Here is a 72,089-nt window from a genome sequence, read left to right as displayed (position 1 = left end):
TAACTGAGAATGCTGATAATGCAACAACAGCAACAATCGAGAAATTGTCAACACCATTTCCAGGAGCCCACATAACTGAAATTTCTGATATTGGAACAACAGCAACATACAATAAATCGTCAACACCATTTCCACGAGCCCATGTAACAGAGAATGCTGATATTGCAACAACAGCAACAACCGAGAAATCGCCAACAACACAAACTTCAGGAGGAGCCCACATAACTGAGAATGCTGATAATGCAACAACAGCAACAACCGAGAAATCGCCAACAACACAAACTTCAGGAGGAGCCCACATAACTGAGAATGCTGATAATGCAACAACAGCAACAATCGAGAAATTGTCAACACCATTTCCAGGAGCGCACATAACTGAGAATGCTGATAATGCAACAACAGCAACAATCGAGAAATTGGCAACACCATTTCCAGAAGCCAACATAACTGAGTATGCTGATATTGCCACAACAGCAACAAACGAGAATACATCAACAACACAAACTCCAGGACTCCACATAACTGAGAATGCTGATATTACAAGAATAGCAACTACTGAAACTTTCCCTCATGATAAGGAAACGCCTGTCGAAAGACCTGTAAAAGAAAATCCTTCAGAAATCGGAGGAAAAGTAACAGAAGGAAATACCGCAGCTCCAAGACTGAATTCCGGAAAAGACAAAGGACATGAAGTAGAAGCAGAACACGAAAGTTCAGGTAAGAGACACATTTCAAATCTTAATATAGATGCAAGATGAGAATTGCATTGTTTGCAGATTTAGGACCACGAAAGAGTGTTTTAAAATAAGTAATAAAATGTTCGAACTTTTTAAAAACTAAGAAAAGATTGACGACGTGATTTTAAACAAACTGACGGCGCGACCTGATAAAAACTGAAAACGTGACTCAGGAAAAACGTTGGCTGCGCGTCTTCAGAAAAAACTTGGGCGGTTCGCCTTAAGGAAAAACTTTGGCGGCGCGACTTAACAAAAAAACTGTCGGCGCGACTTAAGCCCGCGGCGGGACTACGATTATCATTCTAAAACGGTATGCGGCGAGTACTGCAAAGTCTTTCCTTCAATCGCGGACCTCGACCCGGGTTAATCAGTCTCAGCACAAATAGTCGCGAAGACTATTAAGACAATAATTTGTAAGAAGAGTCATGATCAATATCACCTAAATATTTCCTATTTTATCTTCCATATCTGAACGATTTGGGAAAAAAATATAATTCAGCCAGCTGTTGTTCCAGTATTAACTAAATTTAATTTAAGTGATTTTTCATTTTAGTGCTGCATGCGGTGCTCGTTTGCGAGTCCGATTCAGATAGCATATCTTGCGAAACAGGATACGAAGTTGAAATAGCTTGGGTTTTCTACGGACTTGATGAAAGGGGATATTGCTCCCCAGTTTCCCAGATCCAGTTCTTTCCACCTTGCGCTAATGACAACCATGCTTTTTCTGCAGTTAGCAATAGGTGAGCAATTGTGCCATAATACAATAAACTATAGATTTTTTTTAGTTATTATAATAGAACTCCATACAATAATAGAATGTCGTAGAATTTTGAATTTTGAAATCGTTTCTCGGAACAGGTGTGATGGAAAAAAAAGTTGCGTTCTTGATGGAGATGCTGAGAAACTTGGGTTCGTGACCGAATGTCAGGAAGGGTTGCAGTACTTGAAAGTGTTGTACTCTTGCGAACTGAGTGGTAAGTTGAGTGTTTATAATTTTATAGCTAAACTGTAACATAGCAAAGTGGAAGAGACTTCCCAAAACAATTACAACCGCTACGCTGGCAAAACAGACCTTGCTTACAGACCTCGTTTGAATGAAACAGTGGGATGAGGGGCAAAAGTAGCCACAAAATGACTATACTGAAGCAGGAAGTGCAACCACCATCTTTCCTTGCTTTGTCTTCCGAGTTCAAATCGAACCCGAAACTCAAGCGATTTAAATGGGGTTCTTATTAAAAAACCAACTTATAACTACATATGGTTAACTAGAATAGAAGCTCTTGGTAGCATTTGCGCCCCACAATGTGAATGAATAGCTCTTTTCATTTTTAGGCCCCTGTTTGTTGTATAGCTAAACATGCAACAACAGTAAAAGTAATATTTTGGAACACGATTATAGTCCTGACCATTGAAAATGGGGAGGAAAATTGTATTCGGATGTGTTTTACTTTTTTTGTTAATTTTTTTCTTTTTTTGTTTTCTACACAAAATCAGTTACCACAAATAATTATCGGAGAAGGTTGAGTGATATATCATATTAAAGCCCTTTTAGTCGTGATTTGAAAAGTTTGAAAAAGTTTCCCTGTGTCGAGAAAAACCGGTTTGAATTTTTGGATTTTTCGGCTAATTTCGAGCCAATGGGCAGGCTTAACTTAGTTGATTTATGCTTAATTTAAGCTTTGAAAATTTAGTTTTATTCTTATGAAGTTAGTTTTTGGAGTTTTTAGTTTCACCTAGGAATCAAAAACTTCAAAAATTTGGGTAAACTTCAAAAACTTCAAAAATGTCCAAATCACGACTAAAAGGGCTTTAATATGATATATCACTCAACCTTTTCCGATAGTTGTTTGTGGTAACTGATTTTGCGTGGAAAACAAAGAGAAAAAACTAACAAGAAAAATTACAACACACCCGAATACAAAATTCCTGAAAAATTATTTGAATAACAAGAAAAGCAAAAAAATGAAAAAAAAAATTGTACGTCTTCAAAAAGTGTTTTCCAATTCGCATATTTTACATGTCAGGCGGAAAAGCCTCAGCTCTATTTTTTCGCTCAGTTATCCGTTATCACACCAAACCAAAAAACTACACTAATTGAAAGTATAATTTTGTAATTTTTTAAGACTGGTCGGAACAGTCTGTGCTACTTGCACAGTAACCGGTTATCCTTGTTATATTTTATAATTGGCTAAACCATCCTAAAAGTGAAAAAAATATGATAGTCGCAAAAATCAAATACTAAATTGAGTTCAAAAGAACTAAAAACTACCTGATTCTTTCCACCCTTCCCTGCTTGTTTTTAGAAGAAACTCGACTTAGCTTCGAACTATGATGTCTGAAATATCTAACCTAAGTTCTTAACTAGAAGTAAAGTGAGAAAGGTCTAAGTTGTACTAAATTAAATTCTTCTCTAAAGTTTTAGTTCAATTTCTGACAAAATAGTCGAAAGGAGTTTTTATTCTCATTTAGTGTCCTGTCCGGCGTTTAAAAAATAGCTGTACAGAAAAAAAAGTTGGCGATGACAGATTTTTCTTTTTAAGATCATAATGGTAATAGTAATTACTTTTGGGCAGTTCCAGTGAGGGCAGTTAATTAATCAAGTTTACAATCTCCCCTCAAGTTTTTTTATACTGGGATAGCACCATTGGACCTATAGGTCCCTTAACAATTGTGTCAGTTTTTTAGAATGTATTGATGGGCGAATCATGTTTTTTGATTTTAATGATTTGGCCGGTTTTGTTTCAATGAACAAAAGATTTACAAAAAATCGTTCATGTAAGTAAATAACTGAAAATTTATACATTTCTGTAAAAATCGACGTAGTTTTAAAAATCTGAGATACTTGAACAGCAGCTGGGCCAACCTTGTTTTTGATAGAAAGTTGGGTTTCTGTCCTGTTAAATTATGCTTCTCTGCAGCTAACAGCTTGTCAGATAGGCTGAAAGTATTGTCACCTTCGAAAGCAGCTGAAAAAGGTTCTAGCCAGCCAGCAATAACTGTCTGTTGTCTAGCTTGAAAAAGTTTTTTTTTTGCTCTACTCCTACATATATTTAATTTTTACGACGAAAATATTCAGTTTATTTAAACTTTCCCTTAACTCCGCCGCATTTGCCCCGTTTTCTCACTTTTGCTATCTGAATTATTAAATGGCAAAAAAATATTAAATAAACTTGATACAAAAAAATTGTTGATTTTGCGATGATAAGCAATGGAAATTTTTTAGGAGTTTTGCTTAAAGCTGTAGTTCAGAGATGATTGGCTTTTTTGCCTAATTAATTTCAAGCCAAACATCAATCTGAAACCATGATAAAAGATCATCTTGAAGTATATCTTTTTCTTTGCAGGGTATATATCCCGTAAAAATGTGTACTCTAGGTTTATACGCAAATTTTTTAACTGGTTTGTGCTGGTAAATTGTGTTCATCACCGGTGCGTTTTCTGCGATCTGAAAATCTGAGTAAAAAATTATCAAATATAATCTCAGCCAAAAGTCAAAAACCTCATGCCAGAACTACCCATGACTACAAAAAGAACCGTGCATAAAAATTCAAATGTTTTTTTTTCCAGTTTGAAAACTTATGTCTGAAAATCTCCGTCAAAATGCCCCATCCTTTTTCAGTGCCAAAATTCCATGTTTATACTTTGTCAAATTGCTTTTTCTTGCTGTTGTTGCAAATGATTTTTTATTCATTTGGAACTGGTTGTCGAAAAACTAAAGTAAAATTAGCCTTCTGATATCATGAATAATGATATAAAAAGCCTCGATATTTTTCATCCGTGAAAAATCATTTTTGTGGTTTCCACTCTCAAAACAATGGTGGGCTCAATTTAACATGGTAAGTGTTTGCTTGTGAAATCTATATCTAAACATCAACATATACCGCGATTTATGTTAATTGCTCCGACTTCTAGAGAAAGTGGCGGAAAATTTCTTTCATAGCGCATGAGAAAAGACCCCCGTAAATCATTCGTACGCCGCGAAATAAGTCGGCTTAAGAATTCTTCCAATTTAAATTGAGGCAGGCTATTCAATTAGGGTATTACGTTGTTGAAAGCAAAATATATCACTGTGTACTTTTAAATAGCGTGTACATGTTATTCAAAAAAATTAATTTTTTTTTTATGAAAGGTTCATCAATTCTTACACCATCTGAATTTAAACTCAAAAGACTATTCCATCTAAGATCTTTTTTTGTTATGTTATGCCGGTTTGAAAAATCCGACTTGGCCGATTTGGGTCTAATAACAGGTGACATTTTGCTCTATTGACGCGCAAGCGGAGATTTAATTCGGCGTAGAAATTGTTACAATTTGGTTTAAAGCTAACTAAATGGAATTTTCAAGGGTCATCAAGGGTCTTATGCTTAGAAAATTGAAGAATGGCTGCTTTGAAGATGCCATCCTTCAACTGAATTTGTGGTTTGGGCTAGATTGAACACAATTTCTTGATTATGGTTTCATAACGAAATCGGATACTGTTTTTTGGCTAATCATTCTCCCTTCTACATAAGTTTTTTGGAATTGAGTCTTAAACTCGTCTAGTTTTTGATCGTTTTGTGATAAATCCAGTTTGGTTGCAACACTGAATATTTTCTCTTACTAAATCGAACGCTATTTCCACTTTTGATCCGTTAAAAAAACTAAACGAAGGTATCATATTCAGCGCTTAGACAAGCTCGCTGTTCGATTCGTAATGCTTTTTAAGGCCCAACTCTGATATTTTCTGCTTACACTTTTGATAGGGGTAAGAATAATAACACCCCTTCATGTCAAACTGGTAATGAGACGCAAGAGCACCCTTCGCCACAACTTCAATTTTGATCAAAAATCTTTCCGGAGTTATGTCACCGATAAACAATCAAGTGCGGTTCAAAATGTGTTCCAGGTTGAGAAGCGCTTTTTGCTGAGCAGGGCGTAGACTCTATGTGGATAAAACTCGCCAATCTGTATATGTTTTTTGTAGATCTGGTAAAAGTGACTGGGACAAATCTTGAAAATGATGTCTACACTGTAGGTTTTGTTGAACAATTTGAGTGCTTCGAGGTTCCGAATATCGCAAGGAAGCATTATGCATTTGGTACAGCTATCAAAAAACAAAAATACTTAAATTGATCCGGTATTTAGAAATGAAATTTATCTGTGGTTATGGTGGACAGGGAAGTTTTTTTTCTGTTTAGATTTCGAATTTACGCCTACCGAGGTGGCAAGGACAAATGGGTTTTTTGTTGTCCGGCACCAATAAGAAACTAGCTGCGATGATCAGGCTGTTTACCGGGTTCAATTGATTTTTGATTATCTTCTTCGTTTGCGGAACTAATTATCGAGCTTCTGAGCGTCCTGCGCTGAGATCGTGACAATGCACGGTGCTGTTTCATGTTATAACGCCTCCACATGTGAATAAAGTGTATTGTTGCCTTTGTACCGCGCTTCTCTCGAAACTCATATCTGTCAATAATAATAATGATTGGGCCCTTTTGTGAGGTTCCCTAAATAAAAGAATTTTTTTTGACTATTCAATTTGAACATTTTTAATTTAGCGGTTCTAATTCATTACCATTTTAACCCTAAATTAAACACAAGCAAAATATTGAGCCCAGTCGTAAAGGAAAGTTAGGTCATTTTGAGTTCGATTATTTTAGATTTGCGTTGTTCATTATAAGCGCGAAATTAATCAAGGTATCATTGCTCTAGATTTTCTTCTGATCATACTTTGATCATATATTTGTTCATAATCAGGTATGGGCAATTTTATTACATGAGAGATTGTATGGGCGATTTTATTACATGGGAGTTTTTAGAGTGATACATTCTGTCTCGACACCACGGTACTAAAAATACACAAAAATTGGAAAAATTGTAGCTCAGGTATTAAGAGAAACTTATGCGTAGCAAGTCTTCATTTTTCATTTTTCAGTTTTTTTACAGTTACAATACCAGTAACAGTCAGACCAGTACCAACAGCCAGGCCAGTACCAGTCAGACCCCCAGCACCAATCAGGCCCCCAGTACCATCAGCGCGCCGTTGTGATTACGGATTTGGCGACGGGAAGTTCCTCATTAGCCCAACTCTAGTCTCGGACATAGACGAATGTATAGAAAAAGCAAAGACACTCCATGAGCGCGGAGACTACACTGATATCAATGCTGCAGTGATTTCTATTCAACCACATTTACCTGGTGTTAACTTTGAGAACAAACAATATTTGTGCTACTTTAAAATCAACCAAAAAATAATCAAGGGAACGTCAGGTTTCTATAATTGTTATATTTCTTTTGAGTAATTACCACAAAGCATATAAAGATATAAATTATTAAATTAAATGCTTTAAATTCTAATTTTCTCAAGACCCCAGAAAAGAAGCTCTCAAGACCCCAAATTTTTATATGAATATTTTTGTAACGAGGAGATTTTAGATTGCTCATAAGAAAACCAATTTAAGGTTAATAGATTTTTAGCGACCTTGAGCTCGGGTTTATAACTGAGCACGATATTTTTCCCATCATTAAATTCCCCGACAAGTATATTGTGGTTTCTAGGATTGACAGAGGAACTATGAAAGGCTATCCAGCCTGTCTAAGCTTAGTCCATTTATTTATCTTTTTCCCCCATAATCCAAGCTGAGTTACTTTGTTGAGCAAAGCGCTTTTTCTCCACAAGTACATATTTTTGCGTTTAGAACTTGGTACCACTATTGTAGCCTGAAGCTAGAGGTCAAGTGAGAACTCGCCCTCACACACTGTCGTTGCCATGTTAGGGAATCGGTTACACGTTCTGACCCAAAAGGACTGTTTTTAGTACAATTTTTTGTTCCGCATGCAATTTTTTTTTAGAAGTATATGCATTTTTCAGACCTATTAGATGAGAACCAAAAAGCCCTGAAAATTAATTTTTTTACTGGAACCATAGGTTCTCAAAAAAAATTGTTCAGTCATATAAATCTATACCAAAAAAACTAAAAAGGAAGTTCTGGAAAAGTTTGCAACCGGAGTTCGAGTAATTCGACATAATTTAATACCATTCCGATTGCTCGTAAATGTCTATGGAAGAGTTTTAAGGGCCAAAGAGTTTTAAGGTATGAATTAAGCAAACAAGAGCAGTCTTGTTTGCTTAATTAACTTCTACCAGATGATATTAAACAATAGCGCTTGTACCAGGGCAAAGCACTCAGTGCAATGTTTCGGATGCTCATTGATTGGTCCCGAATCATTTTTGCTGCATGAAAGTTTGACAAACTACTAATTTTAGGCTGATTTTTCAAAGTAATGAAATTTGAGTTGTTTACGGAAGACCAATTAGCTAGCCCTACTTCAATTTGGAACGATTGAGTGCGGAAAATTTGCCACGCATAAAAAATTTGCGTATTGAAACAAACTATGAAAGCAATATTCGAGCAACAAGGCCGCACTTCAGTGCAAGCATACTCACTGAACAATCATAAAAATTTGGATTGATTTCTATACGCAGTCAACTGTTCTAAAACTGGCCTGAATAAAAAAAACCAACCCGGGCATATATATTCTCACTTTTTTCAAAAACCGGAACAATCAGACAATAAAAATTTAAAATTTGTGATTAAAATTGATTGAACAAATCTCATCACGCTGTGTAAAGTGCCACGCGTCCAGGTACCAAGATTTAGCGTCTAGTAACATTTAAACAAATTTAAATAGCTTGAGGAGTTCAAATTTAACGGTTTTTGAACGAATTAAATCTGCTCACGCGTTAATTGCACCAAATATATCGAGCAATAGTTGTTCGAAAATAGCCAAATTGGAAACCTCAGATCAATATTTTATCTCTTTCAGATATCATAAGGCTCTGAAAGGTAAAAACTTCCAGATGTAAACAAACGGCTAATCAATCAATGAGTGTAATGGATTGTAATGGATTGATGACAATTTTTGTTTTTCTTTTCAATGAAATTCTTAAAAATTGTCCACACTTATTGCGATTCATCGCGCGTTGACTTTGATTCTTTTTAAATGCCATTTATTTATTTTAATTGAAGGAAGACAATCGCCTCCAATAAACAACAAAATTTTGAAGGTCACAAAAGACGTCATCGACTTCTTGTTTCGAAGAAGAATATACTTTACATTTTTCCTGCGAGATTAAAAACTTTTTGGTTGATGCAGCTTTCTCAAAATGAGTTAGTTTCATCAAAAAAACACCAACCATGTTTTGTTCTGGAAATTCAAAGAAACATAGGAGAATATATTTTTTGTTAAAATTTGAAAGTTGAAGTTTTTTCAAAAAATAAGTCAAATTTTTTTCCTTGCTTGCATTACTCTTTTCCAACAATTATTTGGCCATGTTTTTTAATAACAAATATTTTGAAAAAACCTGAAAAACAAATAGTGAAAATCTTTTTCCCGTCACACATTTTAAAAAGCAAAGCGTTACTTTAAGGTTCTGCAACTTAAAATAAATCTGAGAACTTAAATCCCCTTAAAAAACTTTTGAGCCAGAATAAATTGCCACTTACGCTTTATAAGCCGCATACATGGCGTGCTTTAATAAAGCTAAAACACCCAGATTGGCACTTTTCAACGCCGCTTAGCTTGATCAACAATACTGATTGTTAATTTTTTTGACATACTTGATTATTGGTGGTTTTTTAAATGCTTTAATACTATCTAATAATATCTAATCTAGGCGTTGGACGTTTCAGATATTGAAAAAAACTACAGTCAAAGATGCACATCACAAGGAGCTCAATTATTCCATATCCATGGAAAAACGCAGTAAAAACAACAGTGTTTGTATCAGGGCGAAGCCCTAAATGATCGCATTGCCCACAAAGCTCTATTAAAAAATAAGTTCCTCCCATCTGCATCCGAGCTTGTAAAGGCCAGGGGTACTTTTTTTACTCTATCAATTCACAAGAACTATTGAAACGAAACTAAAGTCACCCACCGTGAACTCGTTTACCTTTCCGAGGTAGCAGTGATGGTCATGACGCTACTTTCTGCACTATTTTTCCTCTTGAATGTACGCAGCGGGACAACGCGTTTCAGATGTTAGTGGCAGTTTCGGATGCGTTTAGTCCATCCCCTGACATAGACAAAAGTTCTATTACAGTCCGGCAAAGTGCAATCAGAAATTCCATTCTTGGACCTCCCGTTGCTGGGATGTTGGTGGATCTCTGGCATTTTTTCAATTCTTTCAATATTTTCAATTCTTTTATCAGTTTCACAATTATCGAATGTCTGGGCCAAAGGTTCTGAATAATTGTCTCTGAGGTGCCTGTTCATCTCTTTTTTGGTCTTAAACGTTCGGTCTCAGTTTTCACTTGCATATTAAACCGTTTGCGGTCTTTTGCCAATAGCGTTTGCTTCAAAAACCCACCATCGGTGAACTCAGCTTTGGTTGTCAGATTGTAAAACCAGTTGTTCTGCTCATACTTTGTCGTGAGCCCATGGTTGTCAAGATCAACTCTAAGCTGCCTGATCCAATCTTTTTGCCAAACTTTAGAACCCTCAAGTAGACCTTTCAAGCTTAAAGGGAGGATACAGTTGAGCCTTCACTTACATGTTCTTACCTTTTCAACCAATTCATTTAGTTTCATGTCGTTTCTCTTTTCTTGCCTTAGACACTTATTTTAGCTTGATGTATAACCGCCTCTGGTCTACCAAGATCAATACATTGGATAACAACAAGGGTCTCTGGGCCCTATAAAAGAACTGGCCTTAGGAAAGTCTCAAGGAGGAGACCATATTTCCTTAGTGTCAAACATTTTAACACCAACACCCGTTCAAGACGTAGCCGTGTTATCCTTGTCTTAGAGATGCGAGCGCTGATAGCCTTGTTGCTGCCGAGATGCTAGGATGCTGCAGAGGTATTCAAAATGATTTACCTGTTCAACCTGATCGTTGAGCACATCGATAAGGGCATTATTTGTCTTCGGTGTTGATTACAATACTTTTGATGTTCTCGACAGAAATTTTTGATTGAGCCAATCTAAAGGGTTTTGTCATGTCTTTCATGGACTAGGTTGCATTTACTTAATTGTCAGACATCAGAGTCAGATCATCAGCGTATGCAAAGTTTTCTTCTCTCTCCACTGGTGTTACTTAGGAGGAAGTCAAAAAGGATGGTAAACAACAATGGGCCCGAAACGCACGCATCGGTTGCTACAAAGTTGTTTGCCTTATCAAGCTCACAGATCGGCTTGGTGTGGAGTGCTTCAATCACACTGATGATTTAACTTATGACTCCAAAATTCCTTAGGGCAATAAACAATACTTCCCTATCAATAGAATCAAAAGCCTTCTTCAGATCGATGAAAATCATACAAAAAGATTGATGATTTTCTGAAGCACACGTTAATTGTAGCTTGGCTCGCTGACCTCTGGCTTTGGAACCCGAATTGATATGGTAAGATCTTCAGCAGCTGTCTGTTTTCCCTTTTTGCAATCACCTTAGCGAACACTTTGCCAACTTGGTCAGGGAGGAAATTGCTCCGCTATTTATTCGGCTCTGCTCTGCTTTTTTTTCAACAGATTGGGTACTGCTGCGTACCTCCAAAGTTATAGAAGATTTTTTGCCACTTTGAGCAAAAAATCATTGAAAATACTTGTGAGAGGATTGAGAAGTTTCTTCTCGCGCAATTTAAGATGGTCACTGGTGATCTGACACTCGCCGGGAGCCTTGTTCGCAATGATTTCTCTCAATCTTGTGTTGTTTTGCGACTTTGGGAGGTTCAATATCCGCAGTTGGAGGTGGACTTTATTTTGATACGTTTCAGATGCTGCAAAAAATTCCAGTCAAAGGTGCACATCACAGCGAGCTCATTTATTCCATCCTTTTTTCGAAAAAAAAGGAGTCAAAACAACAGTGATTGTTTTGAGGCGAAGACCTGAATGATGATATTGCCCAATAACTTCTATGGAGTACCTCTGCTAACACCTTTCTGATTTTTAAAAATTGATAAGCTTTGAAGTTTTCAAAACAAGACGAGTTTCCAAAAAGTGAGTGATTATAAAAAGAGTCATTTTTAGCACATAAAAATGTTCCATTTAGCCAAAATACTGGAATCAAAATTATTCGGACCAATTTTGTAGCTGGAATACATTGCTGCTTGGGCGTTATTATTATATATCAAACAATTATTGTCCTAAATAAGCCAAATAGCCAATTTTCAAAACCCCATTTTTACACAAAAACTGATCCATCGAATGTATATTTTATAAATTGAGTTCATGACGTCAAAATTTTTCAGATGCTGTGCACTATCCGTTCAGAAAATGGCTATTGAAAAAAAAAATTGTCAAAAGAAAAAAATCACACCGTGCGCGATTAATTAGCTCGAAAAAACAAATGAAGTTGGATAAATTAGAACATTCCAGAAAGGATAAACTCAGTATCTGGTGTTTGAGGCAAAACAAATCTCTACGTTGGGTTAGCTAAAATGTCATAAATCCAATTTTTTAACTTAAGTGCACTAGCTTTTTCCTAGTTTTTTCTATTGCAAGTTTTGAAAAATTTTTCGTTAGGACAAATTAAATGCAACATTAAAAAGACAGCTTGTTCTGAGAGCGCTCTTTTACTGGTCTCCAGTAGTTCTTCCTGAAAAAAAAACCTGATAAACTAGAAAAACTTGACTTCTACTTTAAATTAAGAGATCGAACTTGAATCAAAATAATTGTTTAGCTTGCTTCATTTGAGTTTGGGGAAACTTTTAAGACAAGATATTTTGCCATGCGTACAAATTTTGCGTTGCGCTATAAATCGTCAGGGACAAAACTTTGAAAACGCTAATAAATAGTGCAAAAATGGCAAAATTGGTAAATGATGAAAATCTCCGACCTTTATAACAAGTGATTGCTGGTAAAGTATTTTGTGGAGTTGAACCTGGATAGTCAAGATTTTTATTGAGATTTATAAACTGATAGCTTGACCCTCATTCAAATTGTTCTCAGCAAAGAAAAAACGCAAGTATATATACTTGGACACGTTTTTCGAATTTTGTAAAAAAAATCTACAATCGTTGATGTAATGATACATTATTTCTCTCTCTAACTCGATCTTTCTCTCAATCGATATTTACTTTTTAAAAAAAGCGTAGTTGAAAAAAAGCGCATCGTGTAGTAAATTGATATCCCCAAAAAGTTTCAATTTGTTCTTAAAAAGCATCACGTTTTTAATCGAAAGGAAAAATTTAGTTTCGAACTTCCTATTCTGTCCAATTTTACTTATTAGTGAGTTTTTGTCATCCATATCCGCTGCATTATCAGTTTTTCCACCAAGTTTCCTAATTGCTTTTATTTTTATTTCAATTTTAATTTTGTAGGGTCTAGTTCTTAAATAATTACATCTGTTATTTTTTAGAAATTAAAATTTTTCAAAAGAGGTGATTTGTTTGACATACTATTATCAAGCTCAAAGGGTGTATAGCTCATCAAATTTTTTATTTAAAAAGTTTTATTTTTATCTGTGCCTTCAAAAATATGTGTCAGACTGATATTGTAAGTTCAATTTTATGTGCCGTATTCAGTTTAAATGGAAATTTATTTAGCTTGCTTTGATAAAGTAATCGGTGAAGGTATTTTTGCGTTTGTCAATTCCACTCTATTCGAAGAGTTTTAATTTTTGATACTTTTGGCCTTTATTTTTATCTGTTGCATCTGTTAACTAAAAAGCCTAAGCAGCGTTGCTTGACTTTAATCATTAATCAGCTAAATTTAGCCAAACAGATTTGACATCAAAATTTTTAAAAAATATTGATTTTTAGCCGTTTAGTCACGAATTTTCAGTAAAAACTATACTATAATCACTTGTTAAATAATCCTTTATGTTTCGAGTGGAACGAAGTTGATACAAATCAAAGAATGTATAATGATTTACAAGTAGATATACTGTTTATACAAAAGACTCAGTTTGATCCAAGAAAATTTCAGCTCTGAAAAGATTGATTCTCAGAAAATTTTTATGTGAGGACATTTTTAATCTTGTAATTTTTGTTGCATTGATTTCTTTATCTTTGATTCAGAATAATGTTTATAATGTTTTCCTAGCAGTGATTCTTGTATAACAAAATGCAGTTAAAGCGTTTCATAAGTTTTTTGCAGATAACTTTGTGAAAACGCATTTGTTATTCTCAATTTTAACAAATTTTGGCTTCAAAATGTACAAATTAATTAACTCGACAGAAAATTAACCGTAGCAATGTGGCTATTAATTGGTTATCTTAAAATTTTAAATTCAAAATTTTGATATCAAAATGAAGCCTTCAGCAGAAATTTTATTTTGTAGATTTATTTGCTAGTAGTTAAACTGAAGTCTATCCAGCTTAAATATGGTGGTGCTTGATTTTTTACAAGATGTGTGACCCTGTTATAATTAGTTGATTTTTTTTCGAATTTGATCTTGATAACTTAAATGGAAAACTGTGTTGTTGATCTGTTAAAAGAATCGGTAAATTTATTTTTGCTTTTGTCAACTTCAGTAAAACTTTTGAATTTTTTAAAAATAAATTGAAAAAAATACGAAAAAAAAGAAGAAATTTGGAGAATCCTAAGAAAACACAATAAAACAGCTAATGGTTTGGGGCAGTAAAAGAACAAAAACGAAAAACAAACAAAATTGTTCGAATCAAGTTGGAGAATTGTTTTCAAATTTTTGATACATTTTCAAAAAAAATCACAACAAAAATAAATTTAGATTTTCGAATTTACCCATGCCAAATTTATATTACAACAACAATTAAATTTTGCAAATCTACTGGCAATTAGAATCACTCAGTTAAATTTTGAATTATTTCTGCATCAGACTATTTGTGCACATCGATACGCGTTAACAAAAACTGAATTTTTCCCTTGATTATTATCCAAAATTGGGCAAAAGGAAAAAAACAACATCAAAAAACAACATCGGACACATGTATTTCGTATTTTTTCCAAATTTTAATCCAAAAAAACAGTCATGAAAAAGTTGCAAAGAACAATCATGAAAAAATTATACCGGTAACCAGTTTTGAGATAAAATAGTTTTTTAATATTCTCCTCATTGAAATTTCTGCTTTCGGATTTTTGATATATTTTTTGAAATGGTAAATTTTCTACCAAAAAAACAGTGCATAAAAAATTGAAGGCCGAATTCCAAAAAAAAATCCGAATTGATTCTTCTCAGCAAATGAAACTACCCAAACTACAAAACTACATGAAACTAATTCTTGAACTGAATTAATTGTGGTCGATTCATTCTGCTTGGCTAATTAGCCAATCAAGCTTCAACAAGCTGCGACCTTTCAAAATTTCCGGTAGATAAATTTAATAGCCGAAATGACCAAAAATAGAAAAAAATTTTGAGCTAGTTTACTAAAACGAACTTCTCTTGTTTGGACAAAGTTTCACAGGAGGCTTGACATTAATTAGATTATTTGACAAAGTTCCACATTTTCGATTATTTCGCCTAATATTTTTATCTGTTAAAAACGTTGATTGAAATGCTTAAACGCTAAGCGGCGTTGCTTGAAGTGAAAATTAGCCAATCAGATTTGATTAAATAGATTTAACATCAAGATAAATAAGTTTTGATTTTGAGCCGTTTAGTGCATAAGACCTACGATTTTTAGTACAAACGATGCTATAATCACTTTTTAGAAAAGCAATTACATTTCAGCTGGAACGAAATTGATACAAATCAAAGCTGCGCTTTGGTTAAAAAGCGGATATGCTTTTTTATCCAAAAGTCTCAATGTGATCCGAAAAAATTGCAGCTCTGAAAGATTGGTTCTCAGAAAAACTTGTTATGAGGAGCTTTTTAATCTTTTGGTTTTTTGCACTGTTTTCTATATTTCTGATTCAAAGCAATGTTCATAACGTTTGCCTAGCACCTGATCTTGTATAGCAGATTGCAGTTATAGCTTTTCATAATTTTTCTAAATAGTTTTGTCAAAAACGTATTTGTAATTCTGACTGTTCACAAACTTTGACTTCAAAACATACGAATAAGATAGCTCGACAGAAAATGGTGAATAATCGAGAGGTTGTAAAATTGGGAACTCTAAATTAGATTTGAACTCATTTTGACTTCTAATTGTTAAAAATATTTGTTGAGAAGAGAGCGTACTTTTGAAATCCAATTTTGAAAAAAAATTTTATTCGCTTTTTCTCATTGGAGGGTTGTATAATTGAAACAAAGATAGTCGGTTGATGTGCTTCTAGTACACACATTTTCAATCAGACTGACTCATAAAAAATTGCAAATAAAGGTATAAGTTAAGAGAATATCGAGAATAACAATAAAATTTTTGCATTTTTTTAAACCTTTTTTCTGAAGTTATGAAGTGCGACTTAAGTTGATGGAAAATCTTTAGAAAAAATAATATGACATTACTGAAGTGGACATTTTGGTACTGTAAAAAAAACGGCAGGAGGCTAGTTTTCATGAATCTTTTTCTAGTTTAATATAAAAATGAAATTTTGTAAGATCATTTTTTTTTCATATTGAGCGAGTTTTTTTTCCACGTTTTTTTCTAAGGCACGTCCGAGTTCCGCCTTAAAAGGCTCCTCCAGATAGCAGATTTTAATTGAGGTAGTCTAAATTGGCTGAGAAAAACCGACCCTTCCCTTGATCGCAAAATTTTTTAATCACCAGCTATTGTAAAACCAAACCAAAACAAAAACGCAAAAACGAAAGGTTAAACAAAAAATCACCCCTGAGGGATTTGATTTTTTGCAGAGGTTATTGTGTTTTGACTTCTGATGCAGTGCTTTGTGCCCAATTTTTTTGTTCAGCTACCAAAAATGCTTTTGAGTTCATTGAAAACGCTGGTTAGAATTGTCCAATAAGAGAATGGAATTGACACGGTAGTTCCTAAAACAAAAAAATTCAAACTGTTATGGAGATAAGTATAACTTAAAAGTGCTAAAATTTTTCTTGCAAAAATGTCTTCAACGACCTTAACAATCTCATATTGTTTTGATAAACCATTAGATTTAATCTCTTTAAGCTTAAATCTTATTCTAATATTTCAGCCAATTTTTAGTTAGTTTTGTTGACTTTAAAAGAAATTTGCTCTTGGTGTTTTTAGACACTTTTTAACTTTCTAATCAATCGTTTGAAATTAATCATCTTTTTTGAGCTATCTGCCTGCAGGCGCGGATCTAGGTTTTTCTCGAGCGGGGGGGGGGCGGATTTTCAAAAAAAATGAAAATTTTGTCCACCTTTTTTTAAGGTCCACCATATTGATTTTCTAAGCTCTGTCAAATCACTATAAAGACCCCCCATTTCGATCAAATTTTTTGTACCAATGGTAACTTGAGTATCTAACTAAAGTTAAAAGAGGATAAAAGTAATGTTTGAATTAAAACTGACTGTAGTCTAAAAAGAGCAACTAGTGACTCGAAGTCCACTGGACTTCGTAGAGTTATTATTGACTGGTATGTAATTAGGTCATAGAGGTCAAGGTTATAACATACTAAAAATACTGAATCACAACATTCCCCAGTGCACGAAAATTAATATCTGCCCGCTCAACGATGTAACCAATATCACACATACACTCCATCTCCCCTCGCTCCACCAGGGCCAAAGAAGAAACAAAACGTAACCGCATTTAGCACCAATGGATTTTTACAGAGAGTACAAATTACAATGGAGGTAATTATATGGTGATATATACAGGCTACTTACAGGTTTATACAGATATCAACACTGACTGTACAAAATGATATGTACAATTGTGGGTTATGTGATGTTTGTACAATTAAAAACAACTAACTAACTCACTAACTAGGTAAATACTACACGAGAAGAGAAAAAAAAAATTAAGTTCTAGGTATCCAATGGATACGAGCTAAATCAAATACGTAACATGTCATGTTACCACAGTTTAAAAGTTTTAAGAGTCTGAGACCGTAGAATTGTATCTAGTGTGGAAATTATCCGCTTCTATTCTTACATCGGTGTCGATACCCGAGGAAATGTCGCTAATGTTGTCCTCCTGAGCATTACTGGTAACTTCTACCAATGGTGACGATACACATGCCGTCCTTATCGCCTGAGAGGAAGGAGTTGAGAGTTCGTCTTGTGTGGTTTCAGCAACCAAGATCGTATGACGTGGGATCTCGTCAATGGGTGTTAGATAATCTGAGGGGGACGTCATACCGAATGAAGGAGTTTGTTTCGGACTCTTCGCACCGGAAAACGTAATAAGCGGTTCGTCATCGGAGTCTACTGCACTAATCGTCTCCGTACTGAGCGTCACTTGGTCGATAAACCGTCTATCGCCATAGAATTTCGGGGGGCCTGGATTTCTTCTAGCACGATGTTTCGAAGATATCGGGGTTTTTGGTGTCTCCACTGTCTTCTCCGGAGAGCTATCCACTCGAATTGGGTCATCGCTTGTCCCCGTTGGTATATTGACAGTTGTCTCAGTGTTGATCTGTCTTTGTGTAGTACTCCTTGAATGATCTAAATCACTATGAAGTTTAACAGTTGGTGTATTATATACCATTTCCGCTTCCGTACCCAAGTAGTCGTCAATGACTTTATCCCAAAGGTCTAACTCTAACGACGAATCAAGATTATTGTCATGTAATTTTGAACCTTTCGAGGTCGTGTAGAATGGTCTCCTCTTTTTGCTCGAGTTTCCAACCGTTGGTGTGAAAGTCATCGAGGGGCCTCCTATGTTCGAGTCTCGTCTCTTGGAAGGGGATTTTCTTTTTCGCTTGCCTGCTAAATCATTACTATTAATTAGCGCTTTCGGTCTTGCCGTGAAGGTCTTAGGAGCTGCCGGTTGGGTTTTGCTAAAGGCTAAGTCCGATTTTCTTATCACATGTCCGTTATCTAATGTGACCGTATGTTTCGTGTCTGACATGGGTTTATTTCCCAGTGGTTTAAAATAAGGTTCTCCTTCCTTCCTGTTAACTGTTTTCCTAAACCAGTTACCTCCTTGGCTGAAGGGGTTCGACAGTGGGGCTCGCTGAAGATTTCTATCTACTTTGTCAGCGGGGTCGCTCTCATAGCCTCTTTCTTCAATTGATCTGTCTTCTAGGTAGCCGTCTTCGAAAGCATCATCAGCCCCCCAGTCTTGTGCTCTGTCCTTCGTTATGATTGATTTCCCCTTATCTAAACTAATTGCGTGAGAGACCAAAGATTTCCAGAACGTGTTGGGAGATCTATTAAAATGTTTTGAGAAAGGAGAGCATCCAATGGATGGTTGTTTCGTCGAGCGTATGTTCCAAATAATTTTATCAATAGCCGAATTTAAAGATGGTTTTGGATCGTTGAACGACATTGCCAGAAGCTTAGCTTTGACCGTGTAAATGAGTCTTTCTACTACCCCATTGGATCTATGATCGCCAACCGTACATAAAATTAAATTAATGTTGTTCTTCTCGCAGAAGTTTCTAAAATCAAACGAAGTAAAACATGACCCATGGTCGGCTCTAATGGACTTTGGAAATCCATGAAGATGGCAGTAATCTGTCATGAAGTTTAAGATTGAAGAAGTCGAGGTGTTGTTTACTATCTTCGCAGATGGAAACTTTGAAAAACGGTCAATGCATATCAAAAGGTATTTTCCGTTACCCCAGCTCTTGTCCAATGGGCCGGCGAAGTCTAAATCTACTTCTTCATTTGGTTCGGTCAGGTTCGGTAATTTCTCAGTTTTGTTCTTCCCCAGTAACACTTTTAGGTTCTTACCGGCCATTATGCACTGGGTGCAATTCTTTCCATGGTGGTATATCTCTCTGTATAAGTGTGGCCACCAGATGTTTTCTGCCAAGGCTTTCATCCCAAACTGCCCTGGATGAGTCTCGTGAAGGAGTGACAGAAAAGGTGATCGTAATGCAGCCGGCACTATCAGTTTGTTATCGTTGAATAACAGCCCTTCTTTCACATGTATGTCCCTCTGGAAGTTCTTCAAATAGGCACCGAATTTGTCCAATGGTTTGCCTTCGAGTACTGCCTTCTTTACTTCCTTGAGGATTTTGTCTTCGTCCGTCATGAATTTAATCAGCTTATTCGAACAATGATCTGATAGTGATAACGGGTTGTCTGGCAATCTGAGATCTCCCTTGTATTTGGCCAACAGTTTTTTGTGTAAATCTGACATTATGTCGTTATTAAAACTCAAAAAGATTCCTTTCTTTTCTGCCCTGAGGGAAATTTTTAACACGCTAACCGATGTAATAAAATCTCGTAACAGTTTTTCTTGATCTGAATTTAATGACTGATTGATTAATAATACTGATTGGGCAAGAAAGAATAAAAAAGTTTTGTCTGAAAGGTAGAAATAATTGAAATCGAATTTTGATAAGTTTAAAGGAACACAACCGCTTGTGCAAGACTCTGAACGCGAGTGATTGGAATTACAAATTCTGATAGTGTCGTTTACGTAATTCAGAATATTCGAGAAGAACGACCGTTGGATGCTTTATGATAAATCTTTCTTTCCACCCATTGGATTATTGCAATCCAAGTTACTAATCGTATTTACATCCAATGGATAATACACTTCGTTCTTTTTACAATTATTCTTTTTACAATCTTTATTTACAGAGAAGTTTTCTACAATCTTTTGTACTGTTGCCACTACAAATTCGCTATCGTAATGTGATGTAGGGAGTGCTTTACCTGAAGGTAATCTCGACAATAAATCTGTAAATCCCATGTCTTTTCCCGGAATGTGCTTGATCTTAAAATTAAATGGTAACAGTCGATTTACCCAACGGGTTAATCTGCTATGCATTGTTTTGTTGCTGTGGTTTGTATTTAATGCTGATAATAATGCCTTATGGTCCGTCACAATTTCAAATTCGGCACCATACAAGTAATTTTTAAAATGTTCTGTAGCCCAGACTACTCCCAACAATTCAAGTTCGTTTGTAGAATATTTACTTTCATGGTTGTTTAAAAATTGGGAGGCGAATGCTATTGTTACCCAATTTTCTCCATTCCATTGTTCTAGGGTAGCTCCTAAGCCGTTATGGGAAGCGTCTGTCTTGAGTCTTGACATCCTTTTTATGTCGAAGTGGTTATTCTCTGTTATCTTCACTATCTGTTGTTTTAGTTCTTCAAATGCTTTGGTATGTTCGTCGTTCCATTGGTAAACTGATTTCTTCACGAGAAGTGGTCGTAGGGGAGAACTTAGGGCGGACAAATTCGGGACGAATTTCATATACTGATTGATCGATCCAAAGAAAGACCTTAGTTCAGATATGTTTTTGGGGTTTGGTAGATTTTTAATCGAATCTGACTTTCCCACCAATGGTTTCACGCCCGATTTTGATATCTTGAAACCTAGCCACTCTATTTCTTTTTGGAAGAATGCACATTTTCCCCATTTTACCGCCATGTTCTTGTTGTCCAAAATGTTTAAAATGTTTGTTAGTATCGTTTTGTGTTCATTAAATGAACCTTTCGAAGCTATTAAAATGTCGTCGATATAACAATTGGTAAAAGGAATATCTTTCAATAAAGAATCCATTACCCTCTGGAATTCGTTTGGCATGTCGCCCAATCCGTAAAATCCAGTTAAAAACCTATAGGTTCCAGTGGTTTCGCCCCCCACGATACTAAAGTTCCACTGTTTGCTAGTGTCTGAGCATAATTGTAGTTGGCTGTATGCGTTCTTTAGATCTAGATTACTAAACCAAACTTCCCCTGACTCTTTGCTTGACAGTTGGAGAGCAATATTATCGATCAGTTCATGTATGTTTGGCATCTGGTACTTGTTTTTGAATATCTGATTATTTAATAATTTCGAATCTAGTGCCAACTTGATGCTACCGTCTTTTTTTCTTGTAATCACAATTGGGCTTATAAAACAATCTTCGTCGCATTTGTTCAACTTTAAGATGTGCCCCTCTTTTTCCATTCTATTTAGTTCCATTTTTACGTTATCGAGTAGATGTAAGGGAACTCTTCGACCTTTGGCTTGGATAGGTTTGAATGGGGAGTGGAAATGAGTAACTTTTCTGTCCGAAGGTATTTTTCCCACTCTGTTAAATAGCCCTTTGTACCTATGATACAGATTAAGGGTCGTATCTGAATAATTATTTGACTTACACAATTCTGTGTGTGATATGTTGTTGACGGGTAGTAGAGGCTGTCTTTGGGCTATCTCTATTCCAATTCTCGGGAGATTGTCATTACCCAGGATGTTCCTCTCATGTCCAGAAGTGATGAAAAATGGGGATTCGTCCGCGGTCCATCCATTGGATTGTAACCTCACAACCACCTTCCCGATGATGTTGATTGTGTCGTTAGTGAATCCGCAGTATAATTCCCTCGTTTTCTTCTCAACTGGCTGAATCTTCAACTGTGGATTTCTCAGCTTCAATTCGTGAAGTACATTTTGTTTCAGGAAACTCACTGGGCTTGCCGAATCCACTGGAATAATCAAGTTGACTATCGCGTCGTCTCCCAAACCGATGTTGACAAGTTTTTTTGTTTCCAAACCATTGGTATCGTAGATTGTTCTAACGTTGAGGACGGAATAGTCATCGTTATCACTTATCCCCTCTTCGGTCCAAGCGTTAATAACTCCACAAAAATTTTCTTCGCTTCTCATCTGAAGATCTTCTGGGGAATATGAACAATTCTGACTATTTACAGCTTCATCTACAGTATTTACAGCGGGTTTTCTTCCTTTCGATTTACAAAGTCTTCCAAAATGTCCTTTATATTTACAAATATTACACACGATTTCTTTCGCCGGACACACATTCAGATGACCCTTGGTAAACGCATTCCCGCATTTCATACAAGTATTAGATCTTTCTATGTTTAAGCTTGGTTCCTTTTTAACGTTGTTGAAGTTTTTATACCCTCTTCCACTATTTCCTGTCGTGTTGAAAGATCTAGTCATATTGGTCAGTTTGAGGTGGTTGTAGTAGCCTTTTTCGTCAATTATAGCTTGGTTTAATGCATCCAATGGATTGAGAGTTTCCGAAAGTAGTCTACGTTGTAAGTCGCAGTTTTTCATGTTAAAGATAAATACGTCTCTGATCCACTCCTGTTCTGCATTAATTCCAATTTCACATGATCTCGCCAAGTCTGATAACGCGCCCCAAAATTGTTCATAGGATTCTCTATCCTTTTGTTTCCTGCTCAATAATTTGTATCGTTCGAATGTTATGTTGGTTGGTTTGATAAAAGCCAATCCTAGCATTTCGTAAAACTCCTTGAATGAGATTCCTAGGATTTTTACCCTTGGATGTTTCTGGGCGAAAACTCTTTTGCCTTCCGCTCCTAAGGCCAAGTATAGGATTGACCTTACTTTTTTATCGGCCTCGTATCTCCTCATTCCTCCGAATTTTCTCTTTTCTTCTGCTAGTCTTTTCTCTTCAGCGTGTTCATAGACTCGCATTGTTTCTTTGTTCCTGGCCTCCCTGGATTTCCTCTGTTGGTCAGTTTCTGACTCCTGGGCGCCTTCTAGGATTGGTAACGTCGTCTCCCCTTCCATTGGTTCTTTGAGATTATCTAGGTCTAGGTTTTCCTTCGCGATAATGGCCAAATGAAATTGGTCTATCCAATTATTCCATTGGGTGGGGGGTTCAACCGTGTGGTTCGGCCAAAAGGCGGGTATTCCCCTCAGGTTCGAATCAGTTGTTGACTGCGCCATAATAAAGAGTTAAGATGTACCAATGGTAACTTGAGTATCTAACTAAAGTTAAAAGAGGATAAAAGTAATGTTTGAATTAAAACTGACTGTAGTCTAAAAAGAGCAACTAGTGACTCGAAGTCCACTGGACTTCGTAGAGTTATTATTGACTGGTATGTAATTAGGTCATAGAGGTCAAGGTTATAACATACTAAAAATACTGAATCACAACAGTCCACCATATTGATTTTCTAAGCTCTGTCAAATCACTATAAAGACCCCCCATTTCGATCAAATTTTCTGCACTCAAAAAACAGGCCAAAACGCGTTTTGAGGTTTTTTTCGGCGCGTTTTTTGGCGCGCGCTCCCCCTTCAAAATTAGTAAATATTGGCGCCAAAGGCGCCTTTAGAAAAATTTTAGGGTCAGTCAGCCAAAAATGGATATCTCAAAATAGTACAAAGGGGGTCCCCTTTGGGTCGACAGGGGAGCGAATCCCTGAAGAAGGAGGCGTCCGCACCCCGCCCCCTTCCCCCTAAATCCGCTACTGACTATCTGATACATATCGATGCGCTGAAGTCAAATTTTAAACTAAATTCCACTACTGATCGTTTGTTGTGAAATGATGGAGTTTTAAGTCTTGCCAATTTAAGATACCTAATGGGCCAGAAACTCATTTTTTTTTAAATGACTGGCTAAGGCTGCCCGAATTACTGCGGTCCAGAAATCATTTAAATTAGGCCCGTTTTAAATGAGGCAAACTAATTGATTTAAAAAGTATGCCAATAGATGTTTACATTTTTGAAATTTTAACAAATTTGAAAAGAAAATTAGTTGAGATACCGTACAGTCAGAGTTTTAAGGGCTTCAATCTGCTACGAGCAGTCTTTTTTATTCTTTACTTTTTTTAAGTAGCTAACACAGGACTAACAGCAAATTATCAACTCCGATCATTTTTCTGATACTCCTTTTTCATTTTTTTTAAAGAAAATTGTCGCAACAATTTTTAAAATTAAATAAAAACAACGCACCTTCAAATAAGTTCAAAGTGACAAAATTAGGCTCTTTTTTGACTTCTACCCTGCCTGCGAATATTTAAATTTTTTGTTCATATTTTCGATTTTTACAAATGGCATGCGGACTAATTAGGCCATGACAAGCATAATCTGTCTTCATACTTAACCTTGCAAAGCCCATCGTTAGACCATAAAATCGATGTTTAAGTGAAGTGCGTGATGAAAAAAGCACAAAATTAGAAATAAGTTTACCGATTCTAATGACATCGAATTAAAAACTTGCATTCTGGATATTGAACATCAACAATTAATCAAAGTTTTATGTCTAACGCTTTTAGTGATTTTGTTGAGCAGTTTTATATATTCTGACTTAATTTAGTTATTGGGAATCGCAATTTTCTCTTCTTTCAAATAATCTTTCATCAGCCCTAGTTCTTGTGGGTGTTCTTTCAAAGCATCCATCACTTCTCCAACTATCGACTGCAATCTTGTTCTCCCGTGTCTTAAGTTAATGTCTCGGTAGCCAGAGGATCCTGGATCTAGTCCCTTCACGCTTCTCTGGACAGCAGCCCTGGCTCGGTTTAGCTTCTCGTTGATAGTCTTTTGTTCGGTTTTGGCCTATTAGATAAATTCAGGTCAGATAAATTGCCTACAAACCAAGCTGACAGCATGTACAATGAAAGCATGTACAAATTGAGACCAACCAAATATTAATCTAAAAAACTTTTACCAGAGGATGAAAAACTTGGTTGTTTTTAGTTATCCCCCTCCCTATTGCAAAACAGGTGGGGGGGGGGGGGGGGGATCCTTACCAGGTAACACATTAGCACATGCTTGAATGTTGAATCAGTTCTGGAAAACTCTGGGTACCGTAGGGGGAATAATTAAAGCCATCTCCGACCTTGTCATTTTTAATATGTGACATGTGAGTACATTATTGCTAAATAAAACCAACGTTTTATCTAATGGTGACGTTTTTTTTTCAGAGTAACTTGAAACTATACTTGATCAAATGTTATTACTAATTATAACTGAATTGAAAGTTAAGATATCTGAGTAAGCTTTCATCTCTTTCACTTAGAGGAAAAGAAATTACTCTTTATTCTGTAGTTTTTCTACTTGTCTTATTCACCTTGCGTTTATACTGTTATTTTTCTTTCTGCAGTTTTTCATTCTGTATTAATTTTCTATTTGATTAGAAGGAAGTTCCTTTTTAAATATATCTGACCTTAGAAAGGACCAGTGTCTTTTCGGTCAGGTATTCCTGCTGCTCCTCTATCTGTTTGTCCATCTTCTGCAGTCGCTCGGTGCAGACCCCTCTCTCTTCATTCAACTCAGCCACTTGGTTTCTCTTATAAGACACCTGAAGTTTTCATGTGATTCTCGAACTAGTTTCTTTCCTGGAAGTTTTTTTACTGCAAATCATCGGATAACTCTTTCAAATTTTTTAAAGATAACTCTTTAAAAAATCAATGCTAGCCCAGGATGACCAAAAGTCACATCTTAGAACTTTTGTTGAGAATCTTAAATTTTCTATAACAAAATTAGACTCAAGATGGGAACTTTTCTTATAAGAAAAATGTAAGATAGTGATTTTTAACATTAGAAAGATCTAAGACAGGAGCTTTTCTCATGAAAAAATAGTAACATTGCTCTACAAAAAAAAAAGGAATTGAATAGGTTTTTTGTTCCGACCATTTGAAAACTGGGTAGGAACTTTGCTTCGGGTGTTTTAGTTTTTTCTGTTTTTTTCCTGTTTTATTTAGTTAATTAAAATTTTAATTTGGATTTTTTTTCATCAATAACTCGAGAATCAAAAACTTAAAAATTTCAAAAAAAAATCTAAATTTTTATAACAATTTTTTTTTGTTTTTCAAAAACTTTTCCAGAAAAACTGTTGTCCAATTTACCTATTTACTATGACTGTCGAATATGCTTAAAAGGTAGTTTTTTATTCACATGCTTTTATCACATCTTGCAGAAAATGACGACAGTAATTTGAAAAAAAAAATCATTTTGTGGAACATTTTGTGATATTTGCACAAAAACCGGCCATCCTTGATGTAAAGCGGAAAACTCAAAACAGACTTTTTTGATATTTAATGTCAGGCGAATAAGACAGAAAAGTTAAAGAGAAAATAAAATTCTAGAATTTGTGTACTTCTTTTTTGAGTGACGTCAGCTTTTGTTTCAGCTCCAACATGGTCTCTTCATGGGCTGCTGTCTCTTTGCTTTTCGCTTTTGTTTTCCCTTCATACTTTGCTTTCAAAGCTGAGTTTTCAAGATCCAAGATCTTAAGTGTGTTGAACAAAGCCTCTAGTTCTTTCTCTGCTCTTAAATTAACCCAAAATGATGGTGAAAGTTGCAAAATTTACTGGAAAAGATCTAGCGTTCTTCAAAATGAATATGCGTGGTGTGGCTAGGTTACAACTTCTGCCCGCCATACTAAAATGTTTGCACGATGCAGCGAGACTTGCCTAGAAATTTGACGTGATTCCTGGATTGATTTTACAACAATAAGATTTTACTATAATACAGATTTTACAAAAAATTACCCGCAACACTTTTAAAAAATTACCCGAAAGTGCTACTCGGCGCAATCTTCAAAACACTGGTGGTCCAGCTGAAGCTGGAAGTCCAGTTTTGATAACTTTTAAGATGGTTTCGTATTGATGCGTAGTTTTTAAAAAGTCAAAAATTGGGTTTTTCTCATTGTTAAAATGATTTCCCTGCCATAAAAAAGTAATAGCCGCTCATGCGGCAAAAATGCCTACAAAGGGTGTTTTGATTGAGACCTTAATCTCAGATTGAGCAGGGACGCTCAAAAAGAAAATGTTGAAAAAATGGCCAAAAGTTCCTTGAATTTGAAACTTCCAAAGACCATGAGCAGTATGGTTTTCCACTTTTTAACCCCACGTTATTTAACCACCTATGTTTATACACCTACTTTATAACCCAGTAACAAGATAGCCCCACACAATCAAACTCTTTTTAAAACCAATAATTTGTTTCAAATTAAGTCCTCCTTCTATTATAACAGTATTCTAATTAAGTGTACTAACTGAGGCCTGAGAATCCATTCTTAATTCAGATGATGCATCTAGCATCTCAAAAATAATTGAATTTCGATTAGCTAAATAAATAATCCCTCATTCAAGTGTGTGAAACAGAGATAACCTACATTGTTTTAACTGGAGGCATCAAAAATCTTTTAAAAATTTTACATAAAATCATACTGCTTGACACTTCAGCCATTGTGATACCGTTTTTGGATATATATAATACATGAAGCGTCCTTCCAATTTACTCTATCTTCCAAAAGCAATTAAATTATAGTGGTGTCATGCCAGGAGTACTATTTAGCAAAACCTTTAAAATTGTAGTTTCTATAAATCACCGAGCGGGCAAAAGTTTGCAAAAAGAAAAAATTTTGGCGACTAAAAAAACAATGCGAAATATTATTCATGTTTTTGAAGAAAAAAAAGATATGCAATTTTTTTTGAGCAATGGTGAACTTCAGCTGAAGATTTGTTAATATGATCTTTAATTTTTTTTTAAATTAATTTCGAGAAACATCCCAAAACGTTCCTTTTTTCTGGTGGGACGCTAGGTTGGTACTAGGGGCTGGCAAACCCTTAAAACAAGGCGTTATATGCTGACAATTCAAAAAAATTCGACAAATTTGACAAACTCAACTAGACTAGGGGCTGGCAAACCATTAAGACAAAGTGTTGTATGCCTCAATTTGAACAAAATTGACAAACATTAGGTAACTTTTGTTTTAAAATGATCGACATTCGATTAAATTTTAGACTAGATCAAATTTTTGGTCACAACTAGTTGCTTTCCATTGGTTCGTTTGAATTCAGCCAATCAATTTATCTATAGCATTACTTTTTTCAAGATCATATTCAATTTTTGGAAAATCGTATCATTTTTGGTGATTAATTTGAATCGTTCCCGACGGATTTGCTTTCATGTTCATATCAAAGTCTAGAGTACTGGCAAGGTCTCTTCTATTCAAGTCTAAACCGCATTTAGCAGCGTTTCGTTTTGTTTTGCAAAGTTTTTGCTTTTAAAGCTTTGATTTTTACCGACGCTATTGTTCCGATTCTTTTCAAAGTAAGTTTCAATTTGGTTCTAACAATTGGTATTAAAAACGAATTAACTGTAGTTGGGTTTTCTAATTTTGGGGTCATATAAGAGAAGGTTAAAAAATATGGTTAAAAACTCGGGGTGATAAGCTTGGAAACCAGGAGTACTGAGACATTTAGAAGCTAATGAAATAAGCAGGTATTCAAAGCAGAAAATGATTTTTATATTGATGCAAATTTGAAGAAAAAAGACAGTGTGCTTTGGTGAAAATTCAAAACCTTTCTAAAGCGTCTCGGAAAAACAGAAAAACCAAATGTCATAGTTTTTCTGTTTATTTTTATCTGTTATGTCAAACAAGAGTTTTTGAAAGGCATAAGAGGAGCTAACAAAATTTTCGCTAATTGAATCAAACAAATTAACTTCCATATTCGATTAGGCGTGGTTAACTCAGAGGCGAATATAACATTTGAAAACAGACCAAATCGATATTCGGAGCTACATCACAGCTTTAGAATGTATAATTTCCAAGCTTTTGAGAATGGTTTTTACTAGAAAATGTTTTTCAACGCAAAAGTAGCCCTTGTTACGACCACGAAACAAAAAACATCTTTTAATCGAGTTGGTTTTCTCCAAGCAAATGCAGCGATACAAAGAAGTCGTTCAAGGTGTCTTGAAATGAAGTATTCTATCATCGCCCTTTCAGTGTAGTTCCGCAAAATTTAAAACAAACTATCCGGTTTCATATTATTTGGCCATATTAGTTTTGCTTCTCAGACAAGTTTTCACTGCTCATTTTCATTGACCAGCAATTTTGAAGAAGAGCGTCCAAAAATCATTTTTATCCTGAACACCAGTTTTAATTCACCTTATCCAATACTCCAAAAAGCATTAGGTAATTAAGTTCTCTCAGCTATCTTAGAAGCAAGTGGAAAGCAAAAACCTAATGGTTTACTTAGAAAAGGTAAAAAGATTGCGTAAGTTTTGAACAACCGTCTGGTCAAAAAGACACCTCTGCAAGCACACCGTTTATGAAATTTGTATGTTAAAGAAATTTGTAACTTTTTTAAGACGTATAAAAAATGTCATCGGAGGGTCGCAAAAGATTTTCAGAGCATTCATTTTAAAAAAGTTTGAAAAAACAAACAAAGAAAATCGATTATTCCTTAAATCGTGATTCACTCACTTTTTCACGTCTTTATCCAACTTGTCCCCTTGATTTTTCAAGTTTTCACGCTCCTGAACAAACTCCGAAAGTGCCATTTCTTGGGACGCCTTATTGGGCGTCCGAGCCAAAAGCGTCTCGTAAAATTTTCTCCTTTGTTCGAGTTGAACTTGCTTTTGCCCTAATTCGTGGTTTATTTGCGAGTTGGCCTCTCGCAGCAGTCGAACTTCGTACGCGTTTTGCTCTGCTGTCAACTTCATTAAAAGCTTCATTTCATCTCGCGTTGATTCCATAAAGTCTAACTTATCTTCACGATCGTGTAGTTTTTCTGCAGTCGTTTTTTCACTTTTTTCTAGAGCCATTACTTTCATTTTATGCACACAGAAATCTTTCAAAGCTTCTTCTTTTTGTTTTTTCTTCAGTCCCAAAATACGAACTGCGTTTTCAATATAAAAGTGCTCATGTTCTCGGTCGGCAGTTAGCGACTCTTCGAGCTCTCGGCTTTTCTCGTATTCCTGCCGAACTAGCTTAATCTCAGTGCGTTGGCTGCCGACTTCCTTCTCGTATCTTCGAACTGTCTGGTTCAGTTTCTCGAGCTATAAGCATAAAAAGTTGTTTCAAAATAATTTTTCCAAGTGCTTCTTTTCTAAGTTCTCCAAGTATTAACACAAAAATTCCAAAGATGGGGCTTTTAGGTGGTCAAAATTCATTTAGTCATTTAGAGTTTCAAAACACAAAAATAGCAAAAGTATATATAAATCTATAAGAATAAACCGAGTGCTTCGAACATGGAAGATCTTCCCAAGATCATAGTTTTTTATGAGGAGTATATGGCTGAAAAATTTGTGGAGCAATGAACAATCGATGAAAAAATTGTTTCACATATCATCGATCAATGATCTGTTGATACTTGTGACACATACATTAGCCCTGAGCTGCTTCATCTTCTTCTTGAGTGAGTCATCCTCCACTTCGTCCTCTCTGTTCACACTCATCTGCTGCACTGCCACCTGCATCTTCTGCACTGTGTACTCCAGCACCACCATCCTGTCCAACAGGTGCAGCAGTTCCACGTCATGTTTGTCGTTCCTCCTCTCCACGCCAGTCAGGATTTTGGATAGTCCTGAAGTTTAGGAAACTTTTTTTTAGCTTTTCTGTTCAAAGTTTTCCTATAAATTTTACTCTGACTTCTATATTTCGGTTCGAAAAAGTGAACATTTTAATTGATTTTTTCTCAACAATAGGTGGAAAACTTGCTAAGAAAATGGGAAACAAGAGAAATCAAGTTACAATGAAACAAAAACATAAAATCAATGGTCCTGCTGCCGATTAAAGCAAAAGAGGTTGAAAAATTGCTTACTGATTTGAAACCTAAATATAGTCCAGACAGCTTCGAGACTTTTTTTATTTGAAAAAAACTAATGCCATCTATTGTTCCGACATTAGGAAACTTGTTTTTACTGAGTTGTTTCATCAACATATATTTACTGAGTTGTTTAAAAAAAAATTCGATGAAAAATACCTTCCAAAATACTTTAAATTAGCAAAATTCATTCCTTTTTACAGTGAAAGATGTCATTCCCAGCCACAAAATTACAGACCTATTTCATTGCTTCCACTTGTATAACTTCCAGAAAAAGCTATTTTAAACTGAATTATGAGCTTCCTGCAAAATCAATATTTTTAAAGAAAAATCAATTGGGATGAAGAGCAAAAAGAAGTATCATAGACGCAGTGGTGTCAATGACTGAACTAAAAAAGCCGACTGAGAGAAAGGAAATACTATCGCGCAATGTACATTTTCGGATCTAAAAAAGGTTTTGACACAGTATATTACGAGTTATTAACTAAAACTTTTTTTTCCTATGGCTTAGGTGATCGAGTGTTTGATGTAATGAAACTAAATCTACAAAACAGGAAACAGTACACCCAAGTTAATAAAAACACTTCAAAAGAAAAAAGGTAATTTTTGGTGTCCAACAAGAGTCTAAGCTATGTCCACTCCTTTTCATTATTTTTGTAAATGATCTAGATCCTGAACAAAAGATACAAAAACAGATTTGTATGCCGACGTTACTGCAATTTTAACTACAGCTTCAAAAAATTTCGATCGAAAAGAGCATCTAAAAGTCTTAGACGAGACTAGTCGGTGGCTTAAGAGCCATACACCTACTCTGAACACTGAAAAAAACTATAGCATTCAATAAAAGCAGACGTAATATAAATTTTGAGTTTCAAATGAATCAAATGGCAATTGAAAAAAAAAATAACAAATTCAAGTAATTAGGTATTACCATAGAACCTGATCTCAGTTTTAACGGTCACACAGAAACTCTTAAGAAAAAATTGAACACATTCTGCGGCACATTTTATCAGCTGCGCAAGACTTAAGCCTTATCACAAATGATAGAAGCTTAAAAAACCTATGTTCAACCTGTTATTCGATACGGCGTAGTATTTTATAGCATAACGAATATTACTAGAATCAATTATCTTAATCAGACTCTTAGAAGACTGTGCCGAATAATTTTTCACAAAAAAAGTTAGAGACACTAAAGCGTTCAACTGGAAATTATCATCGTTACAGTGCTACTGATATACATCTCTATGAACTATTTAAAATGTTAAAAAAATTAATTAGAAATGAAAACAATGTGGAAATATTCAGCAACGTAATTTTGTCTGAAGATCTCAGCAAGGTTAGCAATAAAAGCCTTACTGCTAGACATATTACCATAAGCGCTCACAAAAAAACTAAAAAGTTAATAATCATCCGAAATAAGACAATGTTCAATGCCTCACACCGAAATCAGGTTGATTTCAAAGAAACAATATTTGAAGCCTCAACCACAGAAATTAACAAAACATATCACAAATTTTTGGACAATTTCATAATGAAAAATCACGATATGGCAAATTTTATATCCAATTGAGGTGAAGATTCTCATATTCATGCTTTGGTGGTTGTTTTTGATTTAAAAAATTTTCGTTTCCTTCGTTTTTCTCAGCTTCAAAGACTGTTCTGTTCATCAACAGTGTAGTTTTATATATATCAACATATGTATTTTATAATTTTATATTTTCACATGTAAAGTTTTTTTAATGTAAATATATAATTATTTATATAAATATATGTGTATATAAATATATATATATATATATATATATATATATATATATATATATATATATATATATATATCTAAAAAAAATTCAGCTTTAAATAAACTGAGAATGTTTCCGCACAGAGACGTTTGAAAACAGACCAGTTGGTCTAAAGGCGTTCCCTTCTCTGAGTCTTCACGAGATGATATAGTTATTACCAGTATCTCATACTAATCTACTAATTTTTGAGCTTGAAAACAATTTATTATTATTATTATTATTATTAAAACTCTTTAATTAGAACTAGAGGTGTATGTTAATTTATGAGATTCCGAAGAATCATAAAAAAATGCCCAATCATGAAAAAAAGTTGTGGATGCAGTTCTAGAATGGGAGTAGAACTTTTGCCGCCCTGATGCATGAACACATAACAGTGTTCTAGTTTTTTATATAGGACAATTTTTTTCCAGGAAAAGGACCAACATACAAGCTGTTCAGCTCTTCACTGAGAAGCTTATTTTTCCGATTGGTTCTCATGAAGCTTTCCTGCTTGTGAAGGGGCGAATTTAGGTTTTTCTCGAAGGGGGTGGGCGGATTTTCAAAAATTGATTTTCCGAGCTCTCTCAAGGCACTACAGGAAATCTGTTTTGGCTAAAAATTTTGTGCCGCAGGCAAAACAGGCCAAAAAAGGCGTTTTTAGGCAGTTTTTTAAAAAATTAGTATATATTTGCTCCCACCTCAAAATTGGTTTATATTGGCGCCAAAGGCGCCTTTAGAAAATTTTTAAAGTCCGTCACCAAAAGAGAATATGTCAAAATAGTACAGGGGGGACCCTTTGGGTCGGCAGGGGAGCGAATTCCTGAGAATGGAGCGTCCGCCCTTCCCGCCCCCTCCCAAATCCGCCCCTGTGCTTGTGATATTTTCTCTCAAAATAGTAAGAATAGCCCGTGCCTTCTATTTCGTTGTGCATTCGTCTCTCCCTGTCGTGCATCTGTTTCAGTTTGTTCTGCAACGAGTACTTCTCGCTACTCTTGTCCTCCAACAACTTCCTCTGTCTCTCAATCAACTTCTCACATTCCACGTGTTCCAAGTCTGCAATATAATTCAGAAATGCCTAATTGCCGCAAAATTGTTAACTTAGAGCAACTTAAGCGGCCAAAAGTTTTTTTAGTTTAACTTTGGAACGTTTTTCTACATGCTCAAATTAGATAAAAATTGGTTCATTATAGGTTGAGTAAGCATTTATAGGTTTATTATAGGTTTGATTAACTTCGTTCAGATTCGTTCACCTAAAAAGATTTTGTCAACAATTTGTCATTAATTAAACAAAATATCCTTGCGACAAAACCTTTTCGTAGTTAAAAAACTTACAAGAGAGCAATCAAAACGGGCTCAAGTTTTCCCAGTCAAAATAGCGTAAAGTTAGGGTTCACTAGTTTAACTGGGTTACAAATCATTAATTTATGATAAAATAAATCATTATAATGCTAACCTATCTTCGCAAGCTTATCTTCAGCATTGAACTCTCCCCTTTTGGCTTTATCCAACTCCAACTTGCGCATCTCTTTTTGGGCAATCAGATTTCTCTCCCACTCTTTATACCTCTGATACTCTTCTTTCAGACATCGGATATTCTCTCGGGTCTTGAAAAACAGATTTTTTGTGATTTGGGTTCAAAAGTGATGGCAGCAAGTTGAAACTTGTCAAGTTGTTTGCTACAAAATTAACTTCCGTAACTAGTATAAAAAAACTATAATTCAGAACTGGAAAAATCTTTTTCAAATCTAAAATTGGTTGTGAATTGTTAAAATAACGCTTTGGTACTTCAAGAATGAGTTTTTTCAAATGTAACTTCAGTTTGAAAATTTGTTTTTCGTGGTTACTTCGGATCTAAACAGATCAATGTTTTTAACACAATTTTGCTATTTTAGTAGTTCTGTACATTCCAGCTTCTGCCAGCTGCTAGTAGGATTTTATCGATTTTATTCGAAGCCTGCTGGAATACGTTTTCCCAAACATGAGATAAACATCCATAATGCATGAGTAGCGCATGAAACTCAAAAGTTTGATAGGTCTTCTATCAATTTTTGAAAACAAGTAAATTAGTTTCAAAAAGGCATTGGTTTTGAAAGTATAATTTAAAAAAATAAATACTGGACGCTTATTCCAAGAAGAGATTTTTTATTGGTGTCATAATTTATTTAATTCCAAAACTGTTGTTTGACATAATAGTAATTTATTATTTCCGTTATCTGAACTTAAAATGTAGGTTTTCTTCGAAGTCAAAAAATGACATTTATCAAGCCATCGAGTTAAAATAGATGAATTTGAATGATTAGTAACCAAATAAAAAACCTCGCAAAATCCCATTTCAGTTACCTCTGCAAATCAATTTGAAGGCAAACGATTTGAAAAAAAAATTCAATAGGTTTTCAAAAATGGTAAAAATAATAAATTTAGAACAGCCAAAACTCAAAAATAAGAGCCGAAGTTCATTGAAAATCAACGATTATTCTGGATTCCCCATAATCTGTTATATTATTGATCATAATCGGTTATAACATCATTTACTATTCAGTATCGATAGAATTACAAAGTTATCAACTCTTATTCATTAAAAGTGGATTATTTTCCAGTTTTTCTTTAAGTCAATATAATCCAGTATAATGGAATATAATCATTACAATGGATATTTGAGAGGTTATTGATAAAATAAGATTTTATATAATTATAAGTTTCAGTTTTTTCAGTTCTCAATTTTTGGCGGCATATCTTTTTTATTTTATTTTCTTTTGTTAAAACGGTCACTCGCCCAACCACTCCCCTCACGTTCAGGTAGAATGATTAATGGCTGCACGGGTAGGGATGGGGTTAAGGCTCCCATGGTTGAACTCATGCTTACCCATTAACTCATGGATTAACTAATGGTTTAACTTTTAAACTCCATTTTTATTACCACCCCAGTTTACCCCATACCCCTAATTTATCTCATTCCCCCCGATTAGAAAACGTGTGTGGGGGTGGTTAAAAACTTAGGAAGATTTAAACGAAGGGGGTGTCATTGAGTTTGTTTAACAGGTGGGAGGAAGTGAATTCGGGCTGGTAAACGGAGAGAGGGGGAGTAAACATAAAAATGAGCTTTGTCAAACTTTTTTTGACATTCTACCCTTTTTGCTTGTTAAACTGTAAAAGACATGGCATAGAATTTCCTGCGAAATGGATTAGTATTTTTTTGATATTATAATCAATTTCGTGGTCTGAATTTTTCGTCTTTAATGCATTATAATGATTTATTTTTGTCTCGGAAATCCATTATAGTCTATTAAAATCCATGGGAGCTCAGTTTGTGTTGGATACTGAAAATACTGACTAAATTTTTAACCAATTATTCAATCTTAATCACAAAAAGATTAAAATTACATTTAATTTTTCTCGACACTAAAATAACTCTTTTCTATGTTCTCACTCAAAACAAAGAACGTCTGAAGGGCTTCAACTTTCAAAGCTAAAATTAAAATTTGACACTCTTGCGTAAAAATTCTAGCCTCCCTCTTTTTTAATACTGAGCTGCTTTGATTTTTCCTCGTTTTTTTTGGGCTAGAACACGTCTGAAATAGTTTGATTATGTTTTCTAAATTGATCACATTTTCCCCGCTGTGAACCAATTTGTAATTTTGCGTCAAAAAATTCGAATTAAAAATGTTTCTGTGTTTGTGAAACTCAGATCGCTTATACAGTTGGTTTTGATTTTCCGCAATAATTTTTCGTTCACAACAAAGCACAGATTTGGACTAAAATTTTTTTCTAGATACCTTCCTTGAACGTAGACAAAATCGAAATTGAAAAACAATTGGACCCGTTTGATCAAAAAAAAGTTTTTAAAGTGTATGATGTTCGCTCAATGTTTTGTAAACTATCCTTTCAATTCGGAATAGGTTGAATGTAGTACAGAATATTGACTAGCCATTATATCGCGATGAGTTCTCAGATACCCAAAAACTATCCGTATGTTTTATAAAAACATACATGATTAATTTGAAAATGTGTTTAGGGGAACACAGTAAAAAAAGTCAAATTGAAATTATTTGGATTTTCTAAGAGTTTCTTATTTATAGTGATTGTTGTGATAAAAATCAACTTTACTATGATACTTTTATTTTTTTCATTTAATACCAAAAATAACCGGTTGCTAGTGAAGTAGCAAAGAATTATCCGGCCATATTCACCAAAAAAAAACTTTAAAAATTTTGTTTTTATTTTCTCATTTTAGTGATGTCTCTCGTGAGTGGTGTGATGAAATAACAATACAATCGTGTGAAAAATTTGTAAACTAGATATAATTCACAATAGTTGTCTTTGAAAAATGATTTACAAACAATAAAAAAAATTCAAAAACTTCTTAATACCTTTTGAATCTTTTTTTTCGCACAATAGTTTTAAATTTTTTGTCAACTAACTTTTGCCTAAAAAATCAAGTTTTTTTTAAAAATTCTAACTGGCTACCGCTAATCGATCGCTTTTGTCACTCGAATTATGACTAAAACTCAAAAATTTCAAATCGGTTTTTGTCCTGAATGGGACAATTTTTTGAATTTCTATGTCGTTCGAATCGGAATAATGGCTTTATCATGATATATCGTTTTATATATGCCAATTAAAACTTGCGGTACCTGTTTTTGCTTAGAAAACACAAAAAAGAACAAAAAACAAAAAAAATTACAACGTATCCAAATAAAAACTCTTTTTTCTTTTTTAATGGTCTGAACAATAATCTACTCTCACAGCATGGATTAATCTCAGACGAGCAACAAAAAATGCAATCATAAAGTTTCGACTCAAACAATGTTCAGCATTTTCCATTTCTTTCAACTTTGTGTTTTTTCGTGAACGGTGTGATGTTGATGTTAGTAATAATCAGTACAGTTTTTTCTTCAAAAAAAAACTGACAAGCACAAAAAATCATAAATAAGATATTCCAATAAAATTTCTGAAGTTTTTGTATTTTTTGTTGCAGAATTTTTATAGTATAGCCGAAAAAACGCTAAATGAAGCTCCCTCAAAATATTTTTCCTAAAATAAAACTAAATTTTATACTGTTTTAACTATATTTTTAAAAGGCTTACTCGCTCGCTTTATTTGCTCGAAGACTTTTATAATTTTGAGAAGTTTCTTGTTTTGAAGATTTTTATGCTAAATATTATTCTAAAGCTAGCCAGTTTTTTTTGCATAGTTGATTAGGCTTGGGTACGTTTGGCAGCATTTCCGAAAGTACAGTTTAAATAGAAGCAGAAAACCATTAACAGATCGCACCTCAAAATAATGCGAGATCGATATGGTTTTGTATGTGATCATCTTTTGCCGTGTTTATAACAAACTACAAAAAAATTTCAGTGAGGGCATGATAGCAAGTTTTAGATGAGTGTTACTTATTTCATCCTTCCTCATAAAAATATGGAGACATTTAGACATTGTTTCAATAATTATTACCAATATGATATGACGAACTTCTATGCTTTCGACAAAAGAAGTTTAACGCAAACAATTTTTTGTTATCGATTTCTATCGTGTTTTGAAAGTTTTTCTCATGTAAGAAGTATGATTAGTATTTTTCTAGATAACTCATGTACGTGTTTGTATAATTACACATTGCCTTTTATGGTGGGAATCACAGGCAGGGAATCTACTTGTGTTTTACATTGAGTTTGGCCCAAAATGCACCATCATTATCTTGCAGCTATTCAGTTATTGATACGGTATTGATGATGTTTGCTCAACATTAACCTACACTAATAAAACTCAGCCGGAATTTTTTTAAAAAAATCACATAAACCCTATGCAAGGGTTCTCGGTTAAAAGCCGAACTGTTCGTTTGTTGATCTCTTAACTCATAGTCTTTTTACGTGGATAAATAGTGCGTTAAAATAGTGACCTTCTGCAGACTGTTGGCTGTACTAGTGACCGCCCTCTGCATGACTAGACTCTGCCTCAGTAACTCGTCCATCTCCCCCTCCACCCCTCTCTTCTCCTCCAGCAGAGTCCCCTTCTCCCTCTCCTTGGAGTCTATTTCCCTCATCTTCTCTTCATTCGTGTCTGTCATGTGGCCGCTGAAGGTAGCTTGCTGCTGGCAGTAGTCTTCTCTATCGTCTGCCTAATTGTTTTTTTTTCTAATTAGAAACTCTAAAACTATTCTAATCGATATTTACTTTTTTTTAAATACTTTGTACCAATGCCCTAAAATTTTGCTCGGTCGCTGCAGAAAATTGCGCTAAACATTATCGTACATTGTAGGTTTTGCTGGCGAGTTTTGCTAGATTTAAGTTGTTTTTTGTTATATTTAAAGCTTGGTATTTTTATTAGTTTGCAAAAAAAACTATTCGAATGCCGTGTTACCGTTTTACTGCCAGTTGGAATACTTACAAGCAGATGAATAATTTGAAGTATCTTAGTAAGAAAAGTTGGTTCATCCCGCATTGCGATTTGAGAGGTTAATTAAATGAGGTCAGGGTTATTGCAGTCATACCTCGTTCAAGATCTGGTCCAATGCCTTCCTCAACTCCCCTATCTCTCTGTCTCTCCTCTTCTGCTTGTCAATCACTCCACTCCACTGCTCCACAATCTCCCTCCGCTCATCTATCAGTTTCTAAACAAACAGTCACAAACAGAGCTCAAATAGAGGTCAAACAGGTCAAGGTCAAATAGTGATTAAAATAAAAATCAGATTCAAATGCAATTAGAAGGAAAAATAAAAAAAATTAAGGAAAATTGGATGTTAGCAATTACTTTAAACATCACAAATTGTGGTGCCCATTTCTTCCTTAGCAATATTAAAACAATTTATTAGGGAGTAAAGCGTTTAAAAGTTTTACTCTATCTTTTAGGGATCTAAAGCTATAGCTCATAACAAACTTTAAAACTTACCTGAAAATTCTCGGCCTCCACATCCAAACCAGCATGCAGTTCGCTGGTCTTCGCCCTCTCTTCCTCCATTTTACCCCTGAGATCCAGAAGAACCTGTTCCAGAGAGGCAATCTCACGCTCTTTTTTGCCCAGTTTCGCCTCGTCCATCTAGAGAAAAACCGCGATGTGAACAAACTATGGACAAAATACCGAAAGTCCTAGTTGAACGTTTTCCCGAGAAAATCCCTTCGTAAAAATTGTCTAACAACTCTGGTTGTGAACACTTGCAGACTTTTCATGAACCGTATTTATAGAAAAAAATATAAAACATTTGGGTAAAAATTGGTTAAAATTCGATATCTTTTAGGCAATTTGGTGCTTGATTGGCACCTTGAAGTATTTGTTGACAGTGCACTTCATCTGGTCGATGAGGAGAATCCTGTCAGAGTAGGTCTCCATGTCCGCCATCACGTCTTCAGTCGTCTGCTGCGCATCTTCGGACTTATCTGCCACTCTATCATATTGGGATCCAGTTGTACAACCAAAAAATCATCCCAAAAATATAGTCCTACATTTTTAAAAAAAAGATCAACGGGAAGGTAACTACTGTCATTAATAGTTTGCAAGAAAGTTGGAAATAGAATATTTCGGCTCATTAAGCTTGGCAGGCACACTAGCCAAATAAGTGTACTTTTTAAGCGAGGGTGAAACAGCATTTGCAAAAGTTTTGCTGAAATACCCAAATATATGTTAGAAGTTAAAATATTTTTCATTTTCCAGCGGCGTAGTTGAGATTTTAACAACTTGAAAATCTCCCTTTGCGTTTCCTGGCTCGGGTTCTACAACTTCACCTGGATCTGAGTTGTTCCCAGAAGGAACAGATGTACTCGCTCTCTTGCATGTCGCGGAGGTGCTCGTTGATCAGGGACCGATAGGCGCTACAAAGAGACACCAAGTTAATTTCAAACTCAATTAACTTTTAGCACAGACTTAAAATTTCCAGACTAAATCTACATTTCCATATTTAAGTCCACCCCTATCTCCCCAAACCCCCATCTGCTATTTCTTAACACACCTTTTCCTCTTTTCACCCTTTCTTCTAACCTAAGTTGGTTGTTGAGGAGTGCCTTGTGCTGTTTCTCGTTCTCAATCCCACTCCTCTTTGCTTCCGCCATCTCCCTCTCCTCCCTCAGCGCCTCCTTCACCTCCTTCACATCTCCCCCGTCTCTCTCCATCTCCCCCTCCAGCCTCTCCATTTCCTGTCAATCAATCATAAAACAGGTGTGCTTTCTACTAACAGCAGCTAGCTGTTTAATATTTGCCAGTATGTCTTTTGATAATCATATTTCAATCTACATTAATGAAACTATCCGATTTTTCAAACTTCCGTTCAAAACGTCAAAATCTACTTAGTTCTTGATATAGATTTCTTCGATATTAATAAGTAAATTGAATACTTTGTATAAGAGGTTGGTGGTTTTTCTATATAATAACTTAAAGATCATTATAATGAACTGTGAGGTCTCCAGAAAAAATTACGATTTGCAGACTTGGACGAAAGCTTTTGTTGATTTCTTTATATCGAAAAATCATCAGTAACTTCGCTGTTCATCAAAAAAATGTAGCATTTGAGGACTTTTGAGCAATAATATTGTATTGCAGTTTTGTTGCATCAGCTTGTGTTTTTTAGTGCGGCATTGCGATCCCTTGTTGATTGATGACCAAGTAGCAGAAAGTCTCGACCAAAATCAAGAAATTTTAAAGTTTATGTCTTTTTTGTGCGCGGTGTTATGAGAGAGACTTAACGACAGATTTTTTAAAAACTTCTCGTTGTCAAGAAAAAGCTAAAAAAGCTGCTTTGGGAACCAAATTTTGTTGAGTAAAGTTTAAAGTTTCAACGCAAAAATAAAACTTTTCATTGTAAAACGCCTGCTCTCTCGAAATATTAATGAAAAGCTAGAAACTAAAATGGATTTTTCTCGATACTGTGTGAAGAAATGGAAAGTGATTAAAATCGTTCAAATCATGACTGATTCATAACTCTTGTTTTTAGGAAATGGTTCCAGTGTATAGATGGCCAAAAAAGAAGACCTACTCTTTCATCTACTTTGTGTTTTAATGCTTGTGACAAGTATCTTATCTTGTTTAAGAGTATTAACTTTTTCATGCTTAACGAAATAAATTTTGTACGTTTAAGCTATATCGTATTTTGCACAGCTTAATTTTTTTTCGATTTACCAGTTTTTGAATGCTAGGTAAATTGGAAGATTCGATAGTAAGGCTGAAGCAGGGATGCCAGCATGGAAAGGGAGAAGTAGGGCAGAGCAGTGTAGTTAAGTGTAGAGTAGTGTAGTGTAGTGTAGTGTAGTGTAGTGTAGTGTAGTGTAGTGTAGTGAAGTGTAGTGTAGTATAAAGGTTTTACTCATCCAACTATATAAAACTTCATGGTCGTTTTTCGTTTCACCGTTCATTTCACGCATATTGAAATCAGCAAACCCATGCTGGCGTGAGGTCAGCGTTTAAACAGGTTTAAAATAGGTCTTTAAATATAAGTATCTAAATTTTCTTGCTTTCCGAAAAACAAAACTTTTCATTATTTTTTAAATATTTTTTTTACAAAAACTTGGATTAAAAAAAATTAAGTAAATCTGAAATTTTCAACCTTATCTTATCAGGGTTTGCTTACTGGATAAACACCAAATAAAATTGACCTTCAAATAGTATTGTTCAAATCGTTTTGGTTTTCGAGATACAGCTTACTTCTGCAGTTTTTCTTCAATTCAAAAAATTCAATAATACTCATACATTCTGAAATTTTCATTCTTTTGGCGGTGTGTTTAGAATACAACAGTACAAAAAGAAGATGAAAGTCTGGTGTCCAAATATGATTGCTCAAAACCCTTTAAAGTCCGAGATATGCTGTTTTAAATGATTTTTCAAAAGTTTTCAAGTAATTAAGATAAAATTAACCTCCATAAAATTGCAACTCTTAATTCCATGGTTTTGAGTAAGTTGATGTTACACTATTATTAGGGATTGCAGCAGAAAAACAAACAAGACTGCTAAGATGATATCAGTTATCTCAGATTCAACAAACTTTCAATCCATTTAGCCATCCAATAATTAGCACTCAAAACATACTGCTATCCTTCTTTGTAACGATCCATTCATCCCTCTATCTTACCAACGATCCTTCAAGCCAACCATCAATTCAACCATCCAATCGTCAAGCTATCCATCAATCTTGTCATCCATACAATGATACATCCATTCATCAAAACGTTCATCAATCCAACCATCCATACAACCAAGCATTCATCCAAGCAGCCAGTCATCAAGTCAACAAGTCATAAATCTGCCCAATCTTTTAGCCATTCCTCAACATATCTACTCATCCATGCATCTCACCAGCCACCCATCAGCGATCTAGCCTTTGATTGAACCAGCCATCTCTGCGTCCAGCAAGCCACTGAGCCGTCCCTACATCCGCAAAACAAACAAACATCCAGCCATCTAGCTATACAGTCAGTCATTAACTCATGTAGTCAGCCGTCAATCCATCTAACCGTTCAACCAACCAGTCTTCAATCCATCTAGCCCATCTATCCATGAATCCGTCATTCATCATGTCATCCATCCATCCAAGCAGGCATCGATCAATACTATCATCACTCAAGCCAAATGTAACACCCAACCAACCATCCACCGAATCATTCATCTAGCCAACCATTCATTCATTCATTTATGCGGCCATCCATACCTTAATCGATCCTTCACCCGTTTAACTTATCTCCATACTGCCATGCACCCACTCAACCGGCCATCCATTCAACCGCCATCATCTAGACATCGATTGATCATGCAACCAGCTGCCCATTCATATTGCCATCCGTCGATCCAACCATCCATCCATCCATCCATCCATCCAACCATCCATAAAGCCCATTCAGCCATCCAATTATCAATTCGTCGATATTTTCTTCCATCCATTCAGTGAACCACCCATATACCTATGAATGTAGCCCTCTAACCATCCTGTCATCTATCCATGCAGGGGTATACTCATCTCAGCCAGCCATACTTTATCCAGCAGTCTCTTTTCAGGATTAGACAGCTTTAGCTACAGTGGGCCCGCTAGTTCTTTTTAATTGCAAAACGTATTGATTTGATCAAAGTTTTCCATAGTGCTCTTAAAATACTGATTTAACTTTTTTCTCCACAGTAAAACTGTTGCGCTCAGACAAGGAACCATTTGTGTAGAGCCAAAAAAAAGTTAGGCACATCGAAGAGACTGACTTACATTCAACATCGAAGAGACTGACATACTCTTTGAAACATTCACCAAGCTGTTTCGCAGAACGCAACTGCCATTGTATCTTCATTTCTTTTGCACGAGAAACGTGCAAAAATGTATAACTTTTTCAATATATGTTTGTTATGTAAAACACCATTTGCTTCCTGGTATTTGTCTTGTTTTCGAAATCAGTTGTCAGTGTGAACAAATTTTGTGAAGCATTGTGATGCCAAACTTGATGACCGAACGAGGTTTCCGCGAAGTTTTCGAAATTCGTTGGAGAAAAAATAATTTTCTTCTGCTCTTCTTTGAGAAGTGCTCGGAGCGAGATTGATATGAAAAAAATTTTTGAGCTCAAATCCTTGAAAGTTGTTGCAAATGTATTTGAAAAATCAGCGCCCCCGACAATCACAGGGAAACACCAAAAACAATCTTTTCGCAACCAATTTACCGGGTTGAATTTCTTCATCATGCAATTCAATCGTCACCACGGAACTTTTATTTAAACAAAATTTATTGATAAGAAACTAATGCACAATGCAACAGCGCAAAGTTTTCAATTTTCTTGCTTTTATGACCCAATTTATGGTTTTACGCGAAACACATTTAAAATCCGAAGCACGCTAAGGCTTTTGTGTTTGAGGCCAGACCCAATTTTGTTAAAAACGTCTTTTTGAATTCCCAGCTGATGCGGATCGAAAAAAAAATCTTTTTTAAGTCTTTTCTACTAACATCAGGTGTTTTCAGTTGTATCCACGATCAGTCCATACATCTTATTTGGTTGGAGTTTAGCTTTTATTTCAATTTACTTTCCGCGCAAAATCAAGCACTACGATTAATCTTAGGAATGTCGAGAATCGCCCGTTTGAATTTAAGATGTTCAGTCTAACATCCAGCGAATTGGCAGGTTTTTAATAGGAGGATAAACTCTCCTTAGAAAACTAAAACTTAAGTGTTACTCTGTTAAAATCGTTTTTAAAGTGTGTCTGCAACAAACAAACTGAAAGTTCAAGAAATGTTTTTATCTTTGCTTTTGTTTTTTCGTTTGTTTTGTAAAATATACCTAACACAAAATTACAAATTACTATGGATGTTACTTAAGTTTTATGCTTCGCTTAGATCATCTCTCCACCGCGGACGTAAAACGACCTAATTTGAAAAAAAATTATTTTCATCATTGTGCTAGGAAGCTTTGTGCTACTTGAACAGAAAAGCTCAATCTTTGTAAGACTGAATATTTGGATCTTGCCCACTTTTAGGATACTCTTTTTCATAAAACTTTATTAAGACCGGCTACGGTATATTTACTCACAATTGGACTTCTAGCGCCTTTCATTGGACTCATTTCCAATTTCTCACCGCCCCCCCCCCCCCCCCCCCGGTAAAGTTACAAAAATTTCGACGCGTGATCATGATATGCCAGCAAACAGACTGCATTTTCATACTTTTTTCATTTTCTCCATCTGTTCCTTCTTTTCGCCCATCTGGTCCACAATGTAAAGGTTTTCCCAGTTGGGAGGAGGTGCCTGGACAAACTCATCCCAACCCAGTTCTTCCATGACCTAAAACCAAAGTTGGACCAAGTGAACAATCTCACCCATAAATCAATTTGGGAGGTTGTTTTTCAGTCGGTTAAAGTACTATTTATTTTCAGCCAATCAGTTTTGAGCATAGTACATGCAGGCCTTACGTCTAGAATTTGCCATTTAATTATCGAGTTGAGATTGTTCACTTGGTCTATTAAGGGGGAAGATTTATTGCCCTTTAAAATACCTCAAAAAGTATTACAAATATCAAGCAATGAAAACTTATATTCATTTTTATATGTCAAAGTTTTTTTTTTCAGTTTAATTGTTTCAAAATTGACTTTTTTGAGTAGTTTGCATTCAAAAATCTGCCAGATTTAGAAGCCAGTAGCAACTGGTAGCAAAATGAGCAGTTTTTCTGAATGGTTGCTTCTTCATGAGGTTTGTGGCAAAACATCAAGACCAAGTCTTTATGATCATGTAACTGATAGCTAGTAGAAAACGGTGGAATAGCGAGGCAGTGAACTGAAGTTACAAACGCACGCATAAGCCAGCGTTAAGCCTAAGTTGTTATGCAATAGTTTTTAGTTTTGTAAAATTTGAATAACTCTTAAGGTAAAACAAAAAAAATTTTGGCGAAAATAGCACGAGGGGTCGAATAATTTGTATACACGGCGCACGGTTGTCACATTCTGGGCAGGCATGTTTTTCGAACTCGATAAGTTATGTTTCACTAAACTTCTCGGAGTTACTTTTTTAGGACGAGAGATTGAATTACCTGGTTCAAGTAGTAGTTCTTCACCCCTCCTGACCATTGGGAGGAAGACTGGTAGATGTCACTGCTAGCAGGGTACTCGGAGGAACTAACAGGACCATTTCCACTTGAGGAACCCCCTAATAGGGAGTCGGAAGAAAACTAAAGCAGATGTCAACTAAAAAAACTGCGTTGGATATTTATAATTAGATCCCTTTCGCTCTCATAGCGTGTCCCTGCGCCACCAGATGTTAGCATCGTTTTGTGTACATTGTTCATATTTGGGATATTAATCTGCATGCAATTTCCAACAAAGATAGTCAGTTGCTGTACTAAAAATAGAAAAAAAATCACTTTCCTCAAATTGGGTTAATTTTTGTTGTGATGAGAAGGCCTGAAAAAAAGGTGAACTTGCAGAAAAATGGTTTGATTTAGAAAAAGTTCTAAGAAGCAGCTAAAAACACATTAAAAACCAATTTTACTTGTGTAAGAACAAAGAATGATTTAGGAAAAATTCTAAAGACGGTGCTAAAAGAACATAGAAAACCAATTCTATTCGTGTAAACACAATTTTGTTCAAACCGGTTGTTCTCGACACTGCAAAAACTTTGTGAATTTTTTTCAAAACCGTACAAATGAATACTGAAAAAGTGTGATAGATGAGATGTGGAATTTTTCGCAAGGTGATAGATGAGATGTGGAATTTTGAGAATCCGCGAACAAATAACAATTTGGAGAAACACAAAAAATGATTTGCGACATTTTCTTGATTTTCAATCATGCTTCATTGAATTGTTCACGCCAGTTTCTTCAATCTCTGTAACAGTCGCCTACTTCGGTCACATATGAGGCTTAAGAAAAATAGGCCCTATAACCACTGGCTCAAGAGTCAGGGACACTATCTCTTGTGTTTTTCTACCTCAAGAACGGTCGGAGCCAATTCGGTTCGCTTGCGACATGAGACTAGAACCCGTTACAGCTTAAAGGCTACTACCAAAATATCCCCCACTCTAGAAAATAAGAACGTCCCCATACTTAGGTCTCAACATACCCAAAATACGCGAACGCCGTTAAAAACAGGGTCGGAACAATCCGTTAAGTTACTTTTTATTGGACAGTGGAACTTTGATCCATTTCAGATGGATCAACCTAAAACTCGCCTTATCTCAACATAACAATCATAAAACACACTCGAGAAATTTAAATTGGGGACTCACATGTTGATGTACTCGAGTACAGGGAGTAATTAAATTGGTAAGCAACTCAAGAATTAGGTAATATAACTAAATAAGTTTGATACTGGTCAGTTTTGGTAACAGAAGTAAGTTCTTGCTCTAGAATTTGAGTTTTTGTATGAACCATTGGGACACTCAAGCTGTCCAACTTTCCATTGAAGGTTCACTCTAGTTCGTTCCGAATAGTCGTTCTTTCTTCTATTTATCGTCTCTCCTCCTATTTCGGGATAAGACAGCTCTACTCGTGTCCTATTTTATATCTGGAAATTGCGAATAGCAATTTCCCGCTGTTTTTCTTGAGTAATTTCCCGCTGTTTTTCTTGAGTAATTTCCCGCAATTGTAAATTCGGATGTTCTGATTTTTCACTTTGTGTTTTCAGTTGGTACGAGAAAACTGAGCATGACAGGCTCCATTCGAAATTTTGAAAATTAAAATTCCACTCCAAAACCACGTATTTTCGTGTCTCTCAAGGTCAAACTTCCAGACATGACCGACTGGCACATACTCCCCGGGCTCAAGATCGATGTCCTCATTGCGTGCTGTCTCTGTCAGTGAATCCCCAGAAGCCCGAGTGTCACTCAAGATAAAGTGCCAGTGGTCATTTACAGAAGTTTGCAGCAGACTTAAGTTTATCTACCTTCCAAAATTTACCACCATATAAAATTTTCACATTATCGCTAAACAGCAATCAAAATATGCACACACCTGCACCTTATGAATTCCCGCTATTTAAGCTGGTGATTTAAAATTTCTTTTGTCCTATTCAATCAGGAAATTGTCATGCAGCATTTTGATTTATATAATAGATCTAGCATATTACTAACAATATCTTATTCGTTAAAATTTCTTTTTGTGAACCCAGATTTCATCCGAGTTCACCCTCGAGCCCCCTTCCCACTCCTTTTGATGTTTCCTCATGTGATCCTTCGTCGCTACATATAACCAGGATGTTAACGTCGCGCGAAACCAAGGAAAGAATCTCAAGCGGCTCCACACGTGTCTGACTTCCATTGGTATGGCGAACACCTTGCATGCTGTCTCGAACAACTCAAGTCTCCTGCTGTAATCTATCGCGTGAATCGACTCTGCTGTTGGCGTCTTCGATTCTCGATACCGTGCTATGTTCTCTTCCATCCATCGTAGAGCCAGCATTGTGCTCACCACCAAGATGGTCTTTTTTTGTTGATGCTCGGGTAGTCCCAACGACCTGATTTCTTCTACATCCCATATCAGGCAGAGATTGGCTTGGTCTGGGTACCACACTGTCTGCGCCAGACAGTGGCACGGACAATCCCCGTGTGTGAGGTCGATGCTCCTAAGATTGCGTTCCCCCGAGGCTTCTAGGAGAGGCTCAAATTCCATCGTCTTCTCGTGTATCACGTCGACTTCTTCCAAGTTTGGGGCACTTACCATGGGCTTCCCCATCACGTTTTGTCTCTCGAGGTCACTGGTATTTTCGCTCTCTAAGCCTAGAAGTTCTTCACCCCAGATTTCACTCAAGTCGTCCCTTTGTTCTTTAGGCACTGTTCCTCGGATCTTCCTCAACAGCTTGTGTGAATGATGTGACATCCGAGCCAGTCTTACACATTTGGGCACTGAGAAGGCTTTGTCTATCAATACCCTCTGGCTGGATACTTCTACCATCGCCATGTGCAATGGATAGTGGCTGCCACATAGGTTGGCCATCACTGACCCCACTAGGGACTTCGCATTTAGAGGCAGTCCATAGGCTTCGCTCATGGGAAATCCCATCTCCGCTTCGAGTCCAACCTTCCAACTCTTGATGTGTTTCTGGGTCACCTGCAACACTCCGGGCCATGACTCCACGCTCAACGCGGTCACCAAGTGGTGTTCTGACTCTAGCCTCTCCAGTGACTGGAGACTACACATTCTCGAGAAGAACCCCAGAGCTGTTGCTAGGTTCACAGTGGTACTCGCGTAACACTCAGCCACTATCTGTATCTCACTTTTCTCCCTTTCGGTGATATCTTCAAACCAGGTGACTAGGTCTTTTTTCTGGAAAGACTGTATCCTGATGCACGATCGTCCATCACAGGTGTGCTCGCCATTCCCACACGTCTAGTCAAGACAACTGCCCGGCTCCATCTTCTTTACCGACCCTGTTCCGCTCGTCATCTCCTTTGACTCCTTCATCTGAGGCAGGATCAGTCTATGTACTATACTCAAGGTCGCTAAATCTTCATCCTCTGTCGGCGCCAATCTCACTCGCTCAGTGAATTCCTCGATCAGGCTCGCATGGGTATGTGGACACCAAGAGGTCCTGAGCAACTTCCACACCACTCCCAGATTTGTGGTCAACGTGCCGTTCCCGTTACGCATTCTTAGTTCTACTCTTTTACTTGAGCGTGGCACACTTATTACTTCCGGTGTTCTCTCGAGAATCAAACCCAGACTAGGTCTCTCTCTTTCCACAGGGTCTATCTCCATTATCCTCTCTATCCAGAACTTCAGCAACTCCGCCACCTCATAGTTTCTGTGGGCACCTCCAGCTTCTAAGTCTAGGAAAGGGTTGTATGCCATTCCCATCACTCCAGACACATACTGATACTCTCCTTTCTTGTTGGGTTTCGAGTACTCTCCTGGAGGAGCCAGGTTACGGTGAACGTCGTGTTTCTCCTCGAACTTCTTGTTGTAGAATCTCGGTATCTCATCTAACTTCCTCTGGCTCTCCAGAGATTGCCTAGAACCATCTTCCTTTTCTATCCCAGTACTCTGGTACACATTCAAGATTACTGTGGAGACTCTCCTCTCCAGCGTCTTGCTTCCAATTGCTCTCTGGTGACATGCTAGGATGGTACTGTCAGTCATCATCGACATTGTCAATCTCAAGAAGCAGGTAGCATCCTTCCTTCTTGCCAGGCTCAAGCCTGAGTTGTCCCTAGCAACATGCTGCATCAGCATTCGATATACCTCTAGGTTCTTGCCTCCCAACTTCAACTTGTCGTACGAAGTTAGTGTCTCTAACTCTATTCCCAACAGGCTCCACGCAAACATCAGTTGTCTTGCGGTCCTAATAAAGGGATTTGCCATCAACGGCGATGCCGATGATGATGTTCTCACCGCTTCTTCAAAGTGATCCTTTAACAAGCTCTGCCAAGTTCTCTTCAGCTGGCTCCCCAATTCTTATTTATTGATACCAGCCTTCTGCTGGGTAGCCCAGTTGCGTCGTTTGCGTGACACTCCACTGTCGAGCTTCTTCAGGCAGTCTTCCAATTCCTGCAATGTTTCCAGGGCCACCCACCACGGTCGGGCGGTGTTCCTCGTTTTGTTTTTCTCAAGAGGATCGCTAGTCACTTGCTTCCCGATCGAGGTTCGCCTTGTTTCTCTCCCGCTGAGTCCTCTCAAGCTCTCTCTTCATGATGCCGACGTCCGGATATGCTTCCCCCGTCTGCTGTGCTCGAGACATCAATGGTGTCTTGCTCGTGCTCTGGCCCGTGGATCTGGCTGATGGTCTGGCCGGTAGTGGGAATCCCCTGCTCCATACTCAGTGTTATTACTCAGGCCAGGGTTCCTTGCCAAATCGAACCCCCTTATTGCTCCATCCACGTTCCAAGACAGCCACCTGGTTTGCTCTTGATTAGATATCCCATCGGTGGTGTAGCCCACCATCAAAACTGCTTCTGTCGCAGACTCCCGACACTCGCCCTCATCCTCCAACTGGAGGATGGCGTTCAACATCACTGCCATTCTCTCATCCAATTCAATTGAGTATAATCCAGGTCCCTCAGACGTCTGTATAATTCGTCAAGTGTGGGTTTTTTCAAAGCCATTGGCATGGACTTCCAGAATCGATCTACCATTTCCGTAATTTCCAAATGATCTTGAGTATTGAGTACTACCTGAGCAACTTGAGTATTACCTGAGCAACTTGAGTATTACCTGAGCAACTTGAGTATTACCTGAGCAACTTGAGTATTACTTCTTGAGGTGTCGTTCAACTTGTGATCTCTTTCTTCAATTGAATACAGTTGAGTAGTCAATTTGACTTTACCAAATCAATCTGAAAACACTCCATTTTTAGACTAGCAGGTAGTGTTCCCAACCTAAAAACCCCCTTTACGATTTTAGTTAAAACCCTTTCCTTTCCGTCCTATTTAAAATAGTTCAATTGGAAATTTTCTAAAAACATGCAGATTCATTTTATGTTTTAGCACCATCAATCATTTAAAATGTTAATTGTCATGCCAATCACCTCTAAAATTCTCTACCTGTTTTGTACCCCCACACCTAACTCGAGATTCTCCCCTCATGCCCAACTCAAGACCCCCGCGTACCCGACTCAGGCGATGCTCAAGTAGTATTTCTTGTGAAGATGCACCATTATCTCAGTTTCTGCGAAGACCACGTGTAGGATAGCGTACAATTCCCTTGGGCTCAATTTCCCCCTGTTTGGGTCATACACCGGCATTGAGACATCCGTTATCCCTCTTTCAATCATGAAGTCTCGTAGTCTCGTTAGTGCCAACATCACGTGTTCAGTATCGATCGTGTTTCTGTAATTGACCCTCGTCACTAGGAAGCACAGATATTTGCCCGGGACTTGTGCTACTGATGATGGAAGCGCGGCCATTCCTCCCAGTCCCGGTCTCTGTCTAAACAGAAACTCCACGTTCTGGTATTCTCTCTTGAAGTCTGCTTCCAGTCTCGATTTGAAACTCATGTACGCCACGATACAGATTGCGCTAGTCCTGTCTGACAGAATGAAGTCACTATCCGTTATCAGGATATTTTCTGAGTATTCGTTTGGTATTTCAAACTTCGTTTTGAAATTCCGTCCTATGGTAGGCTCGGCCCGCTGATATGTCAACTTGCTGTATGCTCTGTCCTTCCTCGCTTTCATTCTTGACATCGCGCATCCATTCTAATATCCTCAGGTTCGTATTTTCGCTCCTCTCTATCTCGCTCTGTTCTAAATCCGTCTCCCGCTCCGGCGTCGAGTAGTCTTCCTGTGGGTAGTGTTCATTATCATTGATGATCTGCCATTCACCCTCTGCCGCCAGCTCGCCCACACTTGTTAGTTCTCTGCTTAGGTCATCGGGCTTTATCTTGTCGATCAGGAAATCGTCTCCGTACCTGTTGTACCTCATGCCTGTGCGTTTGCGATTGCCACTCCTTGTCCCCGCTGCTATTGACAAGTCTGGTTCTGTCCACTTCGGCACCTCACCTTGATCCGGATCGTTCCAATCTTCCTCCACAAAAGATTCCGCTTCAGAGTCCGCGTCTATTTTTTCGTTGTCATCCAAACTCAAGTTTTCATTGCCATCATTTTTATCTCTGGTGCCTTTCTCGTTCACTTCACATGCTGGTTCCACCAGTAGGTACTCTAGTCCCTCCATGTCTATTGGTACACACCAGTCCTCTGGGGATGGGATATGAGGCTTCAGGTTCTCATAATGTGCTGCTCGCCCAGTACTCAAGCGGTAGAACCGTCCTTGTTGATGTACTTCAGTTATCATGAATGGTCCTTTCCATTTCTTGAGTAGTTTCTTCGTCCCTTTGGGCGGTATCACATTCTGGAAAACCCACACATACTGGCCCACTTCATATGGCTTCGCTTGTAATATTTTTTCATCATATTTCTTGCGCTGTCTCATTTGTGCCTGCGCAGTGTTCCTCCTGCACAGCTCGTTAATTTCCTGCTGTCTCCTGATCGCCTCTTTCACGTAAGCTTGAGGCGACGTCCTCTTTCCTTCATACTCCGGGTAAAAGAACGTCAGGGGCATCGCTCTCTCTTTGCCTGTCAACATCATGAATGGGCTGATTCCCGTCGTTGAGTGTTGAGTACTGTTGTATGCCCCTACGACTTGAGGCAGATACTTATCCCAGTCCGTCATGTATCTAGAGCAGTATACCCTCAGCATGTTCACCAACGTTCTATTCTGTCTCTCTACCAGTCCGTTGGTCTGAGGGTGGTAGGTAGTCGAGTGTGCTTGAGCTATGTGTGACCTCTTCATTAATTCCTTAGTCAAGTCCCCCACAAAGGCTTTGCCGTTGTCTGACTGAAAAGTCATTGGGCAACCATACCTTGATATCCAATGGGTTATCAAGGGGTCACAAGTCTCCTCTGCTGAAGCTTCTGCCAGTTTTGTGAAGTGATCAATTATAACCAGTATCTGGTTATACCCCGACTCCGTCATACAGATCTTCTGATGGTCTATTTGCACCACTTCATTAAATTCCGAGCTTTCCACCGACTTGAGTGGGAATTTCATCTTCCTAGGGTCTTTCACTTGCAAACATGCCAGGCATGCATTCACCCACCTCTCACAGGCTTTCCTCAATCCTGGCCAATCGAACCTGTGAAGTATTCTTTGTTGCACTTTGTCTATCCCCTGGTGCCCCATTTGATCATGTGATCTGAACAGCACCTCTGTCTGATATAATTGTGGTAGTATGATGAGGTTGTGCTTGTGTAATATCTTGTCTTCTTCTTTTCTCTTGCATGCTACAACTCCATCAGCCGTGTGATAGAGTAACTCTTTCCTCTCTTTGTAGAACTGGCTCAGGATCTTGTAGCTGTCTTCCTCAAGTTCCCCTTTCTCCTTAGACCCCGTTCGGATCCATTTGGAGAGACTTCTTGTCATCTTGTCATTCTTCTGGGCTCTTACCAGGTCCGACAGCCTGTATCTTGCTCTGACATGTTTCTTCAGCGCCATGATCTGCCCATTCATCTTCCCAGGGTTGTGGACGTCGTCATTCAGCTTCACGCATACTATCCTCCTCACCACCTTCATGTCGTCTTCCGGCACCAGATTTGTTCTCACATTCGAATTGCATGATAGCTCCCTGAATGGCTTCCTCGAAACTGCAATCCTTTCAAGTTCTTCACCACCTCGTATCTCCTGCATGTCCAAGTTGAAGGTTCCTGAGGACGGATCTGTTTGTAGTTCCCTGTCGTGGTGTCTAATCTTTTCTTCTGCCAATATCATGCAGAGACTATCTTGATTGTCACTGCTCGCTTCCGACTCCACATCCCACATTTCACACTCCCCGGACAAATTTTCTCCTTGAGTGTTTTCTTCTTCTGTGGACGTGGACCGCTCCCCGGACTCTTGACCTGGTCCCAGGTATTCAGCTTCTTCCTTGAATTCCACTCTCTTTCTCCTGACTCTAGTCTGTTCAAGTAATTCAGCTGGGATCTTTTCAACCAGTGACTGCACCACTTCCTTCCCATCTCGATTAGTTACCTTCGAGGTGTTTCTATCCTTAGCTGTCCCGTTCTTCCGCAGTATTGTGACCTCAGGTTCCTCTCTACAGTTTTCTTGAATCACGGGCTTATCATCTGCTAGTCTCTCGAGTAACCCCTTTAAGTCCTCGTCTATTTGTGCTTCCCCCGTTTCTACTTGGTTGAGATCGTAGCCTTTTGCTTTGAGCGTCTCCCTCACGATCTTTGACTTAAGCATTATTCCTATAGGCATCCCTCGGTTCTTTCTTAAGATTGTTTTTTTCGTGGTTTCCTTTGGTAACTCGGGGTGATCTTGTATCGGTTTGCCTGATTTGTCCAACCATCTCGTGAGAGGAAGACTGTCATACGTTTCCTTGTCCATGAAGGAGAAGCCATCTTTGATTTCAGGTCTATCTGCCTCCCTCTGTTCTTGTCTCTCGTAGAACTCCGTCTTCTTGCTCAAGCTGTCAGCATTTTGATGTTTGTCTCGTGTTCTGTGCTCAATTATCATATTGTATCCATCCAGGCGAACTATCCACCTCCCAATGTAACTTTGGTCCATTGAGTACGTTTTCAGCCAGCTTAGTGCCCGGTTGTCGACTCGCAACTTGAATGGCTCGCTGCCTAGGTATGCCCTATATTTCTCGACAAAGGTTACCACTGCGAACATCTCTGCCTTCGGTGCTCCGTACTTCACTTCCGTGTCACTTAGGACTTTGCTCCCGTACGCTATCGGTCTCAAGACTGTCTTCCCGTTCCACTCTTGTTCTTGGTGGAGAATTCCAGATATCGCTACTACCGACGCGTCCGTATCCAGTACGTACATCCCCTTCTCTGTTGGCATCCCTAGTACTGGTACCTCGCACAACTCTTTCTTTATTCTCTGGAATGACTCTTCTGCTGCGTTATTCCACGTGAACTTCTTGCCCTTGTGCCTCATTAACTGTTGCATCGGATAGACCTTGTCTGCGTAGCCTTTGACGAATTCTCTATAGTAGTTTGCAAAACCCAGAAAGCTCATCAATTGGCGTTCCGTTTTCGGCGATTTCCAAGTTAGGACTGCCTCTACCGCGTCTGGATCTGGTCTGATGCCGTGTTTGTCCACCATCCTCCCCAAGTATTTTATCGAGTCGTTGAGTATCTCACACTTTGATGGTTTGCACTTCAGCCCCGACCTCTTCATACACGCAAATACTTCGTCAAGTCTTTCAATGTGGTCCTCTAGTGTGGGTGTCGCTATTACCACGTCATCCACATAGCACATTACCAGATTGCCATACTTCTTCGTCACGCCTATCAGCGCGTGTGCCATCAACCGCTGAAACGTGGCTGTGGCATTGCAAAGTCCAAACGGCATCCGTTTCCATTGAAACAGACCCAACTCGCAGGCAAACCCTGTCTTGTCCCTGTCCTGCTTCCTGAGTGGTACCTGCCAAAAAGCCGAGCCTAAATCAAGAGTCGTAAAAAATTTTGCATCACCTATCTTCGAGAGGCTCTCATCAATCCTAGGTATGGGATAGGCATCCTTCACCGTGACGGAGTTCAGGTATCGAAAGTCACAATAAAACCTCAGCTGGTCGCCTTTCTTTTTGGCCATCACTACTCCACACGCCCACGGTGATTTGGATGGTTCTATCATGTCATACTCTAGTAGCGTTTCAATCTCCTTTCTACACGCATCCGATTTGTGTGGGGTCATGCGCCTCGCCCCCTCCCTGTGCGGTATTGCGTTTTCCTCAAGTTCAATTTCATGCTCAACAAAATTGCAACACCCGATGTCTGCCTTATGTCTTGAAAAAACTTCTTCGTTCCGTTCTAGTACGTCCTTGATGGCTTCGAGCTGTTCGTCCGTGGACTTTCCTCTTAAGTGTTCAATATCTGGTAGAACCGGTTTATCACCCTGTATTTCGTCTAATGTGGGCCGTTCCGGGAAATTCGAACAGCTCGATAGTCCATCGTCCGTCTCTGACTTAAGTGACTTCACAAGACCTGATGAATCTTTTATTTTATTCAATCGTCTCAAGATACAAATTTTGTCCCTATGATTGGGACAATCAACAACTTCATTTTGTTTATGGTTTTCAGTCATTTTATATCGAGTTTTAACAGGTAAAGCATATCCCAGTTTCCTCCCCCTCTGTATCGTGATTGGCATGTCAAGGGTATTCAACAAGACACTTACGCAGAGGCCGCTCTTCGTAATCGAGAAGGATCTTCCTAAAACAGCAGCACTTTGACTATTTGGGTTTGGGACTACGCATACCTGCTTGTTGTCACTTAGTTCATTGTAATTTTTCATTCGTAAGCTTACAATCGCCGCCTCGTTCGCCTTTAGCCTCACCCTCCTACTCAAGAATACCGGTGCTTTGGTTTCATTTGCCATTATTAAATTTACCGGTTTGATTGCGTACCTCCTATCCGGGTTCCGTATCCTGAACATTGCGTTGTTTAGATCAATCGCTACATCAAAGTTCCTGATGAAGTCTCTGCCTAAAATAAATTGGTCAGACTCATCTAGGTTTTCTACCAAAAGAAAGCTCATCCACAGGTTACGTTCCCCCAGATTGAGGGCTATTATCGGCGTTCTGCCCAACACCCGCAGGGCCCCTTTGTTTGCAGCTGACAACCGTATTCTCGAATCTATCAAATCATCTTTGTTGAAGCCCATTCGTTCCCAAGTTTTGATTGGTATGACACTCAAGACTGCTCCCGTATCGAGTAACCCACGTAACTGAGTCTTTTTGCCACTTATGTCTAACACGTATCCTGTCACATCTGCCTCTGTCCCGATGTGCATCGCATCTTCTTCAAGCATGGCGCAGTGTCCGATCGATCTCACTTTCAACTCTTCTCTTCCCACGTAGATTTGCCCAATTAGGTCTTCATCACATGTTATCATTGTTTTGGTATAGATGTTGATTCCATCTATATTTAGCATCACTTCATGTGGACCATAAGCTTCTGTGTACCTGTTGTCAACACGTACCGTCTTGCTACCCCCTATCGTGAGTAGTGCTCTCAACGCTCTAGAAGTCGTTTGTGGGCTTATACAACTCAAGTAATCTGCGTACACATCAATGTGCATTATTGTCTGGTCACTTGGTTCGCTTAAGTTTCTCGTTACTTCGTGGCCGCCCACAGTGATTATTGACATTATTCTTGCCCCAATCTTTGTTATGCCAAATGGCTTTCCTGTAACCATTTTCACCGTGTTGCAATTTCCATTTTTCGTCGACCCCTCAGCAGCTTCTGGTATTGTCTGTGAGCAACTTAATGTTTCGTTCATCTTCTGTCTTTGGATTTCTTGCTTCAGTCGTTGTTCTATTTTTTTCGCTGCTAGGTCTTGTTTCACTTTGTTGATGGCCTCCGCTGCCGCCTTCTCATAATCTATTTCTTGTGCGTTCTTCGCCGTGGCCTCTACTGCACTATTACATTGTGTTACAGCTTTCACTGTTATCGTCGGTAGCTCCGCATTTGGTTTTTCTAGGTTTTTCGTCTCAAATTCACCTTGTCTGTTTCTTTGGTTCTGCACTGTTGCTAGCGCCAACTTGTGTTTTGGATGACTCTGGTTCTTGACCGCTTCCCTAAACAACGGACAGTTCATCCTGAAGTGCCCCTCTGGGTTGCTGGTAACGGTGTTGACTGTCGTTTGTTCCTTTGAGGCTCCACGAAGTCCACTCTATTACCTTGTGTCCTCTCTGCGGCTGGCCTATCTTGTTGTGTTGAATTCCTAAGAATAGCGTCTAGCTTTGTCTGTATTGCACTTGAGCTCTCAGCCTGTTCCCTACTCATCGTATCCATTCTCGTTTCCAAACTCCCTAACTGGCAATTCACTGCGTCATATCGCTGCTTCATTTCCTGCATGTCCTTTCTGATGTTCTTCTCTCGCTCTTCATCAGTGGTTTCTACTTTGTCAGACATCTTCTGAAGCTTTTCCTCCGTCGCTCTCGCTAGATGGAAATAGTTGTCCAAGTACTCATGTTTGTTGTGTCTCATTTCTTTCTTTATCACATTTCTATTTTCTTCGCTGTGCTTCAGTTTCTCATCTATCTGATCTAGTTTCGCCATCAAGTCGCTTAACTCAAGAGTTGTCGTTCCATGGTCCGTTGTTGTCCTGTAGTTGATCGCTGGTCCCGATTTTCTCTGACCCTCGTTCTGATCGGTCTCTCTCGTTCTCGTGGATACTGTTCCGAATGTTTTGCTTTTCTCAACTTTCGTCTCCTCCACTGCTGCGTCCTTCGATCTCATTCCGACCATCATTGCTAATCTTTCAGTAAAAGACGTTCTCTTTTGAGACTCATCCTTCACTGTTTCTTGCGTGTTGCCTGTTGTGTCTTCCGCGTTGTCTATCGGTGAGAACTCAATGGGATTCGGGTTAGGTTCTTCCGCATTAGGCATTGGAGTTGACTCTGTCGTCTTCTTTCCTGCTTCATCCACACTTTGATCAGGTGTCTCCAGATCAATCTCGATGTTGGGTTCTACTCGTTCCTCTTCTGTGCCCTCTTTTGCTTTGTTCTCCGTGGTACTCCTCGTGCTGACCATACTAACTGAAAAGTTCTTCTTTGTTACCTTCGGACCCATTGATGTTGTTTTACGTAGCGACGAGTTATACTTTGTCTTCGCTTCGGTAGACCTCTTTTCAGCTACCGGTACCCTGCTTCGCCTCATTATTTACAATTGTTACTATTTACAGTATTAATATCTACAAAATTCTACTCTAAAGTTAAAACCTCTTTTGAAAAAAAATTTTTGTTAAAAGAAATCAACGATTTGCTGAAAACAACTTTTCTCAAGCTCTTGAAAATTTTATGTGTTAGGATAGGATAGAGAATATGATCTTACAATTGGTTACTTCAACCTGACTTAGTACTCTTTTAGTACCCCCCTCCTAATGCTGTTCCAAGACTTTCTTTCTACCGTCTCAAGACTATTCAGTGTTGTCCCAGTACTTCCTGTTAGTATCCCCAGACTAGTGTCCCAAGACCAATGTCCCAAGACCAACGTCCCAAGACTAATGTCCCAAGACCAATGGCCCAAGACCAACATCCCAAGACTATTGTCCCAAGGCTAATGTCCCAAGACTAATGTCCCAAGACCAATGGCCCAAGACCAATGTCCCAAGACCACTGTCCCAAGACCAATGGCCCAAGACCAACGTCCCAAGACTACCGTCCCAAGACCAATGTCCCAAGACCAATGTCCCAAAACCACTGTCCCAAGACTAATGTCCCAAGACCAATGTCCCAAGACCACTGTCCCAAGACCAATGTCCCAAGACCACTGTCCCAAGACCAATGTCCCAAGACCAATGTCCCAAGACCAATGTCCCAAGACTGTTTCGTACCAAGACTGCTCTGGTCCAAGACTGTTCCAAGGCTGCACTGTCCCAAGACTATCCCAAGACTGTGTTGCCCCAAGACTGTCCCCAGACTGCAATGTCCCAGACTTCTTCGGTACTGTCCCAAGACTCGTCACTGAGTGTCTGAATATCGGGTCTCTTCTTCTTCGTTGTAGGGATTATTGACCCACTGTACCTTTTACCACTACTTGAGCTCTTGTAAAAGTTTTCCCAAAATCCCTATCTTAATGGTCGAAACCCAAATACTGATCCAGTCTTTTCAGGCTATTTGAAACTCTAAATTCCCCGCAGGTGTCTTGTGATCACCTGTTCGTTAAAATACCAACAACAATTTTTTACCAAAACATAAAATTTTAAACTGGAAAAAATTTCAAAAACAGATGGGTGAATTCTCCTGAAATTCAAGGTTGACTGATGTCAATCTTTGTCCGAAAAAATGTCTGGTACCCGATTGCCACGCGTTTTCCTCCCCCCTGCTAGCGATCTTATGGGGTATCACAAAAACTGTTTATGTCCGTTCCCCCCTACCGATCCGACCAGGGTACCTATCTTAACCTGATTCTAATTTTGGATATCCGCTTCCTGTAACCAACGCGTGTAAATATCTAATGTAACTAAGTCGACGATGCCGAGCAATTAGTTACTCTAATGTCCCCCCTTTTTACAATTTATAACCGCTAACCTCTAACTTAACCAGCCCCCCTTCTAACCTCCCCCCTCTTTAGCCCCCTCTTAAGCCGAAAAATCCCTTAAGCGCCGGGTGCTAAACCTCTCGAGAGAAAACCGTAGACCTGTTTCCAGGCCTGCTTGTGCAAAAACTTCCTCAAAACAAGGGGACTCCGCTTATCCAATTTTACACTTATCTCCTATAATGTAATGTGGATTCTAACGATACCCGTTGCCCAACTTGAGAACACCCCTGTGCGTCCTCTTGTGGTGATCCTGTGCTGGTTGTCTCTGTTCTGCACTTGACAGCAGCACACTTTCCCACTTGGCTGGTCACCTCTTCCAGTCAAGTCTCTCAGTTGTCCGTTTCGATCCTTGTGAACCACTTTCCCACTCGACTGGTCACCTCTTCCAGTCAAGTCTCCTAGTGGTCCGGCTAGGTTGCAATCTGTCTGAAAACCCTTAACAACGCCCCCACTCGGGCACCTTTTCAGAGTCACTGGTTTAAATTGCTAGATTGATCGAAACGATCGGTCTTATAAAACAGTATGGATATACTATTTAATTAATATAAAGGTTTGATCCAAATGATCTGGTATCAAAGTCACTGTCTTTTCGTTTTATGGTTTTTGTTCCTTTTTCTATACTTTTTTTCTTGTTTTTGTTTCGCTTTTTGTCTTTTTGCTCGTGTTTTTGTACCCCTAGTTACCCCCCCCCCCCTTACTCGGTTAGCTAGGCCTCGTTCGGAGAGCGTACCAGGAAGTTTTCTCAAGTTTTCTTAAAAAGCTATCACGGTACAACCGGAAGGTTTACACGTTCCCGCTGAACCGTACCACCGGTACTCTAGAATGGGCATGCAGCCCGGAGCTGTGTCAAGTGGGTTCGACTCCGTAGTCTTGATGTCGTAAACACCCAGGAGCGCCATAAAAACACTATGTAACATTCGTCTACTGTAGTCACACATGAGGCTTAAGAAAAATAGGCCCTATAACCATTGGCTCAAGAGTCAGGGACACTATCTCTTGTGTTTTTCTACCTCAAATCAGTCGGAGCCAATTCGGTTCGCTTGCGATATTAATTATTATATTTGGGATATTAATCTGCATGCAATTTCCAACAAAGATAGTCAGTTGCTGTACTAAAAATAGAAAAAAAATCACTTTCCTCAAATTGGGTTAATTTTTGTTGTGATGAGAAGGCCTGAAAAAAAGGTGAACTTGCAGAAAAATGGTTTGATTTAGAAAAAGTTCTAAGAAGCAGCTAAAAACACATTAAAAACCAATTTTACTTGTGTAAGAACAAAGAATGATTTAGGAAAAATTCTAAAGACGGTGCTAAAAGAACATAGAAAACCAATTCTATTCGTGTAAACACAATTTTGTTCAAACCGGTTGTTCTCGACACTGCAAAAACTTTGTGAATTTTTTTCAAAACCGTACAAATGAATACTGAAAAAGTGTGATAGATGAGATGTGGAATTTTTCGCAAGGTGATAGATGAGATGTGGAATTTTGAGAATCCGCGAACAAATAACAATTTGGAGAAACACAAAAAATGATTTGCGACATTTTCTTGATTTTCAATCATGCTTCATTGAATTGTTCACGCCAGTTTCTTCAATCTCTGTAACAGTCGCCTACTTCGGTCACATATGAGGCTTAAGAAAAATAGGCCCTATAACCACTGGCTCAAGAGTCAGGGACACTATCTCTTGTGTTTTTCTACCTCAAGAACGGTCGGAGCCAATTCGGTTCGCTTGCGACATGAGACTAGAATCCGTTACAGCTTAAAGGCTACTACCAAAATATCCCCCACTCTAGAAAATAAGAACGTCCCCATACTTAGGTCTCAACATACCCAAAATACGCGAACGCCGTTAAAAACAGGGTCGGAACAATCCGTTAAGTTACTTTTTATTGGACAGTGGAACTTTGATCCATTTCAGATGGATCAACCTAAAACTCGCCTTATCTCAACATAACAATCATAAAACACACTCGAGAAATTTAAATTGGGGACTCACATGTTGATGTACTCGAGTACAGGGAGTAATTAAATTGGTAAGCAACTCGAGAATTAGGTAATATAACTAAATAAGTTTGATACTGGTCAGTTTTGGTAACAGAAGTAAGTTCTTGCTCTAGAATTTGAGTTTTTGTATGAACCATTGGGACACTCAAGCTGTCCAACTTTCCATTGAAGGTTCACTCTAGTTCGTTCCGAATAGTCGTTCTTTCTTCTATTTATCGTCTCTCCTCCTATTTCGGGATAAGACAGCTCTACTCGTGTCCTATTTTATATCTGGAAATTGCGAATAGCAATTTCCCGCTGTTTTTCTTGAGTAATTTCCCGCTGTTTTTCTTGAGTAATTTCCCGCAATTGTAAATTCGGATGTTCTGATTTTTCACTTTGTGTTTTCAGTTGGTACGAGAAAACTGAGCATGACAGGCTCCATTCGAAATTTTGAAAATTAAAATTCCACTCCAAAACGACGTATTTTCGTGTCTCTCAAGGTCAAGCTTCCAGACATGACCGACTGGCACACTCGCTCATTGTATCAAAGAAATGAAATTCAGTGATGAGCAGCGCAAATTCATTATCCTACAGTTTGGAAAAAGATTGTCGGCATTTGCAGTCGAGCGAAAATTTCTCGAAACATATGCCATTTGGGGAAAGCAAGGAAGCAAGTTGACTTTGACCGATTTTCAACGTGAATGGCAACGATTTCAAGACAAGCCTTTATCTCCACATGCTCAGAAACCAAGTATGCCCCCTTGTGAAACACCGGCGAGATATTAGGAGAATATGGTTTCAACAAGACGGCGCAACATGCCGTACAGCGCCTCCAGTATTACAGTTTCTACAGACTGTTTTTGGTGACCGCATTATCAGTCGTCGTTCCCGAACTCCTTGGCCCGTTCAAAGTCCAGACCTTAAGACTTTTCTACTAACATCAAGTGTTTTCAGTTGTATCCACAATCAGTCCATACATCTTATTTGGTTGGAGTTTAGCTTTTATTTCAATTTACTTTCCGCGCAAAATCAGGCACCATGATTGATCTTAGGAATGTCGAGAATCGCCCGTTTGAATTTAAGATGTTCAGTCTAACATCCAGCGAATTGGCAGGTTTTTAATAGGAGGATAAACTCTCCTTAGAAAACTAAAATTTAAGTGTTACTCTGTTAAAATCGTTTTTAAAGTGTGTCTGCAACAAACAAACTGAAAGTTCAAGAAATGTTTTTATCTTTGCTTTTGTTTTTTTTGTTTGTTTTGTAAAGTATACCTAACACAAAATTACAAATTACTATGGATGTTACCTAAGTTTTATGCTTCGCTTAGATCATCTAATTTCTCCACCTCGGACGTAAAACGACCTAATTTGAAAAAAAATTATTTTCATCATTGTGCTAGGAAGCTTTGTGCTACTTGAACAGAAAAGCTCAATCTTTGTAAGACTGAATATTTGGATCTTGCCCACTTTTAGGATACTCTTTTTCATAAAACTTTATTAAGACCGGCTACGGTATATTTACTCACAGTTGACTTCTAGCGCCTTTCATTGGACTCATTTCCAATTGAAAGGCGCTAGAAGAACTTAGAAAACCAATTCTATTCGTGTAAACACAATTTTGTTCAAACCGGTTGTTCTCGACACTGCAAAAACTTTGTGAATTTTTTTTCAAAACCGTACAAATGAATACTGAAAAAGTGTGATAGATGAGATGTGGAATTTTTTGCAAGGTGATAGATGAGATGTGGAATTTTGAGAATCCGCGAACAAATAACAATTTGGAGAAACACAAAAAATGATTTGCGACATTTTCTTGATTTTCAATCTTGCTTCATTGAATTGTTCACGCCAGTTTCTTCAACCTCGCTCATTGTATCAAAGAAATGAAATTCAGTGATGAGCAGCGCAAATTCATTATCCTACAGTTTGAAAAAAGATTGTCGGCATTTGCAGTCGAGCGAAAACTTCTCGAAACATATGCCATTTGGGTAAAGCAAGGAAGCAAATTCATTTTGACCGATTTTCAACGTGAATGGCAACAATTTCAAGACAAGCCTTTACCTCCACATGCTCAAAAACCAAGAATGCCCCCTTGTGAAACACCGGCGAGATATTAGGAGAATATGGTTTCAACAAGACGGCGCAACATGCCGTACAACACCTCCAGTATTACAGTTTCTACAGACTGTTTTTGGTGACCGCATTATCAGTCGTCATTCCCAAACTCCTTGGCCCGTTCAAAGCCCAGACCTTAATCCCCTGAACTACTGCCCAACTGATCACAAGCGTTGAAATTTCTGACGTGGGATCACACAGTATCAGATTTCCGCTGCTATAGCCTCAATTCACAAGCGAATGATCACATGTCAAGAAAATGGCGGGAAACATTTTCAGTATCTCTTGAAATGAATAAATTTCACGTTCTATCAAATTTCCACATTTGTTAAATTTTTATGTGTCCACCTCAATTCAGTTAGAAATGACAGCCTTTACAAAAGTCTCATAGGTTTTGGTCACCCTATATTATGGTGTATCATTTGATTCGTTGCATATTTTCCGTTGTAGCTGGTTTCGTGAGAAAAACAAAAAAAAACACATTAGAAGATAAAGTTCTTCCACAATTGTAAACTTTACGACGCCAAACCGTGCAATGGATCTGTATGTTCCTGGATTTCACAGACAAGCCTATAAACATGTGATAATTGCGTCGAAACGATCAGAGAAAAATAAAGAACAAAGAAAGCCTAAAGGGAGCGTTCTTATGGCGGAAACTCTTGACAGTTTTCAAAATGCACAGTTTGGACTCATAAGGATAGTCGGTTCAAAAACTCTGTCTGTAGATTTCCATGCATAAAAATTTGCATACATGCAAATAAACTGTTTGTTCAACCAAAAAATGTTTGCTAAAAATTATTATTTAAACTAGGCTCTTTTCCAGTTCCCTTCTTTGATTTTTTCTTGAAAATCATTATATGAAAAACTAATTAAATTGACTTTTCTTGTTATGAGCTGCATCGAAACGTGTCAGCAAGAACAGATCAACAAATTGTTACAAAATTTTTGACATGAAAAATGTCTTGTGAACAATTTTTGAACAGCTTTGTTTTGTACTTTTACGAAGGGGGTGGGAAACTGAAAAAAGCCTGAAACTAAAATCAAATCCTCTGTTTTTCAAATATTACAGTAAATGCAATATGCACAAAAACATAAATTGAATTTTTGCTTTTGTCAAAATGACTTTTCAGTATCCTAACATGATTTTTTTGAGGTTAACTTTTAAAAACTATTTGTAATGACTATCAAACATTTTTAAAGTGAACAGATATTTACAATTTTTATGCAAATTCACGTATGCTAAATTTAAAACGGCAATGTTGGTAAGCTGGAGAAGAGCCATCAAAAGTACAGAATTTGCATTGTGTACTTCTTTTGCTTACGTTTTTCTGGGCATACAAGAAAAAAAAAGACTGCTCGCATCAAAGCAAAGCCCTGAATGTTCCGACTGCCCATTAATTGGTCTCGAATTGTTTTTCGTAAATTGTATATTCAAAAATTACAAAATTTAGGCTGATAATACCAAAGTATTGAAATTTGAGTTGTTTATAGACCTAAGCATAACAATTAGCTTGCCTCCATTTAATTTGCAACGATTATGACTGCGGATAATTTGCCAGGCATAAATAAATCGCGTCTTGAAACAAACTATCAAATTATTATTCCAGCAGCAAAGCCGTACTTTAGTCAAATGCAAACCTAATCGCTTTCCGGATCGATCCTTATGTGCAGTCAATGTTTCTAAACTTAGTCTGAATAAAAAAATCAAACCGAGCATTTATGGATCATTTTTAATCCTCACTTTCTTCGAAAGTCGGACAAAACGGTTCTTTTTTGCGCAATGCATAGGAAATAGCGAAAAAACGCATGCAAATAATTTCTTTTCAGTTCACCTTGAAGTAGTAAAACAAAACTGCTCGTATCAAGGCGAAGCCTGAGTGTTTCGACTACATTTCAAGGTATATTGAGTATTGTTTGCATAACGAAAATGGGTGACATTTAGTTAAAAATATAAAATTTAAAAAAATTCGATTTTTTTTAAATGAAAAGGTATTCAAAATCCTAAGCAATAAATTTAGCGTATCGATAGGTAGTAACAAGAACACAAATCTGGCCTCAATTCATTTAAGAACGACTTCTAAGACGGAATAAAGCTGCGCTCACGTATTAATAGCGCGAATTAGATTACGCATTAAATGTCCCAAAAGGGCCAAAATGGCTATTTTTAAAGCCTCACAACCTCAAAAAAAAGATAACGTGTAAAAAATTTTTTTAAGTTTGAGCTCAAGTCAACAATATTTTTTGTTTTAAAAAAAACTCTGTCAGAAATGGGTAGTAAGAAAATCGGAAATTTCTGGAGAAAAAAAAACACCTGAGCACAAATATTCAGTCTATTTCTCCCAAGCTGAAACATAAGTGACATCATTCAGGGCTTGTGGTTAGCGCGGAATTTTCTGAAAATCCATTGTCTTTGGGACATTAACAGTGAGCTCTTTAAACGATTAGCCTTTCTGTAGAACACAGCTAGTCCGATCTGATCCAAGCCAGTGCGAATTAGGAATTTGTTTTTTAGAAAATGCTCAGAGGTTTTGGAACACCCTGTATTATGGTGTATCATTTGATTCCTTGCATATTTTCCGTTGTAGCTGTTTTCGCGAGAAAAACAAAAAAAATATCAGAAGATAAAGTTCTTCCACAATTGTAAACTTTACGACGCCAAACCGTGCACTGGATCTGTATGTTCCTGGATTTCACAGACAAGCCTATAAACATGTTATAATTGCGTCGAAACGATCAGAGAAAATAAAAGAACAAAGAAAGCCTAAAGGGAGCGTTCTTATTGCGGAAACCTTTGACAGTTTTCAAAATGCACAGTTTGGACTCATAATGATAGTCGGTTCAAAAACTCTGTCTGTAGATTTCCATGCATAAAAATTTGCATACATGCAAATAAACTGTTTGTTCAACCAAAAAATGTTTGCTAAATATTTTTATTTAAACTAAGTTCTTTTCCAGTTCCTTTTCTTGATTTTTTCTTGAAATTCATTATATGAAATTCTAATTAAATTGACTTTTCTTGTTATGAGCTGCATCGAAACGTGTCAGCGTGAACAGGTGAACAAATTGTTACAATATTTTTGACATGAAAACTGTCTTGTGAACAATTTTTGAACAGCTTTGTTTTGTACTTTTACGAAGGGGGTGGGAAACTGAAAAAAGCCTGAAACTAAAATCAAATCCTCTGTTTTTCAAAAGATTACAGTAAATGCAATATGCACAAAAACATAAAGTGAATTTTTGCTTTTGTCAAAATGACTTTTCAGTATCCTAACATGATTTTTTTGAGGTTAACTTTCAAAAACTATTTGTAATGACTATCAAACATTTTTAAAGTGAACAGATATTTACAATTTTTATGCAAATTCACGTATGCTAAATTTAAAACGGCAATGTTGGTAAGCTGGAGAAGAGCCATCAAAAGTACAGAATTTGCATTGTGTACTTCATTTGCTTACGTTTTTCTGGGCATACAAGAAAAAAAAGACTGCTCGCATCAAAGCAAAGCCCTGACTGTTCCGACTGCCCATTAATTGGTCTCGAATCGTTTTTCGTAAATTGAATATTCAAAAATTACAAATTTTAGGCTGATAATACCAAAGTATTGAAATTTGAGTTGTTTATAGACCTAAGCATAACAATTAGCTTGCCTCCATTTAATTTGCAACGATTATGACTGCGGATAATTTGCCAGGCATAAATAATTCGCGTCTTGAAACAAACTAACAAATTATTATTCCAGCAGCAAAGCCGTACTTTAGTCAAATGCAAACCTAATCGCTTTCCGGATCGATCCTTATGTGCAGTCAACGTTTCTAAACTTAGTCTGAATAAAAAAATCAAACCGAGCATATATGGATCATTTTTGATCCTCACTTTCTTCGAAAGTCGGACAAAATGGTTCTTTTTTGCGCAATGCATAGGAAATAGCAAAAAAACGCATGCAAATAATTTCTTTTCAGTTCACCTTGAAGTAGTAAAACAAAACTGCTCGTATCAAGGCGAAGCCTGAGTGTTTCGACTACATTTCAAGGTATATTGAGTATTGTTTGCATAACGAAAATGGGTGACATTTAGTTAAAAATATAAAATTTAAAAAAATTCGATTTTTTTTAAATGAAAAGGTATTCAAAATCCTAAGCAAAAAATTTGGCGTATCGATAATTAATAACAAGAACAAAAACCTGGCCTCAATTCATTTAAGAATGACTTCTAAGACGGAATAAAGCTCCGCTCACGTTTTAATAGCGCGAATTATATTACGCGTTAAATGTCCCAAAAAGGCCAAAATGGCTATTCTTAAAGCCTCACAACCTCAAAAAAATATATTTTTTTAAGTTCGAGCTCAAGTCAACAATATTTTTTGTTTTAAAAAAAATTCTGTCAGAAATGGATAGTTAGAAAATCGGAAATTTTCTGGAGAAAAAAAACTACCTGAGCACAAATATTCAGTCTATTTCTCCCGAGCTGAAACATAACTGACTTCACTCAGGGCTGGTGATTAGCGCGGAATTTTCTGAAAATCCATTGTCTTTGGGACATTAACAGTGAGCTCTTTACACAATTAGCCCTCCTGTAGAACACAGCTAGTCCGATCTGATCCAAGCCAGTGCGAATTAGGAATTTGCTTTTTAGAAAATGCTCAGAGGTTTCCGAGGTCGATCTAGCAGCTGATCAACTAGCAGCTGATGACCGCGCAAAGTCATGCAATAATGTCTACAAAACCACCGAAGGGTTGCTGTACGACTTCAAGTACTATTAATTGCGAGATTACGGAAGTGTTTGTTCACTAGCCGAACCTAGTACCGAATCTGGCTCTTTTCCAGTTTCACCACCCTTTGATTTTTTTTGGAAATTTAATACGACATATTTAAAACGAAAACTTAAAACAAAAACTTAAATTTAAAACGAAAACTTATTTAAAACGACTTTCCATGTTATAAACTGCATTAAAATGTGTCGGCGTGAACAGGTGAACAAATTTTCACAACATTTCTTGGCTCTGTTTCAGTTTCCCCCCTTTCAAAATACCGAGTTTTATGTTTGTTTTACGTGTTTTCACGGCTAAATGCGTGATGTTACGCTGTAAAGTATGAAGAACAAATCTGTTCAAAATTGTCGATTTGTTTACCACGCCAAATTTCATTGCATTATGACAACACGTTAAATAGACTTTTCAGTATTGAATTTGAAAGGGGGGGAACTGGAAAAGAGCCAATTTCTTGGCTCTTTTTCCTTCCCCCCCCCCCCCCAACCACCTGCAAAACTTTACATGTAAATTTGTTGACCACATTGTCCGATTGTTATGAAAATTTACATACAGACTAATAAGGCCAACAAACATATTTGGTCTTCACACTCAACCTCGTAAAATCCTTCGTTACACTAATATATTGAAGCTCGTGTGAGGTGGGGAGGGGGGTGAAGGAAAAAGAGCCCATTTCTTATATGCAAAATGCTGTGTGAACAATATTTGAACAACTTTACTTTCAAATTTAACTAAGGGGGTGGGATACTGGAATAGAGCCCCGAATCTCACCTCCACAGAAATAGTTTTATGGTTAAGATGTAAGATTTTGAACCTGGCAGCAAAACTCGCCCTTTTGCAAAAGGAGCGCAATAGCCAACGAGATCCAATTTTCCTGCTGATATGAAGTAAACTTGTTTGATAAATCGAATAGTGCCCACTAATTTAAATTTTTAAGAAAAAAATATTAGTTTTTTTTGGTGTAACGACAGTTTCAAAAAATACAAAACTGAAATATACTTCTAGTAGTTGTTAGATAAAAAAAATTGGTTCTTTTTACCTCTCAACCCCCCCCCCCCCCCACCCCCACTTCACATAAGCATCAATTGTTTGGCGTAACTAGGGGTTTTACAAGGTGAGAATTGCAGACCAAATATGTTTGTCATAGCCTAATTAGTCCGCATGGCATGCCAAAATTTGTAACAATCAGACAAGGGAAACAGAAAAATTTATAATTAAAAATACTTAGTGGGAGTGAAGGAAAAAGAGCCAAAAAATTTCCCTCTCAAGAAAAAGACGAAAAACTTGTGCTCCTGTGGATTTTCTTAGTTTTTCCAGTCCTTGAAGTATTACAATGTTAGTTCATAGGGTTAATTGTTTAAAATATTATAACAGTCTGTTTACTTATTCAACTCACAATTTTCATTACGACTGGAAAATCTAAAATCATTTTGCACAGTTTTTTGAGTTTCAGATAAAAAACGCGTAAAATATTTTGTCCCTTTATAGACCTTATCGACAACTTCAAACTGATATTAGGGATTAAAATTTCTAGAAAACCAAAAATTGGTTACCGTGAAGACCTAATAAAAAAATTTCGAAACTTACCGAAGATGAGCCTAGTTCAGCAGTTGTCATTATTGAAGAAACTTTTAAATCTTTCTGTAACAACTCATATTCCCTTATCCACGTGCAAAAATCTCGGTTTTCTTTTCGTGAAGCAGGCCTTTATCAGTTTCATTTTTTGCAATTGTACCTCTTTCCCACATCTCACATAAGCTTTATTATTGATGTTCAGTGGCGGTTGTTCAAGATAAATGGTGCTTTGGAATACCTGAAGCAGTCAGCATGTCATTAACAAATAATCTTAAATTGCGAGCCAAAGTCTTTCACCCGGGTCGAGGTCCGCGACTAATTTTTCGACTTATTCGGTCGAGGAAATGTTGATTCCGCGACCGAAAAACCATTGTCTGAACAGGTCGCAACAAATTATTGAAATACCGTATCTTGATCGCGATGGTCGAAAAATAGTCGCAATAAAAAATTGCAATAAAAAATTACTAGGGGGCAGAGGAAGAAAAAGAACTTTGTCTTTTTTCCCTCAGAAAATGAATGCCCCTTGAGCTCTTTTTCCTTCCCCCCACCTCACCTAAGCATCAATTTTATGGAGTAACGAGGGGCTTCACAAGGCTAAACATGAAGACTAAATCTGTTTGTCATGGCCTAATTCGTTCGCATGCCAATTTTTGTAAGATTCGAACAACGTGAACAAAAAACCGACCCTTGAATTTTTCCTTTTGTCCCTTGCTGACCTCCAACTGTGCGTTTAAACTGATTTCATGTTATCATAATCTAAGGAAAATGTTCGGCTCTTTTTCATTCCCCCCCCCACCTGCGAATTTTTACATGTAAATTTGTTGACCCCTTTATCGGAATGTCATGAAAATTTACATACAGACTAATAAAGCCACTACAAACATATTTGGTTTTCATACTCAACCTCGTAAAACCACTCATTACACTAAAAAATGAAGCTCGTCTGAGGTGGGGGGGGGGGGGGGGGGGGAGGAAAAAGAGCCAAATGTTTAATTTGAAATAATATTTAAAAATTTTTCGCTCCAATCTACTGCA

The 72,089-nt window shown here is 37.4% G+C and overlaps 2 protein-coding genes across 2 annotated transcripts in view; one reads left to right on the top strand and one right to left on the bottom strand.

Annotated features, from left to right (window-relative positions):
* The window catches only part of LOC134851966 (mucin-5AC-like), a 13,074-nt gene extending 11,593 nt beyond the window's left edge, over nt 1-1,481 (top strand). The window contains exons 5-6 of the mRNA XM_063868241.1: nt 1-717; nt 1,291-1,481. The exon at nt 1-717 is cut by the window's left edge and continues 1,107 nt beyond it. Coding sequence (XP_063724311.1) covers nt 1-717; nt 1,291-1,481 — 908 coding nt within the window. The remainder of the gene's footprint in view (nt 718-1,290) is intronic.
* Nucleotides 1,482-24,682: 23,201 nt separating this feature from the next.
* LOC134851965 (coiled-coil domain-containing protein 39-like) lies at nt 24,683-38,670 on the bottom strand. The gene is made up of 8 exons (XM_063868240.1): nt 38,599-38,670; nt 34,162-34,312; nt 33,621-33,761; nt 30,488-30,687; nt 29,586-30,160; nt 26,469-26,640; nt 25,536-25,670; nt 24,683-24,925 (listed from the first exon to the last, which is right to left on the bottom strand). The coding sequence occupies exons 1-8, from the start codon at nt 38,668-38,670 to the stop codon at nt 24,683-24,685; spliced, it is 1,689 nt and encodes a 562-aa protein (XP_063724310.1).
* Nucleotides 38,671-72,089: the final 33,419 nt, after the last annotated feature.

Source organism: Symsagittifera roscoffensis, chromosome 7, assembly GCF_963678635.1.
Source record: "Symsagittifera roscoffensis chromosome 7, txSymRosc1.1, whole genome shotgun sequence".
Taxonomy (NCBI): domain Eukaryota; kingdom Metazoa; phylum Xenacoelomorpha; order Acoela; family Convolutidae; genus Symsagittifera; species Symsagittifera roscoffensis.
Note: the sequence above shows the minus strand (reverse complement) of the source record. Positions and strands in the feature narration are given on the sequence as shown.

Bases quoted from the DNA above. Each gene is read 5' to 3' on its own strand.
- LOC134851965 (XM_063868240.1), bottom strand. From the start codon at position 38,670: ATGGACGAGTTACTGAGGCAGAGTCTAGTCATGCAGAGGGCGGTCACT. The intron at 26,641-29,585 runs GTGAGTGAATCA...GGTTAATTTAAG, and splicing joins TTGGATAAAGACGTGAAAAA to AGCAGAGAAAGAACTAGAGG. The intron at 24,926-25,535 runs GTCAGATATATT...TTTATCTAATAG, and splicing joins AGACACTGGTCCTTTCTAAG to GCCAAAACCGAACAAAAGAC.